Raw genomic sequence first — 72089 nt, forward strand, 5'->3', positions numbered from 1 at the left:
TCTATACAGGAATCCGTCCCTGCTGTTTGTATGTTTTATTAATGTTCGCCCTGTATATGACTGCGGTGCAGACGTAATTCCTTTACAGGAGGTATTATTTGACCAGTTTTCGACTCTGGGTTCTCTCGACCTCTTTTAATCTGGCTTCCAAATTTTCTATGGGCACTGCCTCGTTTTATAGGGAAGGAATTGCATTACGAGATTTCGAAGTACTCGGTGATGGAAGGGGTATAGGATCCACATTATGTGATTTCACTTTACTTCTTCTCTTTGCCCCTTCTGGCTCTGGTCGTTCTATAGAACGTCCGCGTTTCTGCAAAGATTCTACTGTATGGCGAATCTTGTTCTGCGGCCGGTGGATCAATCTCATAATTTTAGTTTTAGTAAAGAACTTGATGAAATGGTAAGCTCCTTGCACCTAAGTAAGACATAGGTTTTTCGGTATCCTACACTTCCCCGGTATACTTATTTCACTGCCACCTCTAGCAGTCAACTTTATCGCTTTTACCTTTCTGATAATTTGTGAGGGCAGCTTTTGGACGCTGACTTCATACTCACCTGTTTTAGTGATTACTGTTCTGTAGCCGTCACATTTAATTATGTGGACCAGCCGGTAAATTGTATCGTCTTCCCTGAATGCTCAATACAGCTTGTCTACAAAAGCATTCCCTTAGCGTTATCATTCAGGAAGTATGGGTGTGTTGTTCTCGAGGGTGGATGGGTGTAGGATACACATTATGTTATCTCACTTTACTTCTTCTCTTTGCCCGTTCTGGCACTGGCCGTTATATGGAATGGTACTTGTCTACTGTGGAATGTGGGACACTGCGTGCCAAACAACAAATTCGTAAGGCTCTCATGCGATTTGGTGCCATAAGGGCGGTAGACCTCCGGCGGACCCAAGAATTTGGTTACTCTGGATAACGTCACTTATACGACAGCGCTAGGTAAGCTCCTCTACGGATTATGGACGTACAGCAAATTAAAGCCAGACTGTTATAGTTGAAATAGTTTCAGCACCTGGGAAAAGTATCAACCACGTTCCATTTTGCATGAACTTATTGTACCCTCTTATACGTATGCGGGCGTGCAAGAAACACTTCGCACTGTATCCCTCGCTAATGCTGATGGTCGAATGTCAACGTCCCACCCTGACAGTTTCAGTTTAATTTTTAACTACATTACTGAACCGTATGTTGCCCACATTCCGTTTCAAAATTTTCCTGAGGACTTTACCCTTTTGCAAAAAAAAAAAAAAAAAAAAAAAAATGGTTCAAATGGCTCTGAGCACTATGGGACTCAACATCTTAGGTCATAAGTCCCCTAGAACTTAGAACTACTTAAACCGAACTAACCTAAGGACATCACACACACACCCATGCCCGAGGCAGGATTCGAACCTGCGACCGTAGCAGTCCCGCGGTTCCGGACTGCAGCGCCAGAACCGCTAGACCACCGCGGCCGGCTTACCCTTTTGCAGGATTGCGTCGACACGCCTAAGTTAAATGACATTTCTCTGAATCATTTCCACAAGGACGATGTAAGTAATAGGGTAATGGAGTTTCTGGGACAATTTGATATCACATTGATATAGAATAAATTAACTGATAAATTAATTACACTACGTGATCAAAAGTATGCGGACACCTGGCCCAAAATGACTTACAAGTTCGTGGCGTCCTCCATCGGTACTGCTGGAATTTAGTATGGTGTTGGCCCACCATTAGCCTTGATTACAGCTTCCACCCTCGCAGTCATACGTTCAATCAGATGCTCGAAAGTTTCTTAGCCGCGCGAGTTGCCGCGCGGTTGGAGGCACCATGTCCCTAATCGTGCGGCCCTTCCCGCTGGCGGTTCTAATCCTCCCTCGGGCGTGGGTGTATGTGTTGTCCTTAGCGTTAAGTTAGTTTAAGTAGTATGTAAGTCTAGGGACCGATGACCTCAACAGTTTGGTCCCTTAGGAATTCACACACATTTGAACATTTGAAGGTTTCTTGGGGAATGGTAGACCATTCTTCACGGAGTGCTGCACTGAGGAAAGGTGTCGAAGTCGGTCGGTAGGGCATGGCACGAAGTCGGCGTTCCAAAACGTCCCAAAGGTGTTCTATAGGATTCAGGTCAGGACTCTGTGCAGCCCAGTCCATTACAGAGATGTTATTGTCGTGTAATCAATCCGCCACAGGCCGTGCATTATGAACAGGTGCTCGATCGATTTGCGAGATGCAATCGCCATCTCTGAATTGCTCTTCAACAGTGGGAAGCAAAAAGTTGCTTAAAACATCAATGTAGGCCTGTGCTGTGATAGTGCCACGCAAAACAACAAGGGGTGCAAGCCCCTTCCATGAAAAACACGACCACACCACAACACCACCGCTCCCAAAATTTACTGTTGTCACTACACACGCTGGTAGATGACGTTCAGCAGGCATTCGCCATACCCATACTCTGCCATCGGATCACCACATTGTGTACCGTGATTCGTCACTCCACACAACGTTTTTCCACTGTTCAATCGTCCAATATTTATGCTCCTTACACCAAGCGAGGCGTCGTTTGGCATTTACCGGCGTGATGTGTGGCTTATGAGCAGCCGCTCGACCATGAAATCCATGTTTCTCACCTCCCGCCTAGTTGTCATAGTACTTCCAGTGGATCCTAATGCAGTATGGTGTTCCTATGTGATGGTCTGGATAGATGTCTGACTATTACACATTACGACCCTCTTCAACTGTCGGTGGTCTCTGTCAGAAAACGGTAGAGGTCGACCTTTACGCTTTTGTGCTGTACGTGTCCCTTTACGTTTCCATTTCACTATCACATCGGAAACAGTGGACCTAGGGATGTCTAGGAGTATGGAAATCTCGCGTACAGACGTATGACACAAGTAACACCCAATCACCTGACCACGTACGAATTCCGCGAGTTCCGCGGAACGCCCCATTCTGCTCTCTCACATGCCTAATGACTACTGAGGTCGCTGATATGAAGTACCTGGCAGTAGGCGGCAGCACCATGCACCTAATATGATAAACGCATGCTTTTGAACACATAATGTACCTCACCCCCATGATGACAACATGCGTTTTCCCCAGACGGCACGTGTCCCCTTCCCCCACCGCCCCTCTGCAAAATCCCGGACCCTCTGCTACAAACCCCTGCCCCCCACACAGAAGGAAAATGGCGAGAAAAATAGCTCAGTCTGTGGTGGTCTGTTGGACTTGGAGGATCTCATGACAGTAGGTTAATGTATCATCGATCACATCCCATTGATCAGTTTAAGGAATTTGAATATTGTTTAAGAAATTTCTAGCAATACTGTTTATTTAAAGAATTTGCAGGAGTCAAGGTAGCATGGAATATTGTTTATTTAAGCAAATTGCAGATATGGCTTTCATAGAGTTCATTTATTTCTAAAATCACAACACAGCTCGAAATTGACGATGTCACACTGCTGGTGTTATCCTACTGGAAAAATTTCACAATACTACTCGAATCTAGTAGCAAAAAATGGTTCAAATAGTTCTAACAACTATGAGACTTAACATCTGAGGTCGTCAGTCCCCTAGACTTAGAACTAAATAAACCTAACTAACAAAGGACATCACACACATCCATGCCCGAGGCAGGATTCGAAACTGTGACCGTAGCAGCACCGCGGTTCCGAACTGAAGCGCCTAGAACCGCTCGGCCACAGCGGCAGGCTAATCTAGTAGCAGGTGGACTCAAAATTAATAGTGACTTTAATGGGACGCTCCCTTCATCTACAAGTCGAAAGAAATGAAACGCTCAGTGGGCTTCGTCTATATTTCCTGCTGGAGTCAGTGGTGTTAGGGCACTTATTTGTTATTTTCCTCACTTCACGAAGCACAGTTCTTCAATGTGGAAACCCACACTCGTGCCTCAGCACAGACGGGAAAATCAGAACAATTACATATCTAAGATTTCATGACATATTTCGAAACCTACAACAGATCATTAAAAAAAATTGTGAATTTTTGATGTCCTAACAATGTTGGTCTGCAGATGCCCTAATTCCGCAGTGACGGGCTGGACACAGCATCCCACATGTTCAGTCCAGACGCGGTTGGTCTGACTGGGCTTAGGTGTGAGCTCTCGAACAAAGAATACCTCATGTGACGCTCTGAAGTCACGGAACTTTACGTAGATGCCATTCTGCCCTTGTCTCACTCAAACCAGTCTGTGGAGACTGCTATGGCCCACAAAGGATGTCCTGTGACTCTCTGACGTCATGGAACTTCATGTCAATGGAAAATCCTGATTGATTCTTACTGTATCTGCTTGCCAAAACGCTACTGCTAGTGTGGGGGTACTATTCGCCACTTTCTAAGACGGACAAATTACGAGAATTTCAGCGGAAAACTATTTTTGTACAGCTGAAAAAAAAAGCGTACAGCAGTCATATTGCACTGACAGCTAAATTTTGCAAAAGTGGTCTACAGACCATGAAATACGGAAACTACTGGTATTGCCAAAGACATATATTCGGTTACGCTGCTCTGTTACTTTGAAGGAAAGCTCAAATTTTTCGGCATGAAAACGATTTCCAACCAGGCTATATCACCAGAACAACTGTACCACCATACCATATCTCTAAGTCACTCTAGTAAACACAATTCATAAACTGCAACATACAACATCATCACTTCCGCATCCTTCATATAGGTATCGACCGCCACACACTCCTACATATACCACGAAGACACATAGATCCCAAAATCCGAAGAATATGCACCAATTATAGACCGAACGCTACCCTGATATCGCCCGCAAGGTCGATTGGCCATCCTTTGCGGCTAACGGTCATGAGGCAACCACCCCCACGCACTGAGGCGTGAAGCATGATCGGAGCGCCCTTCCCGGCCAGTGAACACTCTCTGAACAGGTGTACAAATGCTGGGCTGGTTCCTCCAGCACAAAACCGCCCACTAAAGGTACTGTTTCTGCCAAGCCTGCTTAGTGCCGTAGTTTTCGCAACGAGTTGCAACCATCTGCAGTCTCTGAGATCACAAGAATATTTACTTTCTGGGCTCTATCGAAGAGAAATGCTTCGTCAATCGCGAATTAATTTACTGACATCTGCTGTAATATCTATGAGGTTCATTTAAATAAAACCTGGTCAGTGCATCTCCCTTTGCATTACACGTAAGGTGGCACCACGTGACTGAGGTATGGTGGCGCCATCTATTGGTAGAGAGACTGACGCGTGCGCACCATTTGTTGTTGCATAGCGCCAGTGTGGTTTCACGCCGAAGAGAATGTGCTCACTTAAGTTATCGTCCACCAACGAACATGCAGGCGAATAAGCAGAAACAACGAGAAGTTATTCTATTTTTGGTGGCGGTGGGAGTTGGAGGCCGTGAAATGTATCAACGGATGAATGTTGTGTACGGTGAGTACAGTCTAAGTCGTTCAAGTGTTGTAGAATGGGGCAAACTGTTCCTTGAGGGGCGCGAGTCACTGGAAGATGATGCTCGTCCTGGACAGGCTCATCGTGTCATCACACCGGAAATCGTTGTGGCAGTGAATGCTTTAATCTTGGACAACAGCAGAAGTATCGTGGACGAGATGCATCGGTTACTGGGTATTAGCGTGGACACCGCCCACACCATAATGCATCAGCACTTGAACTTTCGAAAAATCTGTGCGCAGTGGGTTCCCCAACAACTTACCGCCGAACAGCGTAATACTCGAATGGCGCTGTCTTTGACCATCTGAAACGTTATCATGAGGAGGAATACGGTTTTCTGTCTCGTATTGTCACAGGTGACGAAACATGGTGTCACTATTTTGAACCGGAAATCAAGCGGCAGAGCAAGCAATGGAAACATGCGACTTCACCACCTCAAGAGAAATCAAAGGCATTGCACACCAGTTCTGGTAAGCTCCTTCTGTTTTTACCACAAGGGCCCACTGCTTGTCGAGTTCCTGGAGGGGGGAACCACCATCAAAAATCAAGCCACTTTACAGAACTTTAGACGAGCCATCAAGTCGAAACGCCGAGGCATGTTATCCAATGGCGTTGTCCTCCTGCATGATAATGCCCGCCCACACACGGCCAATGTGTTGAAGACGACATTGCAGCTGTTTTGGTAGGAAACGCTGGAACATCCACCGTACAGTCCCGACCTTTCACCGTGTGACTTTCATGTGTCTGGACCTCTAAAACAAACTATTCGCGGACATCGATTCACAACGGACGACGAAGTGTGTGACTGGGTCCATGCCTAGACCAAGCAGAATACTAGCTTCTTCAAGAATGGAATCGACCGGCTAGTGTCGCTATGGGATAATTGTGCCAACAGTTTTGGCGACTATTTTTGAGTATGTGTACTGTGTATAACTATATTTTCGAGGTAATAAAATCGTTACCGTTACTTTACACTGGTGGTCGGGTTTCATTTGAATGCTCCTTAAAATGAAAATGAAAGTCACGCGGTGAAAGGTCGCGACTGTACGGTGGATGTTTCAGCGTTTCCTACCAAAACAGCTGCAATGTCGTCTTCAACGCATTGGCCGTGTGTGGGCTGGCATTATCATGCAGGAGGACAACGCCATTGGATGATATTTGTTATACCTTTATGATGAAATCATCGAGTAGCTTATGAAAATTTCAGGAATTTCATGTAGTTTCATATGGTTTGCCTGCATGTCATACCATTTACGCGACTGTTCTCGATATCAACCACAGAGCTGTATGCTACTAATCACTAGTTTTTTTTTTGTTTTTGTTTTTTTTTTCTTTATTGAATTTCAATTCCCCCCGAAGGGGGCGGGCTGGCAGCAGCTTAGTATGCCGCTCTTCAGCCTACAGATTTTGTGACAAAGATCAGGAGAACAAATAATAACAAAAAACAGGCGATAAAATCGGAGACTTAGAGAGTAACAAGGCGAAAAGAAATCGTGGAACTTAAAACAAACAACAGAGGGATGATGATGCTAATAAAAATACATACGAAGCAGACAGGGAAAACAATAGACAAGTAAAAAACACGGCGACAGTTTGGATTGTGTTCGCAAAAGACATAAAATTTACACCTAGCGACAGCATGGTTTCTGTTCGCAACACGAGAAAGACAAACAACACTGAATAGTCACTGGAACACTGCACAAAAAAGTTGGCAAATGTGACACCACAGCCGAGAGCAGGTGGGGGGGAAACTGGACAGAAGAGGGGAAAACAAAAAAGGGGGGAAAGGAGAGTAAAAGCGAAGGGGGGGAACCGGGAAAGGAGCTGATGGAGGATGAGGACCCATGAGAGGGGTGGGGGGCAGACGCTACAGGGAGTGGGGTAGGCAGAGGAGGGGAATACAAAAGGACTGGGGGGGAGAAGGGAGGTAGGGAGAGGTTTAGGGGGGAGAAACCAGGACGGAAGGGGGGGGGGAGAGGGAGCCCAGGGAAAGGACAGAGGAAAGGAGGGGGAGGGAGGATCAGAGTTGATAGGAAGGATAAATGGAGGGAGAGAGGGCATCAACCGGGAGGGGGAGTTGACGGAAGCCACCTTGGGAAAGGAGATGGAGGGTGTAGAGATGGAGGGTAGGGGGGACACAACGGTGAAGACGTGGCAGGGGGTGGGGATGGGAGAGGAGAGGAGCAACCAGGGGGTGAGGGGGTTCAAGACGGCGGGAGGTGTAGAGGATGCGGATATGTTCGAGGAAGAGGAGCAGATGGGGGAAAGGAATGAGATCATAGAGGATCCGCGTGGGGGACGGGAGGCGGATACGGAAGGCGAGGCGGAGTGCATGACGCTCAAGGATCTGGAGGGACTGATAGAATTTGTGGGGGGCACTAATCGCTAGCACAGTATAACACTGAAAATAAAGAGTGGTAATTATATCTCTAGCGAGACGAAACTTTAGCGAGGTTTATTATCTGGGAAATGCTGCAAACCACTGAGTACCTAGAAACTCATCTTGTAGCGGAAGATTTTAATGTGGAAATTCGAAAATAGTGGAAATTGGTTGTCCACTCATATTGTTTTCATGGATCCCGATCTCACTGCTATAACAAATTCCAGATCATCGTAGTACTTTAGGACGTCAAAAAAATGGTTCAAATGGCTCTGAGCACTATGGGACTTAACATCTATGGTCATCAGTCCCCTAGAACTTAGAACTACTTAAACCTAGCTAACCTAAGGACAGCACACAACACCCAGCCATCACGAGGCAGAGAAAATCCCTGACCCCGCCGGGAATCGAACCCGGGAACCCGGGCGTGGGAAGCGAGAACGCTACCGCACGACCACGAGATGCGGGCTTTAGGACGTCAACTACGATTTTAATCTGCTACTCATAATAATATATCTTTCTCATGTCTAGAGAACCAGGGCCATCTGTCACAAAGCGAAAAATGTGGTCCAACTAAAACATTCACATTTCTTTACGTACTATACGAATATGTAATAAAATGGCGGTTCCTATTTAAAAAAACACAGTTGATATCCGTTTGAGCTATGGCAGCGCCATCTAGTGGGTCAACCATAGTGTCATCTGTTTTCCCCCTTCAAGCTAGACGAGTTTCGTTCTTTGTAGTTTTTTCGTTTGATGCTTATTTCGTGAGGTGTTTGGACCGGTCACTATCAATGGACTATCCTCTATAGAGTGCGAAAGTGATAATTTTGTATGGTGCAAGATATAAATTGTGTTTACTACAGCGATGTAGAGATATGGCACGGTGCTATATTTGTTTGAGGTGGTATAGCCTGTTTGGAAATCATGTACACGCTGAAAAATTAAAGCACTCCTTGACAGAAGCAGAGCAGTGTAACTGATTACATGTTCTTGGTAATAGTTTCCTTATTTAATGACCTGTAGACCAATTTTGCAGCCTTTAACTGTCAGTGCAATATGACTTATGCACACTTTCCATCTGTTCAAAAACAGATTTATGCTTAAATTATCTTAATTTATTCGTCTATGTAAAGTAGCGAATAGTGCTCCCACACAAGCAGTAGCGTTTTGGCGGGTAGATTCAGTAAGAATCAATCAGGATACTCCATTCACAGGACTTTCCATGACGTCAGAGAGTCACAAGTCTCCACCGAATGGTTCGAGCAAGACAAGGGCGGAAGAGGCATCTGCGTAAAGTTCTGTGACGTCTGAGAGTCACGTGATGTCTTCTTTGTTCGAGTGTTCAAAGGCAAGTCCAGGCAGACCACCTGCATCTGGTTTGGACGGGTGGGATGTTGCCACCAACCTGTCTTTGTGGCTTTAGAGCATCTCCAGACCAACAGTGTTAGGACATCGAAAATTCACAAAAAATTCTAGCCGTTTTTCTCGTCAGTAGTACAGTGTTCGAGTTGTAGGAGAATCTTTTATTCGTCCGATCTGCTGTGTGTCTGTGTTTCTTTCGTGACCTGTTGTGGGTTTCGAAATACGAATGTTAGAACTTAAATAGTGGCAACTATTTATTCACAACCGATACAAAAGAGTTACATGTTTGCTCGTGTTACTGTCCTTCAAAGTAGCCACCAGCGTTGTGTAGAACCCGTTGCCAGCGATGTGGAAGGCGTAGTGAACTCCTAGCAGAGCCTGTTCTGTTGATGGTGCGAATGGAGCGATCTACTGCCTGTCGAATCGCTGGAACAGTTGTGAAGCGAATGCCACGAAGTTGTTCCTTCATCTTCGGAATTAAATCAAAGTCACAAGGACTTAAGTCCGTGGAGTATGGTTGACGATACAGTGCTTCCCAGTCCCATCGACCGAACAGAGCAGCCTCAGCTTGCGCTGTATGCGCCCGCGCATTGTCGTGAAAAATGATGGGTGGATTGCGCAGCAAGTGTCGCCGCTTCTTTCGCAAAGCTGGTCGCAGGTGATGCTCCAAAAACGAACAGTAATACTGTGCACTGACGGACTGCCGTGGAGGAACATAATGCGTTAGGATAGCGAAAATCACCGTAACGTTAGACTGCTCCATTCACACCACATCGCTGGCAACGGGTTCTACACAATGCTGGTCACTACTTTGAAGGACAGTAACAGGTGCAAACATGAACTTTTAGATATGTAATTGTTCTGATTTTCCTGTCTGTGCTTAGACACGAGTATGGGTTTCCCATTGTAGAACTTTTCTTCATAAAGTGAAAACTGTAAGAAATAAGTGCCCTAACTCCCCTGACTCCAGCAGCAAATATAAACTGAACCCACAGAGCGTTTCATTTATTTATATATGTTGGTGGTGTGAGTGTCATATGTAGAGTTACTATTTATTTGAGTCCGTCTGTTACAAGTTTCGAGTGATAATGTCAATTTGTTTCCAATAGAATAACACCAGTTATGTTACATGGCGAAGTTTGAGCCGTATTGTGATTTTATAAATAAAGAAACTGTGTGAAAGCCATCCCTGCAAATTGTTTAAATTAACAATGTCCCTGAAAATTACTTAGACAATATTTCAGTGGCTCAAATTGTTTAATGCATTGTGATTGACGGTATATTAGCCTACTGTCGTGAGATCCTCCAAGTTCTACAGACCACCACAGACTGAGGTATTTTTCTCGCCTTTTTCTTTCTTTGTGGAGGATAGGGGTGAGAAGGAGAGGTGGGTTGGGTTGTTTGTGGGAGGAGACCAGACAGTGAGGTTATCGGTCTCATCGGATTAGGGAAGGATGGGGAAGGAAGTCGGCCGTGCCCTTTCTAAGGAACCATCCCGGAATTTGTCTGAAGCGATTTAGGGAAATCATGGAGAACCTAAATGAGGATGGCCGGACGCGGGATTGAACCGTCATCCTTCCGAATGCGAGTCCAGTGTGCTAACCACTGCGCCACCTCGCTCGATGGGTAGGAGAGGGTCAGGGATTTTGCACAGCGGTGTTGGGTGCAAGGGGATACATGATATCTGGGGAAAACGCATGACGTCATTATTAGGGTGAGGTATTTGCTGGATAAATTAATTAATTTGCATAATTAATTTGATTTCAGTTTGATGTAAATTTCATATCAAAAGTGTCCCAGAACCCCATTACCCTACTACTGATGTAAAAGATGTTGTTACTGGGTCTCAGTCCTGGATTTGATGGTATTCCTAAGGAATTTTGTGTTCACTTTTGCGGCCCCTTATGTGACACTGTAACGTATATGGTCAATGAAGTGAAACAGGGTCTCGCTTCCTGCCCATTTCAAGGAAGGTAAAATCGTTCTGATCCAGAAAACCAAATTCTGACCTCATCGTGACTCACTTTGTCCAATTACTCTCCTAAACTTCGACAGTAAAACTGTCGCTCGAACTATAGACACCCGCCTCTCTAAGATGCTTAATAAAGTCACTGGCGTTCACGAAAGTTGTGGTCCTGGATGCACGATACCAACTTCTGTTACCGAATGTCAAAAAGTCGTTTTGGTGGCTGCGCCAAACTGCGGCCACTAATATTTTGCTTTTCCTCGACTTCCACAAGGCATTTGACTGTGTCAGTGACAGTTTTTAATGAGTATGTTAACAATTTCGGGTTTTACTCAAGATGCATGCCAGGTCCTAGCCAATCTAACTCCCCGGATTTCGATCCGATCGGGTCTATTCCATGGAAGCCCCATATCCATGGCAGACTTTGTTTTGTTCTTAAAATCTGTGCTTCGGCGTATTGCCATGCAACTAGGTTTCGAGAACGATTCTTAGTCCTCGCTTACGCCTATTACGTCATGTTTTTAGTACGAAACACCGGCGACATTTCTCAGCTCAATGATACCTTGAATTCCCTTTGTCGCCTTGCTGGTGCCCACATTAATGATTGCAAATGCTCCTTCTTGCTGTTGAGGGGCTTTAACGAAGTGGTAATTCCTTGAGCGACGATGGTCGATTTGCCACAAGACTTTAGGGATCACAGTAGAAACCAACCCGACAGAAGTGACAGCACGTAACTGGCGAGAAGTTACGATTGTTCAACACGAGCGCAGTTCCCTTAGACTCCTTCACTGAGGTCTTAGACACCTACAATTTTAATGAAGTGTATTACATTGCACAGATCTTTCCGCTTCCGGAGATGATGGCCCGCGGACTCAAACAAGTATCCGATAGATTCTTGTGGCGACGACACATCTTTCGAGTTTGTATGCAGTGGAGTGCAGGTCTCGCAAGCTCTTCCCGACGTTAAAGTGAAGGCGACCATCTTGATAGTACGACGCTATGTCTTACCATGTACATAGGCGCCGTATTCAATTACATTTCGTTTATTTTCCTGTCTCCAGTCTGTCAGTATGACTCCTCCCGTTGATGTTGGGCTAATTAACCCTGAATTGCGACATATCCGCGAATACTTTATAATTGTCGATTTCTTAGGTGCTGGTATCTTTTCAAAGACGCACCTCACTACCGGAGACTTATTATTATCCCGTTAGGGTCAACCATCTTGCCCCTACCCTGTTGAAATTGCTTCCCCACCAACGTCCTAAAAAACTGCCGGTCTCATCTTAATCTTCCTATATTACTTATGGAGATTGCTTCGTCCTGGTATGGAGTTATTCATCCTTTGATATCGACTTGCCATAGCCTTTTTCGAATAGGGCTTCGCCCGACTGATTAATGTGACGACTGTTATAACACTGATCTCTTATTTCACGGGTTGATTTCTTGTGGGCGGAATCATTGGCTTTGGATTCATCGACATTAGCCTTTCTCTCCCGATGGCCTGTATCCGCTTTTTCGGATGAATTTCTTAATCGTCCATACGTATCCTTGTTTTATTAGATGGAAACGAACACGATCGTTTGGCTCTTTGGTCACTACGTTCACTACATTGTTGAAGGAGGGAACGAACCTGATCCCCTTGCCTTTCACCAGTATCTGGAAACTGTGTATTGCAAGAGGCTGCGGTTCCGACTTTATCCAGTGTTTTTCGCAAATATGGTTTTTCTTGATTTTAATCGACAGGGCTTTAGTTAAGTTCCCCTGTGGTCTTTGATTCCTCTCTGTTTCTGGTGCCCAGTCACGCCAAGCCTTGTTTTGTTCGCTTTTCTTCCTTATACATATAAAAAATAAGAAAAATAAAAATTAAGAAAAAATAAAAAATGTATAAACAAAGGTAAGAAAAATAGACAAAAGGTTTCCCGTTGGTTTCCTGGTTACATAGTATCTTTTTCCCTTTTTTGTTACGAATAATTATTAGTTTTCTCAGTTTGCAGTTCATATTACATGATAATTTTTACTATAGTCGTCTGAATGGCCGTGAACATACAAAGTTAATCTGACAATTAAAAAAAGTTGTCAGCGATGTGGAATTTCGTGCAAGGAGTTTGGGTTCTATTCCTGTCCGGGTCGGACATTTTCTCTGCTAGGGGACTTGGTGTCGAGTTGTCTTCGACCATCATTTCGTCCCCACCAACACACAAGTTACTGAAGCGTCGTCAACTAAAAAAACTCTCACAATGTGGCCAGGTTCCCTGTAGGTGGGGCTCCAGGCGTAGCCACACACGTTATCATCATGTCAGTTACACAATTTGTTGACGATTCTACGTCAGCGACTGAAAAAAAATAGTCATATTCACCATCGTGGATGAGGTGCGCACTGCGGCGACTACAGATGTTATGAAATACGTTAAATGTATTCGCCATGGTGAATATGGACAACCATCAGCTGCAGAATGGAACGACAACCATGAAAATTTGTGATGACCCGTGACTAGAGCGCGGGTTTCCCGCTTATCGGAAGCGGTCCATATATTATTTCGCTATCCGTGCACGATTCACGACCAGACCCCAACTTCTAGATATTGTCAACCATGTGTCTACAAGCTGTACTAGTACATCCATTATGTATATTTCCGTACAGCTGCGACTTTTACTTGTCTCACCTGAACGGGAATGTACACTGAAGATCCAAAGAAACTGGTACACCTGCCTCATATCATGTAGAAACCCGTGAGCACGCAAGAAGTGCCGCGGCACGACGTGGCATTGACTCGACTAACGTCTGAAGTAGTACTGGAGGAAACTGACACCACGAACCCTGCAGGGCGGTCCACACATCCGTAAGAGTACGAGGGGGTGGAGATCTCTTCTGAACAACACGTTGCAAGGCATCAGAGATTTCCTCAATAATTTTCATGTCTGGGGAGTTTGGTGGCCAGCGGAAGTGTTTAAACTCAGAAGAGTGTCCCTGGAATTACACTGCTGCAATTCTGTATGTATGGGGTGTTGCACTGTCCTGCTGAAATTGCCAAAGTCCGTCGGAATGCACAATGGACATAGATGGAGGCGTCCCTTATTGCTCTAACCGCACACGCCCCACACCATTACGAAGCCTTCACCAGCTTGAACAGTCCCCTGCTGACATGCAGAGTTCATATATTCATGAGGTTGTCTCCATACCCGGACACGTCCATCTACTCGATAACGAGACTGGCCCAAACAGGCAATATGTTTCCAGTCATCAACAGTCCAAAAAAAAATGGCTCTGAGCACTATGGGACTTAACATCTGTGGTCATCAGTCCCCTAGAACTTAGAACTACTTAAAACTAACTAACCTAAGGACATCACACACATCCATGCCCGAGGCAGGATTCGAACCTGCGACCGTAGCAGTCCCGCGGTTCCGGACTGAGCGCCTAGAACCGCTAGACCACCGCGGCCGGCATCAACAGTCCAATTAGGTGCTGACGGGCCCAGGCGAGTTGTAAAGCTTTCAAATGGTTCAAATGGCTCTGAGCACTATGGGACTTAACATCTGTGGTCATCAGTCCCCTATAACTTAGAATTACTTAAACCTAACTAACCTAAGAACATCACACACATCCATGCCCGAGGCAGGATTCGAACCTGCGACCGTAGCGGTCACGCGGTTCCAAACTGAAGCGCTTAGAACCGCACGGCCACACCGGCCGGCAGCAAAGCTTTGTGTTGTGCAGTAATAAAGGGTACACGAGTGGAACTTCGGCTCCGAAAGCCAATATCGATGATGTTTCGTTGAATGGTATGTACGCCGACACTTGTTGATGGTCCAGCATCGAAATCTGCAGCAATTTGCGGATGGGTTGCTCTTCAACCATGCTGAACCATTCTCTTCAATCGTCGTTGGTCCCGTCCTTGCAGGATCTTTTTCCGACCGCAGCGGCGCGCGGTCTCAGTCGGCTTGGACGGTCCGCGCGGCTCCCCCCGTCGGAGGTTCGAGTCCTCCCTCGGGCGTAGGTGTGTGTGTTGTCCTTAGCGAAAGTTACTTTAAGTTAGATTTAGCAATACGCAAGCTTAGGGACCGATGACCTCAGCAGTTTGCTCCTGTAAGACCGTAACACAAAAATTTCCGGCCTCAGCGATTTCGGAGATTTCATGTTTTATCGGATACCAGATATTCACAGTACACTCATGAAATGGTCGTACGGGAAAATCCCCACTTCATCGCTATCTCGGAGATGTGCCACATCGCTCGTGCTCCGGCTGTAACACCACGTTCAGACTCACTTAAATCTTTACAACCTGCCATTGTAGACCCAGTAACCAGTTTAACAACTTATCCCAGCGAAAACAATACGTGAACGAACGACGTACCTAACAATTCGGAAATTGAATGTAGTTCCTAAAGATGAACTGCGTTCTGTTGAAGTCCATGAAATCTGCATTTTTTAACCTTTAGAGCACGAATCCTTTGAATAATTTCTTTCTCTCTTTTAAATACCTCTCGTGTGTCATGACTACTTAGTCTAAAGTATCGTCAATTCACGGTCTGTCTTGCAGAAAGTATTGTGCGGCTTTAGATGATGAACCTCCAATGAAAGACACTAATCTTCGCACACAAATAAATTCGAGCAGTGAGTAACTGTCTAGTGGACTTACATGCTGATGACTTAGAATTTATGACGATATGGTGAAATTAAGGGTTGCACACCCAAAGTCGTATGAACACTCAAACGTTGATGACTTTGTCCTTGAATGGAATATGTAGACCAGCTAATCGTATGATATAGTATAATGTTCATCGTCGTAGCACTTCATAATGATTTGCGACGTACAAATACACATGTAGAAGAGAGAATGCTTTTGACTTCGTTTTCATAAGACTTGTTTCAGAATACATAAATTCCACAAAATCTGTTAGACATTTTTAGCGAAATGGAAAATTCGGAATTGGAAGAGAGGTGAGGCAAGTGAATTCCATATCTCCAAAAGTATCCCAAGCAGCGCTCTAGAGATCCTTCGTGTGTCTTAACCGAAAAGGAAACAAGTTTTAATGGAACCTACATCGCTTCGATTATGATTTTATACTGTTTATGTCTAATGCTGATAAATTACAATAACGAAAGAGAAAATGTAGTAGAGAATTTATTAATGCAAATCAGAAGATTAATTATAATAATACTAAAACGATGTGTAATCAATACACCCAAAAGAAAACATTGTACAAATGACAATAAAGTGATAGAATCAGTTGATGGTTTTTTTTATTTCAGGCAGGTGAATATGATTGAATGGACAGCAGACGAAATAAACAAAACATTAAAAATGGTCTGGAGAACTGGTAAAGTAAACAAAGTTCTCAAAACCAAACTTTTGACATGTCTAAAACAAAATCTTCACAGTCAGTGTGTGTTACCAGTTTTCGCTTATAGCAGTGAGGCATGGACTTTTGACGCAAAACTATTCAAAAAGCAAGAATTGGAAATCATTAGGAGAAACAGGAACACAAACAAATAATACAGGGAAGGCATTATTACGAATATAACAGAAGTCAGCAGGACATGTAGCTAATAGGTGGTAATGGACCAAGGAAGTTCTTAGAAGGATTCCACAAGATAAGAAAATGACTGAGGCAACAACCTGGAGGTATATGGGTAGATGATAGGTAGGAGCGAGGTGAATGCTCACAGCTGAAGACCATAATGCATGGAGAAGTCTGATGGTCGTAGTGATGATATTACGATGCGCAGATCTACTCGTGATAACTGTGATTTAAGCGTTGTTACGTACGACCACACACACCTTACCACCAACATGTAGCCAATATGGCTTTGCTCACGAGCCGACCGTAGTGGCCAAGCGGTTCTAGGCGCTTCAGTCTGGCACCGCACGACCGTTACGGTCGCAGGTTCGAATCCTGCCTCGGGCATGGATGTGTGTGATGCCCTTAGGTTAGTTAGGTTTAAGTAGTTCTAAGTTCTAGGGGACTGATGACCTCAGATGTTAAGTCTCATAGTGCTCAGAGCTATTTTTTTGCTCACGATCAACATTATTTCGTGCTATCCGTTCCTTTTGAAAGGGGTTGGTGGATTACTGAATCCAATTTCGCGGGACAGTAATTACAGATTACGGGTTAATATTAAACAATTTTTGGCGTCCAGCACACAACTTAAGTACAAAACTCTCTTTTACAAATTCACAAACTCATTGAACTTTCTGGCAGATAGACTTGTATGCTGGCCGGGGAATCGAAACGAGGACTTTTACCGTTCGGGGGCAAGTGCATTACCGACTGCGGTACGAATCATGATCGTTTCTCACAGCCAGTACCTCATCCCCAACCTTTCATATTTACACATTATATGATGATCCTAGAACCTCTTACTGAGCAGTTCAGGCTGTATTGCAATTTTAGAATTAAATGTTTACTCCTGCCGTGCACGGATCTATTACGTTACTCATTTCTAATGTGCATAACGTCGATGGGACACCTAGCGTTCATATCCTTTCCTGTTTCTTCCAGGCTCCGTGGGATCATGCGAGCCTAAGCTACTTGGTCATGTTTACATAACACAGATTAGAAAATTATAAGCAAAAGAAACTAAACAAGTAACAAAATACTACAAAAAATTGTATATGAATAGATACAGAGAAAACTTCTCACTTCTACGAGGAACTCCTTTAAATAATAAGAGGAGTGAGCCACAAGGAAACTTTTCAGGTTTAAATTCTAATATTTGAAGATTAACACTCAACTTTTATATGTTGTGCAGTTCAAAATGGAACCTGTTGGACGCTGCACATCTTTCTGTAAAACATGCTGAGCACTGTACAGTTTTCTGTACAATGCTTGAGGAAGTGCTATCCAAGGTCACGAGTATATCTTATGTTAACTGTATGAATGCAGCATTTTCTTCTGAATGGGTCAACGTTGCCAACAACAAACCACGTGATGGAGGGACGGCAGAGTTAGAATTCCGAGACACATAAACAACGGCCTACATTAAGTTTGTGAACCCACATCGCACATCTGCCTGACTGACCTTTTACGATCTAAGAAGAGCCTTGGTAATAGGACAGAGTGGCCCCAAAATAAAATACCACAAGAGATAACAGAGTAAAAGTAAGTAAGTGAACAATCAGTCCTTCCATTACATATCATGTCTGGAGAATCAAGAAATATCTACAGTCTGAAGTACGACCGGCAGTAATTCTGCTTCTTATGAGCCTATTTACTTAAGTGTTTGGGGAAAAGCAAATATGAAACTACAACAAAATGAGTGTTGTGCCTGGCCATAAGATCTAACAAAACAGACAATTTCTTACTTACATCAACATTTATCTGTTTTAACGACAAAATATGACAGATGGAACACAAAAGATATACATTCTGTCATGATATAGTGATATAACTCAGCGATGACAGACTTATACATTCTACAATTCGCCTTACGTAGTCTGGCAGGAAGTAATTCGGTAATAATTTCTACCTTCCTGTCCCATTCTCGAATGGCACTCAGGAAGTCAAGAAATGCGGCTGTCGGAAACCCTTCTTATGACCTAGAAATTTTCTGTTTTGCCGGTCGTTGTTACTCTGCCATACGTATTATAGAGAAACTAATACTTTATGAGAATCTTCTTAGAACGTACTGTACGTTCTTTACAATTGAACGGTAAATCTCTTGGGTATGTGAAAGCCACTCTGACGACGTCCGTCACTAGTGTTTGATAAACATCTCTGTGAAGCTCAAGCGCTGACTATATCAACACCTGACAACATACACAGCTCTTCTATGAATCTCCTCTGTCTCCACGATTAATCCTACCCGCAATTTGTCAGTCTTGTGATCTAGCTTGCAAGGTTTAGGAAGTTCTTCATATGTAGTTGATGGTCTGCATTGTTTCAAATGACAACATTACCTGCTTAAGCCATAAGGACATCTACATTTGTAAACACATTCCGTTTTCCGTAGTACACTGAGATGATAAAAGTCGTGGGATAGCGATATGCACAGATGGTGGTAGTATCGCGTACACAAGGTATAAAAGGGCGATTTACTGGCGGAGCTGTCATTTGTACTCAGGTGATTCACTTGGAAAGGTTTCCGACGTGATTATGGCCGCACGGCGGGAATTAACAGACCTTGATGGCGGAATGGTAGTTGGAGCTATTCGCATGGAACATTCAGTTCCGTAAATCGTTAAGGAATTTAATATTCCGAGATCCGCAGTGTCAAGAGTGTGGCGAGAACATCAGATTTCGGGTGTTACCTCTCACTATGGACAACGAAGTGGCAGAAGGCCTTCATTTAACGACCGAGAGCAACGGTCTTTGCGTTTAGTTGTCACTGCTAACACACAGACAACACTGTGTGAAATAACCACAGAAGTCAATGTGGGGCGCACGAAGAACGTATCCGTCAGTGCAGTGCAGTCAAATTTGGTGTCAGTGGGCTATGGCATCAGAAGATCGGCGCGGATCCCTTTGCTAATAGCATTACATTACCTGCAGCGCTCTCCTGGGCTCGTGACCATATCGGTTGGATCCTAGACTGAAAAACCGTGGCTGGTCAGATGAGTCCCGATTTCAGTTGGTAAGAGCTGGTGCTAGGGTTCGGGTGTTGCGTAGACGCCACGGAGCCAAGGACCCAAGTTGTCAACAACGCACTTGCAAGCTGGTTGTGTCTGCATAATGGTGTGGGATGTGATTACGTGGAAGGGACTGGGTCCTCTGGTCCAAGTGGACCAATAACTGGCTGGAAATGGTTGTGTTCGGTTACTTGGAGACCATTTGTTCCTATTCATGTACTTCATGTTCCCAATATCATGTCACCGGGTAACAACTGTTTGCCATTGGTTTGGAGAATATTCTGTACATTTCGTGCGAATGATTTGGCCACCCAGATCCTCCGACACGAATCCCATCCAAAATTTATGGGTCACAATCAAAAAGACAGTTAGTGCACAAAACACTGCACCGACAATACTTTCACAACTGTGGACGGGTATAGAGGCATCATGGCTCGGTAATTCTGCAGGGGACTTCTTAAGACCTGTTGAATCCAAGCCACGTTGAGCTGCTGCATCACGCAGGGCAAAAGGGGGTCCCACACGATATTAGGAGGTACCCCGCAACTACTTCTGTCTCCTCAGTGTATAACGTAAAACGGATAATATCTATAACCAGATTGCGGGAAGAAACAAACAAACATTTATTTTTAATTATCTGTGAAAACTTTAAAAAATGCAACAGAAATATTTACAGCAGGAACTGAATCATTACTACTGTCCTCTTCCGAGACTGTAATATAAACTTTTATATTGTGATAATTACATCCCGGAGATAGCGATCAACTATAAATACACATACGTACAATCTGATATCCATTGCTACATATTAGCAGATATACAAAAAATTTCGTCTAAATTTATTTTTTTAATTTATCCTGTGCTCTTTACCGAATCCTGCTGACCTGATTCTTAAAGTAGTTTTAGAAGACAAGTATCACAACTCATAATTGGGATGCTATTCGCAGCCGGAAAGTAATCGAATTTTGAGATGACACCCCTACAGGACAATTGTAACAAAACTTCCATTGACAATCTTGTGTATGAAGTCGCACCATTGTGTTGATATCATCTGCTTTGAAGTTATCACAAAATTTGCAACTCTGGATCAATAAGATATTGTGTTTCCCACTGCATACTCAGGAAGGTAAAGTTCTGTGGCCCAGATGTGAAGAAATTAAGCACTCTACCTACAACCGTCGTCTATATGGGACCTCAATGGCTTCGCTATACTAACGTCAGTTTTACAATGACATCCAACGATCGGAAACACTACCACCACTATTTAAACAAACCGAGATCGTCGCCATTCTTGAGCCTGGCAAAGATGGAAAGCTCCCAGAGGACTATAGACCTATAGCTCTTCTAAGTGTATGCTACAAACTATTGGAGAGACTTATTCTCAACAGAATAAAACCCATTGCTGAGAATTTCATTCCTATTCAACAAGCCGGATTTAGACCCGGTCGGAGCTGCTGTGATCAAGTATTCTCTCTTACCACACATATTGAGAGTGGATTTCGAAGGAAGAAAAAGACAGTCGCCGTGTTCATAGATCTATCGTCAGCATATGACACAGTGTGGAGGGAGGCAATGATTCTTAAACTCCAACGCATTATTCCTTGCAAGAAAACGGCTACCCTAACCAACAATATGCTTTCAAATAGATTTTTTGAAGTACACCTAGATGGAGAGATAAGCAAGAAATATAGGTTAAATGATGGCCTGACCCAAGGATCCGTGCTAGCTCCATTACGTTTTAATATATATACATCAGACCTACCAGAGACATCTTCTAAGAAGTTTATCTATGCAGACGATATTGCTCTCACATATCAACATCAAGACATCCATAATTCCGAAAGAATCATTGAGGAAGACCTTACCAAAATGGATGAATATTTCGAAACATGGAGGCTAAGACCTAATACTTCCAAAATCCAAGTCTCCTGTTTTCACCTCAACAACAGACAGGCAAACTATCCACCCCACGTAGAGTTCAGAGGTCAGCTGCTTAACTACAATCCCCTCCCAAAGTATCTGGGAATTACATTGGACCGATCTCTGACGTACAAGGAGCACTTATACAAATGCGCAGCAAAAATCAAAACCAGAAATAATGTCCTACACAAACTCACTGGAAGTAGCTGGGGAGCAAGCGCCACAGTTCTCAGAACATCTGCTCTTGCACTAGTATATTCGGTGGCTGAATACTGCGCTCCGGTCTGGCTAAACAGCACTCATACAGCAACGGTGGACACACAGCTAAACGACACCATGAAGTTCATCTCAGACACTATTAAATCGACGCCACACCAATGGCTCCCGGCACTGGCTAACATAGCCCCACCTCATCTAAGGCGAAGTTCTGCACTGAAAAGGGAGTGGCAAAAGTGCGCTAACAACCGTGACCTACCCTTACACGAAGACTGCAAGAATCCCAGCCACAGGCTCAAGTCCCGTAAGCCATCATGGAGATTAGGGCAACAGCTGATCGAGGATAGTTATGATATCGACGAAGCCTGGCGTCGGGAATGGGATATGTCTAACCCTGATCACCTCAACTTAGTCTCGGACCCAATCGTACGGCCCGAGGGGTTCGGTCTTCCCAGAAAATCTTGGACAACTTCAAATCGTGTCAGAACAGGCTATGGTGGATGTAATTACTGGAAGCACAAATGGGGACAGACTAACTCACCCAACTGCGACTGTGGGAATCCACAAACTCTACATCATATCGCAATGGACTGCCCTACGAGGAGATTCCCTGGCACAATGCAGGAGCTGCACCTCCTAGAGGGAGATGCTTCTGGCTGGCTGAGGGACTTGGACATACAACCATGAGTCTGGTCTACTCTTTTCCTTCTGAAAAACCTACTACTAGATACTATTACTATAATTTCTATGTATTTTTGTGTATTTTGTGTTTTACTTCCTTTTTTAGATCTAATAATTGTTTGTTGCTTGTAATATTGATCATTCATTGTTTTCATACGGTGTTTGTGTTATTACTTACTTATTGCTGTATTCTATTAGCCATACGAAATATATATACTAACGTCAGAGAGGCCAGACGTATTGTCCACTCAGCCGTCAAAGATTATACAGCCACATCACTTACCTGTGATCAGGAAATGGGCTTGTTTGCAGCAACGACGATGTTCGGAGCACCGCGAATTGTCATCATTGGGACGATTGTTGCTGCTTCCCTATCCACCGCAACAGACATTCGCGTGCCTCAAAGGATGGGCCCAGCAACACTTGGCACACAAGTGGGACCGCGTCAGCTTTTCAAACGATTTCTGTTCTACGTAAAGTATCACACTAAATTCATCCGCGTGTGGACGCTTCCGGGGAATAAAAGTTGGCAGATTGAATTCGTCGTCGTCGTACAGGTCAAAGGCTCATTCTTTCAATCCCTTTGAATATAAGCCGACGCATGTCTGCAAATATGTAATTGCCATTAACTGTTTTTGAACAGTTTGTGAAATATGAAGGACAGACGAAATCTTCCTCTACGGCCTTATCAGTTCCTAGTCCTAAATGTTCGCGATGTATACGCGTATAGATCTGTCTTAGAACTGAGTACCAATTTTGGTGCAAGACGACTTTTGGATCTCTGCCTTACATCGTCCTTCCTCTGTATGTATATGTTGTTACTGAACACATCTTCTCAGTAGATATTACTCGCAATGCATGGAAGTTATGTCTCATTTTGTAGATGTATACAGGGTATATCAAGAGACATGTTACAAGGCATGGCGGTTGGTATGTCGATACCATGTGAGCATAATTTGCTAATAGATGTATGTTCGAAAACACTTCGTTTCCGTGCTATCGTCTCTGAGATGTGGAGGAGGACTGTGGGCCACATATGCATGATAAGGAGTAAAGAAGACAATGTATGTTTCAATCGCTCTGATACTATTAAGTGCGCTAGGGCCTCCGACACGAGGATGTATGTAAACAAACCAACACAGACAACCAGAAGATAGCGTACTGAGTGTACTGTGAGGTCGGAATTTTAACCAGTGGTACGGATTCATTTGTTACATGACACACACAGGAATCAACAGCCTTACGTAGACAACGGTAGAGTCTACTACTGTCTTGTGTTCCATAGTTTCACACTGTGCGTAGTTGTCAGTCGTTCGTGTGGCTATAGTAAAACGTGAATGAACAATGGTAGTCGCGTACATAACGGCAAAGTACACTGACATGCTTCTCGTGTACGGAGAAGTCCAACGGAATGTAAGTAGAACGTCTCTCAGCCCACACCATGATTGCAAGACTGAGAAAGCGTTTACTTGAACTGGCAGTTTAAGTCCAAACAGTGACCACCGTGGATGCCCGTGGACACGCCGTGCACCAGAGTTTGTAGTCTCTGTACGTCACCGTTCGGCAAATCAGACTTCCACGAGCAGCCGACCTGTAGCACTCGCCATGCATGTGAACCGCATGACAGTGTGGCATGCCTGTATGATGAGCGCTTTCATCCCTACAAACTCTAGAAGACTGATACGATGATGCCGGCCGCTGTGGCCGAGCGGTTCTAGGCGCTACAGTCTGGAACCGCGCGACCACCATGGTCGCAGGTTCGAATCCTGCCCCGGGCATGGATGTATGTGATGTCCTTAGGTTTAAGTACTTCTAAGTTCTAGGTGACTGATGACCTCAGAAGTTAAGTCCCATAGTGCTCAGAGCCATTTGAACCATTTTTGAACTGATACGATGACTCAAGGATGACATCCTCGTTGTGTCAACCTTTGCCGATAGCTGCTCGAACACAGTAGGCAGCATCCTCTCTTCTTGCCTTGTACCCAGTTCTCTAATGGGTGCACCTTTATCAGGGACAGCCTGTTCAACACCAGAAATAGCCATATTTTGATGGAAATAAATCCTCACGGGCTGCATATCTAAGACGACCAACGTCGCTTTGCTGTCATCGCGTTAGCGGGTCTCACTTATCACCATGTCATAAGTCCGTAACTCATGATCGTGCTGATGGTCAGAATTACCTTGTATTCCTGCGAGAAGTCTTAACCGGCTTGTTGGACGAGGTGCCTTTGGACATACGTCAAGCAATGTGCTTCCGGCAGGATAGCGCTCCAGCGCACTTCGGCAGTGTGGCAAATAGCCCGGTGAATGACACCTTTGCCAACAGATGAACTGAAAACGTTGAGGCATAGCCTGCTCCCCCCCTTTAGATCACTGGACTACACGTCTCATTTTTAGGGTACATGATAACCCTGGTCTACGAGACACCCGTAGAGTCACCACAAGATCTTGTCAGACACTGCTGGTAGTCACCAGATGGCGTCATTCCTGATTGTCCGGGAATTTTTCCGAGTGTTCGGAAAGACGTTATCAGGTGATACACAAAATGTATCGAAGTTGGTGGCTCATATTGAGCACGTCTTTAAGTATTATACTGATGTTTACTGACAGTAGCGTACATTGTCTCCTTTATTCCTTTCCTAACTTCTGCCTACGTCCACCTCCACATTTCAGAGAGCGGTTCTAGGAGCTACAGTCTGGAACCGCGCGACCGCTACGGTCGCAAGTTCGACTCCTGCCTCGGCCATGGATGTGTGTGATGTCCTTAGGTTAGTTAGGTTTAAGTAGTTCTAAGTTCTAGGGGACTGATGACCTCAGAAGTTAAGTCCCATAGTGCTCAGAGCCATTTGAACCATTTTTTGTTGATAGATTTCCAGTGTGTGTTTGTTTTTAAATTCAGTTAAATCTCGATTTTCTTGAATTTCAGAAGGCTTTTCACCAATATAAGGATACCGTCTCTTCCCACATAACATAAATGATAGAGTCTGCTGCCTTTAAATGTATATTTAAATCTCTCATTAATTATTATAAGGTCAATATGGAACCTACTGTCATCTCCAGATATTTGTGCTAGGTTATTTTTATTAAGAGGTATAGTCTTTCAATGTGCTATATATACTTTCACTATCATTCTCGGTTCGTTATGGGTAACTACGACTCCTGCAGTCCTAGGTTCTCCTTGTTCTCTATAGTGGTCTTGATGCAAAGTTTACATCTGCGGAAAAAATCCGTAAGCCCTATTTCCCCTTTCATTTCTTGACTCAAGGCCAAATTTTCTAAGCCACCTCTCATTTCTCTACCTTCTCAGCCGCAAATGCAGTTAGATAAGGTTTTCACCTCCCTTGATTCCTAAAATAATCTCTCATAATTCTTCATCTATCACACCGACTTCTTCTATTTCATATCCGACTGCTGGAATATGTATCTGGATTCCAGCTTTGTCTCTTGATTTTGTCTCTACCTCAAGAAGAATTTATTATACTGAATTCACTTTGTATTGTATAGTATTGTATGTTAACCGGGGACCTAGAAAAGACGGAGAGGCTCCGTCCCCGCCGCAACCGCAGTGTTCCACAACCCCACGACGACTACCGCAGTCCACTTCACTCCTCCGCCGCCCCACACCGTACCCAGGGTTATTGAGGGTTTGGCTCCCGGTGGACCCCCCAGGGAACGTCTCACACCAGACGAGAGTAACCTCTATGTTTGCGTGGTAGAGTAATGGTGGTGTACGCGTACGTGGAGATCTTGCTTGCGCAGCAATCGCCGACATAGTGTAACTGAGGCAGAAACAGGGGAACCAACCCGCATTCGCCGAGGCAGATGGAAAACCGCCTAAAAACCATCCACAGACTGGCCGGTTCACCAGACCTCGACACATATCCGCGGGCGGTTTCGTGCCGGGGACCAGGCGCTCCTTGGAGCCCGGAATGGAATTCACCTTACTGTCACTCCCAGTTGGTTGAGAATAACTGTGACTCCAGCAGTGTCAAGTTCGTTTTGTCCTCTCCTAATGTGTATCACAGCTATCTGTCCAGAAGTCACTAGAGTTTTGCCATCTCATTTCAGTAATTCCTAAAGCGGTAACCAAATTTCTTATCCTACATTTAATGTAGAAATGACATTGCAGTGTAACGTCAGTAGTTCAGAGTTTACCCGCTGTCGTAGGGAATGATCAAAACATCAACCGTACGCTGCTTTCAAACTGATGAATGCTCATCGAGTAGAAAAAACGGAGAGTTTGCATCGTTGTATGCCAAACTGGACCTGCGTTTGTTCGCAGAACTGCATCCTTTGTGAAACCCTAGCGTTTCGGCTACTGTTGCAGGACGAGGTGTATCACAGGCGGCTGCAGAAATATTATAAATCACGGCGACGGCGAGCACACGACAGCGGCCACTAAACGCAGCCACAATGGGACGCGCGTCCAGCCAGACGGAAAGCGCCGCCCCGTGATAAATGCCGGCGGCGGACCGTTGGCCAGCCTGGCGTGTGAACAGCCGAGGACACCTGAGACGTGTGCCAACTGCCTCTTTATTTTGGCACGCCGGCTGCAATACGTGTTTATATCGTCGTTTATACAGCGGCACCTGAATGTAACCAGTCCATAACGTGCGAGACTGCGCCACTGTTTATCTCCAGCCGAGCTGTCGCTGTACTTTATAGCAGCAAGTGTGGGTACAGGTTTTTCTTTTGAGGCGGCTCTCATGGACCGTCGCTTGAGTTTTTTATTACCTCTCAGCTTCTATCACTTAACTGTCACAATTTAGGTATGACTTGCATAATTCTGTACAGGGTTCTCTGCAGCCTGCAGCAGTATAACTTCAGTTGACGAAGTTATACGTTATTATTTTGTATTTGTTTACGACTATTTACAGCAAATAAAGCAACGTATATTGAGAGTTTTTAATTCCTTCTTAGCAACTAAAAAATATGTGTATTTTTTCCACCAAACGCGTTGTGTTTTATTGTGTGTGTGTGTGTGTGTGTGTGTGTGTGTCTGTGTGTGTGAAATCTTATGGGACTTAACTGCTAAGGTCGTCAGTCCCTAAGCTTATACACTACTTAACCCAAATTAACCACCGCGGGACTGCTACGGTCGCAGGTTCGAATCCTGCCTCGGGCATGGGTGTGTGTGATGTCCTTAGGTTAGTTAGGTTTAAGTAGTTCTAAGTTCTAGGGGACTTATGACCTAAGATGTTGAGTCCCATAGTGCTCAGAGCCATTTGAACCATTTTTGAACCAAATTAACCTAAGGACAAACATACACACCCATGCCCGAGGGAGGACTCGAACATCCGCCGGGACCAGCGCCACAGTCCAGGACTGCAGCGCCCTAGACCGCTCGGTTAATCGCGAGCGGCTTCGTTTTATTGAAATAAAACACTACCAGTGGCCTGTAATGAAAGGTATACCAGGTGCACCGGTGTGAAATGAGCGTTTATTTGTGAAAATGGAACACTAATTTTGATTTGAAAAGTAAAAACATTTTATTCAAAGTACTGACCATTGCTTTCCATGCATTTGGACCACCTTTCTGGCAATTTCTGGACACCACTCCAACATAAATGTTCGTCTTTTGAAGCAAACAAATCAGACACCCAATTTTTTACTTCTTCGTAGGAATCGAAGTGTTCCTCAGCCAATGCGTGTCCCATTGATGAAAACAAATGATATTCGGAAGGGGCCAAGTCTGGTGAATAGGGCGGGTGGGGTAGCAGCTCCCAGCCAAGTGTTTTGATTGTATCCTGAACCAGTTCTGTTTTATGTGCAGGTGCACTGTCATGTAAAAAAATTACTTTGCCATGTCTTCTGGCCCATTCTGGTCTTTTTTCAACCAATGCATAGTTCAAATTGATCATTTGCTGTCTGTAGCGATTAACATTCACAGTTTCACCGGGTTTTAGACGCTCTCTGATCCCACCAAACACAGAGCTTCGTCTTCTTGCCGAATCGATCTGGTTTTGCAGTCGATGTTGATGGTTGTCCCGGATTAACCCATGATTTTTCCCGTTTAGGATGCTTAAAATAAATCCATTTTTTATGGCCAGTAACAATTCGATGCAAAATTTATTTTCTTTGGTCTTTGAAGCAAAATTTGACAAATGGTTTTTCGGTTTTCCATCTGTCTTTCATTCAATTCATGTGGCACCCATTTTCCACACTTTTGGATCTTTCCCATAGCTTTCAAGCGGTCAGAAATTGTTCGTTGTGCAGCATTTAGCATTGCTGCCATTTGATTATGACTCAAAGTATCATCTTCATCCAATATTGCTTGGAATTTGGCGTCCTCGAACTTTTTTGGTTGTCTTCCACGTTCTTAATTTCTTACATCAAAATCATTATTTCTGAACGGTTGAAACCATCTTTTGCATGTTGATTCTGATACAGCATGATCACCATATGCCTCTACAAGCATTCGATGCGACTCTGCAGCACTTTTTTTCAAATGAAAAAGAAAAATTAATGCTTTCCTCAAATCATCACTTTCTGGTACAAAATTCGACATTGTTAACACGATGAAAACATACGATGTTCTTTGTTCCATGACTTGATGTATACTAAATATCTTAGACAGATGTCATACCAACCAAACAAAAAAAATTAAGGCTCGTTCACAACAGATGGTCCCTACCGACACATTTGTATCTTAACGCTCATTTCATACCGGTACACCTGGTATACAATTTGACTTGCATTCTAGATCAAAAAACAGTTCGTTTCAAGATCTTGATTATTTACTTACGCTATTTCGTGCTTAGTTTTCGTTCACATCAGGAAACGCAACCTGGTTGCATGTTTTTTGTTTATTTCTTCGTTTTGGACAGTTGTTTCTGTCCTCGTACCACACTGCTTTGCAGAATTATGAATTTTTTATGTTAAATGCAGCACACTGTAGTACTACCACAGTTTACCTGTATCCTCCTGGCTAAATATGTACTGTCCATACGTATTGTCCTGTCATTTTCAAAAGAAAACTTAACAATCACGGACACACCTTCACATATAGAGAAAACCCACGACACTAGCCACAGTAATAAATGCTACCTCAAACTAGGTGCAAAAACACAAAGAAGATGTAGTAAGATACATGTTAAACAGTCTCAATAAGATTTCACTAAGCACTTCCGATTATCAAAAAGACTAACCATTACAAAACAGGTACCATTAAAATGTGGATACAAAGAAACTTTAGTAGATATACTTAGAAAAGTAAAAACGCAAATGGTATGGAAGTACTGTGCAAATCATCCGACATTTGCAGACCACCTTAACCCAGTTGACACTATCATCCATCAGAAGGATTGTACGCATATAGGTATAATAATTAAAATAACTAACATTATTGGAGTTCTGTAACGTTTCCTCAACAATGAAACGTAAGTTTCAAGTCCACTAGTGACACATTTTAGCTAAATAGAGTAATACTGGTGCCACAATCGTCTGTATTGCGCTTTTAAAATCACTCTTCTGCAGGAACGGATGAAATGACAGACGTAGTTTTGCACAGATGCGTAAACTTTGCAATAAGTCTGTATTACTCTTATATTAATAACATTTTAAATATTTAATCTAGCATATAATTTTAAAAATGTTACTAAAACATTGCATAGGCAGTATTTAGGGTATTATATCTAAACATACTACCAGAAGGACTGTAGGATTATGTGAGATCTTTCCCATTTATTTGCAGGAAAAGGATTAAAGGAAATGAACTATATGAAATCCTGTAAAGCAATGATGATTCACCAAATAATGGTGTATATGTGGCACTAAATTCTCCTCTGAATAACACAGGTGATACTACTGATTAAGATTTAGATACTGAGGATAATCCTTGTACAGTTAACTTACCTGGATGTCAGCTAAACGTAAACGTTTTGGTTTCTGACCATTATATTCAGGCTTTAACTCAAGATTCACAAATGGGAAAAAAACGCTTTTCAGAAATAACAAGAAAGTGGTACATCTTCAGTGTGCAGTAACAACAAAAATGACATTGATAATGATCATCAGAGATTTCTACAAGCTACTCCTCCTTATTCAAAAAAATATAAAAGTGATTCTTTTTCAAACGTGATTCTAGGAGAGAAGAAAGTTACAAATAGATAAAAGACAGCATTCCTGAATCAACTGTAGAATAGCCTCTAGTGAATACTGTACCTAACAAAACAGGTATGAGTCCTTCAGAATAATTTGAACAATTTTTTGACGAAGAGGTTATTAGTCTCACGGTTACATATACCATACACTATGCACGAAAAGAAACATATTTGGAGGCAGCATTGAAAATGAAATGAGGGTTCTCATGGCTGTCCTCCTCCTTAGTGGGTACATTGTGGTCCCAAGCAGGAAGATGTACTAGATTTACAACGATGAACTGGGTCCAATTGATAGATTTGCAAAACTCAGAACATTGTTATCCATGTTCCATAAGAAATTCAAAACCCTGCAGCGCATGAGCGCTATCATTCAATTGCTGATTCAGTGGTGCCATATGTTGAATGACATGGACGCAAACCGTTCATAAAAGGCAAATAATTCATTTAAAAAAATTGCGTTGGGCTCAAATAATTACAAGTGTATTTATAATGTTATGTGTTTCAGGAAAACCATTTCGGTATGCATATAAGTTCTGGTGTTGAGGCACGAGCGACGGGTATCTAAGATAGTTGGAAGCTTGTCAGGGAGCAGCGGAAAATATGAAGGAAAGGTTCTGAGGTATGCAGTTACATGTACATATGCCGATCAGGTGATGAAAAATGTTCCATACAGACTTTCCTTTGACAGCCTGTTTACCAGCGTTCGGCTTTTACAAGATCTCAAAAAAGAGGCATTGAAGCTTCTGGACAATCTGCTGGAACAGAACTTTGTCTCCATCAGAAAAATTCGAGAAGGAAATAGGAGGAATCCTGTTCACATAAAAATTCTTGGAAGTGTCTAAATGAATATGTTAAAATATTATGTTCTGAAATAAATCTAAATGTATTTTTTTTTTTTTGTGTCATGAATAACAGTCTTCATGTGAAATAATAACAGCGTCGTTAATTTGGTTAGCAATAAAGACAAGGCTTTGCCACAGAGACAAGTAGGTATATTCTCCAGGGCGGAGAAACGGAAAGTGTCATTGCCTCAGTCTAGATTGTTCAAAACATATAATCTGATAGAATGCGCAGCTCAAAATATATCCTTACGTAGAACATCCGTAAGACGAAAAAATATCGTAGTTACCTATAATAGAACATGAAACTGATGTCGCTGAACAGAATGCTTGGAATCTACCCAGGCCTAATGAGGGGCCAATGGATCATTTCACAATCAGGAGCAGTATTGCTACTGCCGTACTTGGAGGAAATTTGAGGATTTTCCAGTGCAGAGGACAACATTCCAAAACAAATAAAATTCACTCACATTATGATGGGAAATAACATTATGTTACCAGTAGATGACAAAACAAACGAGGAAATACAACTGCAATGCAGAATGTACAAGGAGGAAACCACCACTAACCGCCTCAGGTGTGAATTACCTGTAGCTTACCGTTTATAGTATTTTCTGTCTTTCCATACAAAATTCTAGTGTTGTAACATGTCTGAGAGTGTAGTCATGATGTCCTCTCATCCTTCCACAGGCAAGACCTATTGTGACTAGACTATAAGTGTAACTGTTGTAAAATTTGTTTTTTGTGTTTTTAATAAACCGCTGGATGTTTCTCGAATTACCCTTATGTCAGTTAATATATTTTATAACACGCTAGGAAGTCACAATCAAATATAGCTGCCCAATGCAAGACGAAATTATAGTGAATGTATTAAAACACCTGGAAATTAAAACCTCAGCTTACCCTATTCAGTGAGATTGTAACAATTCTAGACTTACTTCTGGAGGAGGCCGAGTGGGTGCTACAATACACACAAAATATTAGATAAATTTAATGAAATTTGAATAAGACAGAGTATTTGACTATGAACCAATCCAGGTCCACATGAATGTCACTATTTTTACATTACTGTCGCTGAACAGTAAAACTTACCACATGATCCGATTCAGAATGATAGTCATAATTACAATGTACAGTTGACTACAAACTTTGACAGAAAGTTTGGATTCTGACTAACGCTTTCTGAACTTTGAACACAACTACAAGAAACACACGGGATTGTAGTTCATCCTCTATACTTAAGAACACAATCAATTCAACATAAATGGACTTCATTGACCGTCAAAAGAAAGAGGTAACCAACTTTGTAACTCGTTCCTAACAGAGAAATAAGTTCACAACTAAACGCAAGTTTCTGGAACATTAAAAGCAAGGCCTTCACAGTCAGAGTTCGTTCTCTTCTATTTTACTATCAAAAGTTAATTTCTCGCTCTCCTTGAGCGGAGAATATTGGAGCAGATTAACACCTAAGTTACAGTCTATACAAGTTCGCAGTTTCTACAGTCCTGCCCAGTGAGTATAACGGAATACCAAGTGGCCCGAGGGCTGGTTCCGAGGTTTCTGAGCGGCGACGGCGGAGGCGTGCTGTCAGCTGTGCTGCATCCGGATCAAACTTCCTCTCTTGGCTGGCTGCGTCGTAACTGCCGTGATAGTTACAGACGCGGTCCTAAATACCTGTACGGATGAGGTATACTTCTTCCTGATTGGCTTTTTGTGACGCTGGTGGATGCAGAAAAAGGTCCGAGGTACGTGAGACCTCTCTTGCAGACTTACAAGCACTCTGCACTGTGATCCGATGTACGTGAAGGCACTCGGCAGGTCTCTCTGCAAGTGACTAAGTTGGAATGTCGTGTAGTCGCAGCGGCTGAGCTGGCATCCAACCCGGCGGTGATGTGTTACAGGGGACATCGGCTCTTGGCAGCTTTACCGACAAGCCATTCCTCTTCCCTCTCCCAGCGTGACAGAGGCGAGGCAAAAACAGGCGTTAGAGTCCTCGACGAGGTCACTTGTATCTCCCTGGCTCGGTCACGAGGTGGAGGTGGAGTAGGATCAACTTCCAGTGGGTGCTGGGCTGCGACATTGTACGCCTCCTGTCCCAGTGAAGAGAAGCGGATGCAGGTTGGGAAGGAGCCATATGAATGAGAGAGATGCCATTCATGGAACAAATGGAAGAGAATTCGATGGAGGTGAACTGAGGTCTGTTGTCTGGTTTCAGGAAGATCTTCTAAGGCAAAAATGTGTGTGAAGACTTTGGTCATCTGCGTGGCAGAGATTCAGGTCATCTTAATTACAGAGGGAAATCCTGTGCCAGCATCAGTGATGATGAGCCAGAACGCTCCAAGGAAAGGACCTGCAACATCGAGATGGATGCAGGACCATGGTATGGTCGTAGTGGACGAGGTGAAGTATCGTCGGGCAGGGGCAGTTTGCTTTGGCATGTGGAACAGGCAGCGACTATGTTGGTTACTGTAGTGTTCATTCCCACTCCCCTCCTCCCCCACAGTAGATGTGTTGCCACACTAGCCTCTTGGTGAGGACCACACCCCCGCGGCCCTACTGGAGAAAGTCGAGGACGCGCTTGTGAAAAGTGCGTGGAGTAATCACACTTGTCCAGCCATTGTCGCTCTGGATGAGAATGGCGCCTTGCAGTGCAGACATTTCTTGTCGGCGCCCCCAGAAAGCCTGGACGTCGGGATATGGCAGTGTCCTATGGTATGAGGGCCAGCTGTGGTTGATGTAGTGGAGTACTTCTCAGAGGATGAGATTGCTGGCTGTGTGTTGTCTGACAAACCTTACAACAAGTGCAAGCTGAGAGACTGCCTCCTCTGCCGTTGCATCCATGTGGAAAAACTCCTCTGGATCTGCATCGAAGTTTGGGTCTTGTCCAATGAACAGCCTGGAAAATAGGTCTGCATTAGCATGGTGTACCGTAGTGTGGAACTGAATCTCATATGTGTAACTGAGTAGAAGAGGACCCAGAATTGTAGGCATCGTGCTCTCTTGATGGGGACTGGGGTGGTGGACTCAAGCTGTGGTATCAGCCCAGAATTGTAGGCATCGTGCCGCCATGTTGGGGACTGGGGTGGTGTACTGAAGCTGTGGGATCAGCAGGTCAACGTCAGTGAGAAGGGTGAACTGTCGACCATAAATGTAGTCGTGAAACTTCTCAACTCTGAAGATAATCGCTGAAGCCTCCTTCTCGATCTGACGGTAGTTGCACTGTAGAGCATTCAAGCTCTTCGAAACAAAAGCAATCGGTCGTTCCATGCTATCCACCATGTGCAAGAGGACTGCTCCCATTCTATAATCTTACGCATCAGCCGCCAAGATGAGAAGCTCGGCTGGGTCGTATGGGATCAGGCAAGTGGGCTGCAGGAGTGCGTGCTGTAGGGCACGAAATGCTCTGTCACATTGTGACGCCCAGTTCCATGGAATATTTTTGTGGAGTAGCTGATGTAAAGGTTCATCCGGTGCTGCAACGTTTTGAATAAATCGCCTGTAATAACTGAGTTGTCCTAGCACTGACTTCAATTGAGATTTATCTGTGGCCACCGACAATCTTTGAGTAGCCATAATGCCAGATGGCAGCCAATTGTATTGAAATAATCCAAAAGGCATGTTGATAAGAAGCACTTCGTGAGAAAATGCGTCCAGTAGGTTTCCTGTAGATCACTCTTGGCAAGCACCTTACCATCCGCAAGTTTAGTGAGGATGCGTCAAATTTGGGGATAGGGTATGAGTATACCACTACTTATGAATTAACTATAGCACTAAAATCACCACAGACCTGGATAGAACCGTTTGGATTTTTCACAATCCCTATGGCTGCAGCCCATCTGCTGTTGGAAACCGGCGTTGGAACTCCCGCATCTTGAAGCTGTTGCAATTCCTGGTGGAGCCTGTCTAGTAGAGTAAATGCTACGGAACAGAGCTTGCAGAACTTTTGAACTGCCTAGGGCAAAATGGCGACGTGTGCTTCGAAGCTGTTTATCCCAGAGGAAAGTCATCAAAAAACTGAAGGATATTTGGATAAAAATTCCTCCACATAAGGGAAACAGTCCACAACATTAATGGTGGGGTCTGTGTTGCAGATCATGGGCTATTACCAATATGCGAGACATGAGTCTCTTTGATGCACATCAGATCTGGGCAGAAGACGCTCCTGTGACAGAGATGAGGTAGTTACTAAAGCTACATAGAGGGGTGTCACAATTTTGTAAAGGGAGTGCTCCCAGTGGTGGGGTCTGTGTTGCAGATCTGTAAACACAAGGTATGAAAGAGGTCCAGGTCCAGGAGGTTGCAAGCACGAGGGTGGGCTATTACCAATATGCGAGCCATGAGTCTCTTTGATACACATCAGATCTGGGGAGAAGATGCTCCTGTGACAGAGATGAGGTAGTTACTAAAGCTACATAGAGGGGAGTCACAATTTTGCAAAGGGAGAGCTTCCGATATGTAGGCCAATCGATAACTCTAATGGAGGAACTAGTGTCGATCTGCATGTCTACCTGTACAACATTAATTAAGACAGTCTTGGAAACCTTAATATGGTCTGTACCAAAGAGACTGCAAAGGGGTCGGCAGCATTGTCTGACCAACCTGAGTTGGGTGACAGCCTGCGTCCAATCCATCTGCATTGCCCTTGAAGACTGGTAAACTTCCACTTTGTGGCCTGGCTTTATACAGGTGGCGCATCTTGCACATCGGTAGTGACAGAGCGCTAGTTGCCGGAAAGAATCTCTCAAGACCGACGCTGCCCCAATGAGACCTTGTCTGACTGCTGGGAAGGTTGAGAAGTGAACGGAGTCCAACCAGCGAGCCGCCAGACAAATAGCGACGACGGATCTTGCAAGGTCGAGAAGGAGCGCAAAGATTACTGAAAGGCGTCAATGATAGGCATTCACTTTTCCAGAGTGGAGTCCTTGAGTTTCAAGAGATTTTGGCGTAACGTCTCGTCTGGGAAATGTACGAGGATCACGTCTCGCATTAATGAAGAGGCATAATAGCGCTTGCATTATGGGTCAGCACAGTGGAAATGGCATTCCTTAGAGAGCCCTTGGAGGTGGGCTATCCATTCCCTGTATGACTCAGGAGACAGTTTATGGCAATCATAAAATTTGTGGCGCTCTGCCGCTACGTATATCTCGGAACCAAAGTTGTCAAGGAGACTAGAATGCAAAGTAGCGTAAGGGAGGGCATGGAGTTCTACCTCCGGGTGAAGCTGCTGTTTCAGCTGATCAATTGATGGACCGACGTTGGCCAGGAAGAAAGCACGTTATTGTGTCTTTCCTGTGATGTCACGGACCAGAAAATGCTCTCCCATCTGCGCAGTGTAGCATGACCAAGGTTCTGCCTTACATTCGAATTCCTGGAAAGGCGGTGGTGGCGGCCGGACATCGTTGATGACGACGTTAAGTTGCGCTGACTGTCCAGCAACCTCCACCTTCGACTGGGCGGTCCCTGCAAGTCGCCCTACCAGGAGTTCGATGGCGTGTTGCATCTTCTGCAGCAGAACTGGGTGGGTCAGGTCCACAGGTTCCGCGGCAGTTCCCATGGTGAAATCTGTCTGAATGCCGGCACTACCTGCAACTGTCGTGTGCAAAGTTCGTTTAAATTCTCGTTGCCAACTGTAGTATCCTGAATTTTGAACACTTCTATAAGAAACACACGAGCATATAGCGCATCCTCCACATTTAAGAACACAATCAACACAAATGGTTTTCGATGACCGTCAAAAGAAACAAGCAACCAATTCTGTTCAAATGGTTCAAATGGTTCAGATGGCTCTAAGCACTATGGGACCTAGCATCTGAGGTCATCAGTCCCCTAGACTTAGAACTACTCAAACCTAACTAACCTAAGGACATCACACACATCCATTGCCGAGGCAGGATTCGAACCTGCGACCGTAGCAGCAGCGCGGTTCCGGACTGAAGGACCTAGAACCGCTCGACCACAGCGGCCGGCTCAAGTTCTGTAACCCTTTCCCAATAGGGAAATAAGTTCACGACTAAACGCAAGTATCTGGAACCCCAAAAACGAGACTTTCACAGTCAGTGTTCGTTCTCCGCTATTTGACCATCAAATGTTCAGTTCTCGCTCTCCTTGAGCAGAGAACATTGGAACAGATTAATACTTACGTTGCAGTCCATGCGAGTTCACAGTTTCTATAGTCTTGCCAAGTGAGGCTGACAGCATACCGAAGACCCACAAGCCGGTTTCGAGGTTTGTGGGCGACGACGGCGGCGGCGTGCGGTCGGCTGTGCTGGATCCGAAGCAAACTTCCTCACTTAGCTGGCTGCGTCGTAGCTGCTGTGATCGTCGCCGGCGCGTTCCTAAATACCGCGCGGCGTAGGTACAGTCCCTCCTTATTGGCTACCCGTGGGACTGAGGGATGCAGCATAAGGTTCGAGGTATGTGTGACTTCTCTTGCTGACTTACACTCCCTCTGTACTGTAAACCGGTGTACGCGAAGCACTCGGTAGGTCACGCTGGAAATTGTGGTGTCACCGCCAGACACCACACTTGCTAGGTGGTAGCCTTTAAATCGGCCGCGGTCCGTTAGTATACGTCGGACCCGCGTGTCGCCACTATCAGTAATTGCAGACCGAGCGCCGCCACACGGCAGGTCTAGAGAGTCTTCCTAGCACTCGCCCCAGTTGTACAACCGACTGTGCTAGCGATGGTTCACTGACAAAATACGCTCTCATTTGCCGAGACGATAGTTAGCATAGCCTTCAGCTACGTCATTTGCTACGACCTAGCAAGGCGCCATTGCCAGTTACTACTGAGATTATGAATAATGTACCATCAAGAGCGATGTTCACCATTTATGGATTAAAGTTAAGTATTCCAGCAGCAACGTACGATTTTTGCTAAAGTCTAATTTCCTCGACCTGTTCCAGACCTCACGCCAGTCTGCGTGAGCTAAAACGCGTGCCTTTCGGCTTCCTCTAGTATATCGGGTTGGCTCTCTTGCCAACCCACAACACAAATGACGGGTTCGGAATGTCGTGTAGTCGCAGGGGCTGAGTTGGCCACCAGCCCTTTGGCTGTGCCGGCCGCAGTGGTCTAGCGGTTCTGGCGCTGCAGTCCGGAACCGCGGGACTGCTACGGTCGCAGGTTCGACTCCTGCCTCGGGCATGGGTGTGTGTGATGTCCTTAGGCTAGTTAGGTTTAAGTAGTTCTAAGTTCTAGGGGACTTATGACCTAAGATGTTGAGTCCCATAGTGCTCAGAACCATTTGAACCATTTTTTGAACCTTTGGCTGTGTGTTGTGGGCCGTCGGCTTTTTACAGCTTTTGTGACACGTCGCTATCACAACTGGCACTGCTGGATCTGAGTTAGGGTGATGCTGTCGTCGTAAGCGATGATTACTGAGTACGCTGAGTGGCGCTGTACTCTGACGTAAGCAAGCATCCAGCAGCGGTGGCATATGGAACCTCTTCTGGGCGTGTATACGCCGATGTTTCCCATTCGATCGCGCTTCAGGCAGCAATTGTCCTTACTTGTGATTCCATCGTACTAACTTTGACATGGGACCTCGTTATATGGCCGACGCCATATCCTAAGTTTAAAACGATGGGACGTCCTCTCATGCAACCCATATAGTTTTCAGAACTAGACTACCTGACTTATGTTTAAAACTGTATAGTTCACTTTTGCAACGTGTGTGGTTCTCAAACAACTGCCACTGCTGCGTGTATGTGGAATTAAATATAAAATGGGAGAAGTTAGCATTCATTTTTTTTATTTCGTTAAAAATTGTCACTCGCGCTGGTCCGTTAGCAGAACATGTGCCGTGCCACACAATTCCGTACCCTGTACGTCCACTGTGGCCAAAGGCTACCTGTCGACTAGCTGCCCGTGCTCCCGCCCGCATGCTGCGTGTCAGAGTAGCTCCCTGCGTCTGCTCTCATGTCTGGAGCTTATATTCCTTGCAAGAAAGTACGCTGGCAGGTGTGGGAGGACTGGAAAGGGGTGCTGATACGTCACCAGCAGCTGTGGCAGCATAACCCGGCTCTAGACAGTGCACTGTTGTCTGCGAGACACTTCTTACGTGGATGTATTACATTTCCTTAAGATTCCTGTGAGCATATGATTTACCTATATTCTGTTTTATGCAGGCATTCCACTTTAGTCCACTCTGGACGATTACTTCTACGTATTTTGCGTTTGTTACTGTTTTCATTGGTTTATCATGAATAATTTAATTTTACAGTACAGGATTTCATGGCTTACATGAGTATGGGATATTACATTTGCCTGCGTCTAGGTCCAAATCCCAATCCGTTTATATTCTATTGTTACTGCAGTAGTTTTTGTCATATACTCCAATTCTGGTTTTTTGATTTCATTCTCATCCGTTTCAAGTCGACGTACAGATAACGTACAACACGTTATCTGTACATCAGATGAGTAATTCCTTTAACAGGTAATGGTTTAAGTCTGTTTGACACACTGCTTCCTTTGCTTAAGACCTGTGCAGTAACACTGTTTCTGGGAACGATTTCTAATTTGATACTATCTGTGTTTGGCAGTATTGTGGAGAATAACGTCCTGTATTATGAAAAAAATGTTTCCCTAGCCTTTACATAACACCTCTGTATAATTCTTATATATTCTTTGTTGGAGTCTGTGTTAACAATTTTCTCATAGTTTTAAGGTAGAGAATTGAACCTGTAGGCAGTTAGAACATAACTGATAATCTTTTCACAAACTTGATTGTCTGGAATGTTTGATTGTACAACAGCCAGCTTTCGTGAGTTCTTATTATCTGAGTAAAGGCAGAGCATTGTTAAATACAACACAAAAGCTGCTTTGTAAGCTGTCTAATAATCCACATTACATATAAATGACTGGCACACAATACAGCACACCACATTGTAACTACTGTTTGTTGCCATTTAACACATTTAGGCAGTCTTCCACAGAGTCAGACACATCATCCATTCCATAGTTATCCATCTAGTCTGCAATGCCGTTTTGTTTGAAGAAGGAGGACATAAAAGTTTCTTGAAGACACATATCAGGGAACTTTATAAAATCGACAATATGGTTACCAATAACTTTGCTCAGTTCTGGGATTGTGATGTGACATATAAATTTGCGTTACGTTTTTTCCCTAGAGCTGCAGCTTGTCCACATAAAACGCTCAAATCAAAAATGGTTCAAATGGCTCTGAGCACTATAGGACTTAACAACTGAGGTCATCAGTCCACTAGAACTTAGAACTACTTAAACCTAACTAACCTAAGGGCATCACACACATCCATGCCCGAAGCAGGATTCGAACCTGCGACCGTAGCGGTCACGCGGTTCCAGACTGAAGCGCCTAGAACGCCCTAATCGTTGGTTACAATAACACTACTGTTTCATCGGTAGTCTCCATGCACAGAGAAGTCATACCTTTAATTTGATGCTAGTTAGTCACACAGATCCGTTTTATTAAACATCGTGGCAAATCCGTGTCTTCTGTCCAGATCAGTAAGGTAACAGCCATCCACACAGTGCTGCTGCAGTATCTCAGGCAGTTGATCCACCAGAAAATCCATTTTAACATCGGCAAATTCCACTTTAGAACATATAGCCATAGGACTTTTATATTTCTTCAAAATTGTTTCCTGTGCTTACTTGCTGATTTTCTTCAGTATCCCTCTTGCCGCCGCTCAATCATTCCCATATAGAAGAAATGGTAGTATTGTCTTCACACCATGTCTTGCAGAGATGAACTTGGAGAATTTACTACATTGATAACTGTTAAACGCAACGCAAATTTCCGCCTTCAACATTACAGATCTTTCCTTCTCTAAATGCTCCTGACATTCCGCTCCATACCAGAGTTTAAACACCATGACGTCGTCACAAAAGAGCTGTGTAATTGGTGTCAGTCCTTTTTTTTATTGCGGTGGAGTATGCCATTTTCGATGTAATTTTTGTGACCAATGTCGATAACAAGGTTCTCCAGGTATAAGTTATACCATCAGTGGCAATACTTAAGCCATGTGCATTATTTTACTGTGATAGAACAGTTAAGTTACAACAGGTTTTGTACTTGAAGATTTAAGTGTTGTGATTACTACTGACTACTTTTACATTAGGTTGAAGCATTGAGATTTTTTCATTTGAGATCAGAGATCTGTTCATTTTTGCACATTACGACAAGAAACATGCATGTGTCTTTTTATACCGTTACTTAACACACCAAACACTCTCTTAGCAAATAATCTCCAATTTATGTCACTTCCTAGTGCTATTTACAGTAAACTGTTTTTGTCTGCTGGGGTTGGGTTGTTTGGGGGAAGAGACCAAACAGCGAGGTCATCGGTCTGATCGGATAAAGGGAGGATGGGGAAGGAAGTCGGCCGTGCCCTTTCAAAGGAACCATCCCGGCATTGGCCTGGAGCGATTTAGGGAAATCACGGAAAACCTAAATCAGGATGCCCGGACGCGGGATTGAACCATCGTCCTCCCGAATGCGAGTCCAGTGAGCTAACTACTGCGCCACCTCGCTCGGTTTAGCCTGCTGTATCCACATTTTACCATACATAGTGTTTTAAGTAATCTGTGCGCCCTGTTCGCACATCTGCAATGACCTGCTCTTTTCCAAAAAGCAGTTTATATTTCTCCATTGCAGCAGTTGTTTTCACCATATGCTCTAGTTTATGTTTTTTGACTTCGATGTCCTCCATTTCCAGTTTCCTTTCTTAATGCACAGAACAAATTAACTATACTCAAAAGACTAATTTCTTAAATAGGGAATGGTTTAAATATGGTGGAAGATCACTGTTTGTGGTATTAAATCATAATATTGTAATATCTGTTTTTGACTGGATTGTGGAGAATAATACCCTGGAGAGCGAAGCAATGTTTCTCCAACTTACTTAATCTTTGTTGGAGTCTGAGTTCACAATTTCCATTTAGTTTACAGGTAGAGAATTAAAACTGTAGGCAGGCAGATCATAGTTTATAATATGTGGTATCATCCAATGATCGCAGTACCATACCAAAGTCAGCAACTCGTATCGATACCACAGAAGAAGCTACGTCTCACTGCAATCGGCACCGACGAAGTGGAGGCGCTGGCGGAGTCACTCCCTCACTTCCAGCTCCGCAAAACCATTGCACAAAGGCTGATATACAAAAGAACAGAGGAGTGTTCTGCCCCAGTCCGTGACCTCCGATTCAGCAGCCAACATCGTCTGGATATGGCACAACAGTTTTATGTCTCATGCTGAAATTTCACTGTGAGCATTACGTCTAAGTACTTCAAGAGAAAAATTTAGTAAATGTGTACATCGAGTGATGCTTTAATATTCTAAGACAGCTGTAAATATTAGGCGTAGTGCTGTGGCTATTGATTGTATAAAATTAAGTAAATCTTTTTGTCACTCTTCTAACAAAGTGAACTAATATTGCATACACTGAAGAAAGAATATTAAATATATGTATTTATTATTCAATATTATAAAAACTTCCAATTTTCAAAGATACAAGCAAACGTTTGCCTTTTGTTACAAAGTCTTCTTCAAAGTTAAAGTTTTCGTAGGACAAAATATAACTGTTTCCTGTTGTAGTAGCTTGTATTGTAAACTACTCTTGTAAAGTCTGGAAAGGACAGGTGACAAATACCAAAAGTTACAGAAGAGAAACAAGAAAATATTTGCAACAAATCAGACTTAGTTGTCGCGCATGTTTCACAAATGTCAGTCGAATGTTCAAGGCATAAATAGGTGTCACAAAATTTTCACCTAGATCTAGTTGAATCATCCTTTTTCGTAAGCTTGCATGGTATGCATTTTTTCCGTTTTATTTTGAAAATTACAGAATTTGAAGCGTCAGTTGTCTTCCCATTTGTTGACTGCACATGTTGTTCTTGTCAACTAGATACTGTTAAATCTTCTTCATGGCTTAAAATTTTTTTCCGGAGCGCCTACTTTTTCTCCTGTTATAGCCTTAGCATCTTTCTGTGGCTTCGTTTCTACCAAATGTTTCTCCAAATTCTTTAATTTTTTTAGCTAATTCCAGCAGATTCAGCTATAATTATTGGAGGTTCATTGTCTTTGTGGTACCGTTCCATTTGCCGTTCTTGTGAAAAGAAATCTTCTTTTTTGCTGAAGTTGAAAAAAAAATACCACTGAAATTCGCTGCACGCCTATGCAGCTGGCCTTTCTTCTACTACTTTAACATGGAATAAAGAACAACCATTGATCATCTTATAGTATTTCTGTTAACATCTTACGTTTCACACATTTGGTTATTAGTGTCAAATGCACCTTTATGTCTATTGCAGTATGTAATAATTTCGGCTTTCTTGTTTTCACTCGTATCAGTTCTTGCTTCACGAGCAGAGCCTGTAATAGCCCCTGTTGTACCGCTCAAAGTAACATGTTTTCCTCCTTTAGGAACTGTGGAGTTTTCGGCCATCACCAGCTGTCGATGATTGTATACCTCTTTTTCTTGAAAGCGACAAAGTAATTGCTGTCTCCATCACGTGGAAGATTCAGCATGGAATCCTCTTGACCATCTGAATCCTCAGTCTGGTCTGTTTCTGAGTCTACTTCTCGTTCCTCAACAATTTCTTCTCCATCTTCGTCTTCATCACTCAGAACTCGATCAAAGTCGTCTTCTGTTTCCTCTAACTGAAGATGACGAACTTATTCGACATGATCGGGATTATTCAAGTTGTACAGTTTTCACTGTGCCTTTTTATCTTTCAAAAGCATAAGACCTATGGAACCCACAATGTTCACACAAAACATGAATTTTTTTACGCGATTATAAGTTTCAGTACCACGAATGAACATTCATTGAAGAAATATATATTATCTCACATATGTATCACATCAGCTCTGACAAGTAAAGAGTATAGAGAGAAGAGATAGTAACGGAATTACCTCGGAACGAGAATCAGACCTAACGGGTATTTGTGGGAATAAAAAGCCCACACACGTCGATTAAACGCTGACACAGAAAGGAAAATAGCTACACAACCCACAAAAGGTATCGGCAGACCTCTCCCTAACCCGCGGCCAGAGCAGGAACGGGCAACATTCGAAAATGAAAACAAAGGAAACCTCACAGGTCGCGAGTTCCCGTAGGTTAAATACGCGCTGTAACGATCGCGAGCGTTAGTTACATTTGAGATTGGGCATTGTGAGTTGATGTTAATCAAAATTAAATTTAAGACGACGAAGGTGCCATTATCAACAGCTCACTGAATTTGAACGACATCATATAAGATGGCAAAGAGAAGCTGTACGTTGCTTCCACGACACTGCGGAAAGGCTTGGCAGGAATGTAGCCGCTGTTCATGATTACTGGCAGCGATGGCCACAGGAAGGTATGGCCACAAGAAGACCGGGCTCCGGATGGCCTCGTGGCACTACCGACAAGCAAAAACAGTCGTGTTGGACGCATGGCTGTGGCACATCGCAGTGAGTCTGCAGCTTTAATTCAGGCAGCATTTAGCACGACAGTGACACAATGAACTGTTATAAATCGGTAACACGCCCTGTAGTGTGCATTCCACAGATCCCAAACCACCGCTGTTTGCGACCTCAGTGGTGGCAACCGAGAGCTCATTGGAGGGCGAAGTAGAAATCTGCTCTATTTTCTGATGAAAGCTGGTTCTGCCTTTATGCAAGTGATGAGTGTGTAATTACAATGAAATGAATACCCCTAGCTGCTTAATGGCGTTGATATAGGTCAACGGGGACAATTGAAAATGTGTGCCCCTATCGGGACTCGAACCCGCGGTCTCCAGCTTACATGGCAGACGCTCTACCCATCTGAGCCACTGGGGACACAGAGGATAGTGCAACTGCAGGGACTTATCTCTGGCACGCCTCCCGGCAGACCCAAATTCCCAACTTATTGTCCCGGGGGGCGTGCCAGAGATAAGTCCCCGCAGTTGCACTATCCTCTGTGTCCTCGGTGGCTCAGATGGGTAGTGCGTCTGCCATGTAAGCAGGAGATCCCGGGTTCGAGTCCCGGTCGGGACACACATTTTCAACTGTCCCCGTTGACTTACATCAACGCCTGTATGGAGCTAGGGGTATTCATTTCATTGTAATTTCATTTTAACGAGCTGCCTGGTCATGTCCGAAAGAATAGATACCATCTTCATATACATGATGAGTGTGTGTTTGTTAGGAGGAGGCCAGGTGAGTGTCTGCAATCAGACGTCTGTGGCCTAGGCAGACTGGAACTAGACTTAGAGTTACGGTTTGTGGTACGATTTCTTTTAACAGCAGGAACACTCTCGTGATTCTCCCACTACAAATCTACATATCATTCAGGTGATTCGACCTGTTATGCTGCCATTCATGAACAGTATTCCAGAGGGCGTTTCCAAACTGGACAACGCTAGCACACATGCCGCTGTTGTAATCCAACATGCCCTACAGAGTGTCGAAATTTTGTCCAGGCCTGCTTGGTCACAGGATCTGTCTCCAGTCGAGCAAGAATTCGACATAATCGGGTGACATTTCCAGCCTCATGCACAACTACCATCATCCGTCCCTGTATTGACCGACTAAGTTAAGAGGCATGGAACCCCATCCCACAAACTGTTATCCGGCACCCGTAAGGCACAGTGCATGCACAACTGTGCATTGCATTCAACATTCTGGTGGTTAGACCAATTATTAATGTACTGCATTTCACATTTGTAACGGCTTATCTTGAACTTACATTAACCTGTGAACTTGCGATGTTAGTTACTCAAATATTTCATCTGGACAAATTTAGTCCCGAAATTTCATTACTTACATTAATTATTCCTTAGTGTTGGGATCTTTTTTTCGTTAGCGTATGTTGTAGTTCCTATCAGCCGTCTCCCAGAGCCATCAAAGGTCCCACACGCCCGAATAATAGCGCGTTTGTCAGGTCATAAGCTAATTTTTTCTTTTTCTTGACTGACTGGAAGTTTTAATAATGCAAGTGCCAACTTTCGTGTTATTGTCCCAGTAGACAAACGACAGAAGACTGTTACATACAACATTGCAGCTGTTTTCTAACTTATCTGACAATTCACATCACATGTAAGTGAAGGGCACAGAGTACAGCGGAATATATTGTCACTACTCTTTGTTGGCATTTAAGACATTTAGACAGTTTCCCATAGACTCAAACACACCATCCATTCCATAGTTATAAATCGAAGTTCCTAGCCTTTTAGTTCCATGTTCTTTAGCCAAGAAAGACGTTCCTCGTAGACGTGTATCAGGGTACTTTATAAAATCGATAACGCGGTTACCGATCTACATCTACATCTACATAGATATCCAATAATGCAATACCAATCGCCATTATTTAAGTTTTATTTTTAGGCTACCAGTTTCGACAATACGTTATGTCATCTTTAGGCATGCTTAAATCGAGCAACGTTCGTGTTACAAAATATAGCAGCACTTTTAACTGGTCGCGTGAAGATTATTTCAAATGGGAATGGGTGCTCCTTGGACAGCTGTATTGACGAAACTGGTAGCCTTAAAATAAAACCTAGATAACGGCGACTGTTAATTATGTTATTGGAAATTGACCAGCCGTAGTCTCACACTCCAGACAGAAGATGGAGTTACATTCATTCTGCATAGATATTCCGCCAGCCATCACATGGCGCGTGGTGGAGGGCACCCTGCAACACTGCTAGACATTTCCTTTCCCTTTCCATTCGCAAACAGAGCAAGAGAAAAACGACGATCTACATGCTTCCGCATGAGCCCTAATTTCTCGTGTCTTATCTTCGTGGTCCTTACGTGCAACGTTCGCGGCAGTAGAATCGTTCACTAGTCACCTTCAAATGCCAGTTCTCTAAATTTTCTCAATAGTGTTCCTCGAAAAGAGCGTCTGCTGCCCTCCAGGGACTCCTATTTGAGCTCCCGAAGTATCTCTGTTACACTTACGTGTTGTTCGAACCCACTGGTTACAAATCTAGCAGCTCGCCTCTGAACTGTTTCGATGTCTTCCTTTAATCCTACCTGGTACGGATCCCAAATACTTGACCAGTACGCAAGAATAGGTCGCACTACAGTCCTCTGTGAGGTCTTCTTTACAGATGAACCACACTTCCGCAAAATTCTATTGATAACTGAAGTCGACGATTCGCCTTCGCTACCATAATTCTCACATGCTCGTACCATTTCATATCGCTTTGTGACGTTACGCCCAGTATTTAAACGACATGTCTGTGTCAAGCTGGACACTAATAATGTTGTATCCGAAAGTCACGGGTTTGTTTTTCCTACATATCCGCATTAACTTACATATTTTCTACGTATAGAGCTAGGATAGTCGATAACTTCGTTCACTCCTGGGATTGTGATTTTACATATTAATTTATTAAATACCTTTATTCTGCAATTGGAGCCTGTCTACTTTATCACCGCATACTATAACATTACCGCTTCCTTGGTATTCTTCTTGCAGATAGAAGTTGTGGTTTAGTGTTACGTAGTCACACGTCTCCATTTTGTTAGTACTGTCAGCAAAATCCATACAGTTAGGCCATTAAAACATCTGTTTTAACCTCTGCCAGTTTCACTTTATGTGGTAAACCACAGGATTTTTGCAGTTCCCCAAAACGGTTTATAATCCTGTTTTACCATATTATTGCTCTTATCTAGGAGAAATGGTAGCTTCTTATTAACACTGTGTCTCTAGAATGTTTCCTCTGTTAAGGTACACAAATGACCTGTCACGTTCCTCCTATATTGTAGGGTAATCTCATCTGAAAGCTTGTGGTTACATAAAATTCGACGCATGCTATACGTAATGTGATGAATAACTTCGAATGCTTTCTCATTCCTCTATTAAAGTATTGATAGGCGGTGTCATCTTATAACATTGTTCCCCTAAGAAAACTATTTGTCCTTGCACGGGAAAAGCCACGTATAACACTACCGGCTTCTATTAAAATATTAATACGTCGATATTAAAATATTAATATGGCGATAAAGTTAATCCTGTGAAAGGGTACTTCTTTGATCGTTATCTTGCGTAATGGAAAAATATCGGACTACTTGTGTTTCGCCGGCCGGAGTGGCCGAGCGGTTCTAGGCGCTACAGTCTGGAACCGCGCGACCGCTACGGTCGCAGGTTCGAATCCTGCCTCGGGCATGGATGTGTGTGATGTCCTTAGGTTAGTTAGATCTAAGTAGTTGTAAGTTCTAGGGGACTGATGATCTCAGAAGTCAAGTCCCATAGTTCTCAGAGGCATTTGAACTATTTTAAATTGTGTTTCCCTAAATATTTCTATTGAAAAGCGGCAGTAGCAAAACAAACCGGAATCGAACCAATGTTGTATTAGTAATCACGTAAACGGTAATTACGTAAAAGTAACCGGTTGCCAGCCCAATCAGGAAAGTTGTAGCCAGTAATAGCATGGTTCATGAAGGCTGTTGGGATTGCCTTTACTTGACACAGAACTTCCGTTTTGCGGACAAGATGTAAGACAGTAGCACAGTTTACAAAGTATTGTACCAGTAATGTGACTTGAACTGCACAGAAGAAGTATTAATACATTTATGCAACATTTGGCTGTTAATAACACTTACTATCGGTACATTACAATAGGGAGATAATGATAATTATAGGAAAATAATTATTAATGGCGGAGCAGTACTGAAGTGGATAAGAGCCTCTTTTGTCAGTTTAATTATATAAATTTCTACTACTGGAAGAGATATGACGTAATTATATTTTTTTTACTGATTATTATTTACATCCTCAAGAAAGAGTGACTACCTTATATCGTTTACCTCAACTGGAACATGTGATACCTCGATAAAGTACAATTTGATCATTTGTAGCCAGCAGCTTATTCTTGATTGCTCTTATTCTAACATGATATTTACAGCTGGCTCAACTATTAGCGTGTGAGCCCAGAAATAAACTGTAGGTAGACTCAGATCGAGGCTAAACACTTAAGTGAAAACACAATAAGGGCAACACAACCATATAACACATGAAATTGTAACTATTATTTCCATAATAAGGATCTTTGAATTGGATACTTTAAATTGTACTTGTACTTTGATAAAACTTTAACTGTCCATTTATGAAAACTATATGGAGTATTTTGAAATTTATTCTCATCAAATAATTATGTACTTTACAATTCCACAAAGATTATGAACTTTTGCTAAGGAAGATAAATGCTTCTCAGTTCAGTAAATTAGGATGATCTGATTTATCATAGAACTTTGGAGAGGATTCTGTCTAAGTAAACGACTGAACACAAAATACGGTGGCTCAACAAAAAGTTTACAGAACAAAACATTATTATTGGAAACGAAACGACGTAGCAGCTCAATGCAGTTATACAGTCCTCAACTGATAATTTAAGACGAAGGTGGCCGCAGCGTTAATGTCTTGTGCTGTTCAAAGAAGGCTACAAAAGTATTCATGGCTCTTCCTGTATAACAAGCTCTGAAATTTCTCTTCTTAGCGTCAGATTTTCATAGTACAGACCGAATCAAAGTATATCATGAATAATAAGCCACATTAGTTCCGCATTCGAAGTTATGTTACATGAAATTGCAGTTTTTCTCGCCCCTTTCAATTCACAAGCTGCACCTCCTTTGCCTGCTAGTCAACGACTGACTCTTACCACAAAGGAGTTTATCCAGTTCCGTTGCGGAGGGACTTCCCTTAAAATCTTAGATGATTACAAACCTACGTTCTCTATGCATGAACCAGTATTGCAATTAAAGCTTTTATCTTTTACGTTCTTTTACAGAGCACTACTTTTGAAATTACATCCTTAGATTAATTACAGTTACATAAATTATCATAAATAATAAAACATTTACATCGAAGTTACAGCAGAGAGCTCGGTTATGCAGAAGTAACATTAAGCAAGAACAGACAAAAAAGATAAATAAATAAAATATATAATATCGGTAATGGTGTTACAATTTTCCATTTTATTTTATAGCATAGTCTTACTTGACAACAAGTGTTTACATCGTTTAGTCAACCCAGTCACTATGTAATTTGATTTACATCTACATCTACGCGATTACTCTGCTATACACAATAAAGTGCCTGGCAGAGGGTTCAATGAACCACCATCAAACTGTCTCTTTATCGTTCCACTCTCGAACGGCACACGGGAAAAACGAGTACTTAAATTTTTCTGTGCGATCCCTGATTTCTCTTATTTTATCGTGATGATCATTTCTCCCTATGTAGGTGGGTGCCAACAGAATGTTTCGCAATCGGAGGAGAAAACTGGTAATTGAAATTTCATGAGAAGATCCCGTCGCAACGAAAAACGCCTTTGATTTAATGATTGCCACTCCAATTCACGTATCATGTCTATGACACTATCTCCCCTACTTCGCAATAATACAAAACGAGCTGCCTTTCTTTGTACTTTTTCGATGTCATCCGTCAGTCCCACCTGATGCGGATCCCACATCGCACAGCAGTACTCCAGAATAGGGCGGATAAGCGTGGTGTAAGCAGTTGCACCTTCTAAGTGTTCTGCCAATGAATTGGAGTCTTTGGTTTGCCCTACCCACAATATTATCTATGTGATCGTTCCAGTTTAGGTTATTTGTAATTGTAATCCCTAAGTATTTAGTTGAATTTACAGCCTTCAGATTTTTGTGACTTATCGTGTAATCGAAATTTAGCCGATTTCTTTTAGTACTCATGTGAATAACTTCATACTTTTCCTTATTCAGGATCAATTGCTACTTACCGCACCATACAGATATCTTATCTAAATCGTTTTGCAAGTCGTTTTGATCATCTGATGACTTTACAAGACGGTAAATGACAGCATCATCTGCAAACAATCTAAGACGGCTGCTCAGATTGTCTGCTATGTCGTTAATACAGATCAGGAACAACAGAGGGCCTATAACACTTCCTTGGGGTACGCCGAATGTTACTTCTGTTTTACTTGATGACTTTCCGTCTATTACTGCGAACTGTGACCTTTCTCACAGGAAATCACGAATCCCGTCGCACAAATGAGGCGTTACTCCGTAGGCACGCAGTTTGGTTAGAAGACGCTTGTGAGGAATGGTGTCGAAACCCTTCTGGAAATCTAAAAATATGGAATCAATTTGACATCCCCTGTCGATAGCACTTATTACTTCATGAGTACAAAGAGCTAGTTGTGTTTCAGAAGAACATTATTTTCTGAAGCCGTGTTGACTGTGTGTCAATAAATCGTTTTCTTCGAGGTACTTCATAATGTTCGAATACAGTATATGTTCCAAAACCCTACTGCAAATTGACGTTAGTGATACAGACCTGTAATTCAGCGGATTACTCCTACTTTCCTTTTTGGGTATTGGCGTGACTTGAGCAATTTTCCAGTCTTTAGGTACGGATCTTTCCGTGTGCGAGTGGTTGTATATAATTGCTAAATATGCAGCTATTTTATCAGCATACTCTGAGAGGAACCTGACTGGTATACAATCTGGACCGGAGGCCTTGCTTTTATTACCAGATTTAAGCTGCTTCGCTACACCGAGGATATCTCCATCTATGTTTCTCGTCTTGGCAGTTGTTCTTGATTGGAATTCAGGAATATTTACTTCGTCTTCTTTGGTGAAGGAGTTTCGGAAAACTGTGTTTAATAACTCTGCGCTGTCATCAGTGACTTCACCGTTGTTATCGCGCAGTGAAGGTATTGATTGCGTCTTGCCACTGGTGTGCTTATGTATGACGAAAATCTCTTTGGGTTTTCTGCCAGATTTCGAAACAGAATTTCGTTGTGGAAATTATAGCTTAGAATTATTTTTCTGTTAAAATACTCACATGTGGGGTCACCTCCTTCTTACATCTGTTATTTACATTAAAGCTGCACACTTTCTCTTGCATATACCGCTTACTTCTTCTGCATACTGTTTTTTCTAAGTGTATCTATAAATCAATGCAATATCACTAAAGGAACAATTGTAAAGAATTTTGAAAGAGGGGTGTAAGCAATGAATTATGTAATTGTGTTATTACAGGGGGTTTGTGTGATAATAATTGGATCATATATTCTCCACACTATACATCTTGCTGCTGCCTCGGCTCATTGCTGGGGCGGCTTTTTTCCGATATGCTTTAATTGTGTCCAAATGGTGTGCCATTGTCACACTGCAAACAAATTGTTTACGGATGACAGGAACTGTATATTAAAAGTTTAAATGTATTAACAGAAGTTCTCTGCAGGGAATAAAGTGGTTGTTTTAATCTCTGAGATGGCCATCTGAGTCAACAAACAGTGGTATTGTGCTGATGATTGTCTGACAATTCTACATTTTGGCACTAAAATCGTGGTTATTTAGTGTTAGCCGGTTTTTCACGATGAAAATATTAAAATCATGAAGTAATCATATTAAGAGTTGACTGTCTAGGCACTATATGCCTCGACATAGAATATTAATGTGTGACACCTCACTTCATCAATAACAAAACAACCTCATCCATTGGGTGCGTATATAATTATGCAGCATGTTTGGTAATTTCTCCAGAGGTTCTGTGACTATGTATCTCGAATCCAATGCAAACTATGCAGAACATTCAAAATGTCTACCTATCTTCCATGTCCCTCATGTCCGAAATATGTAAACTAACGTATATTGCTATATGTGACAACAGCATTACATTTTATTAGATATGGGAAATCTGCCAAACAGACTGCGTACACTACATTTGCCACTAACCAAGAGTTCTCGAACAGTTTCATCATCCCCATTATTTTCTACATTTTTAGCATATTCAAATGAGAAATGGAGGTTTATAAAGATAATTTTTCCCATGTATCCTCCATTGTTGTTGTTGTTGTGGTCTTCAGTCCTGAGACTGGTTTGATGCAGCTCTCCATGCTACTCTATCCTGTGCAAGCTTCTTCATCTCCCAGTACTTACTGCAGCCTACATCCTTCTGAATCTGCTTAATGTATTCATACTCCTGATAACGACGTCCTCCTGAGTAGTCCCCGCCCGGAGATCCGAAGGGGGGACTATTTTACCTCCGGAATATTTTACCCAAGAGGACGCCATCATCATTAAACCATACAGTAAAGCTGCATGCCCCCGGGAAAAATTACGGCTGTAGTTTCCCCTTGCTTTCAGCCGTTCGCAGTACCAGCACAGCAAGGCCGTTTTGGTTAGTGTTACAAGGCCAGATCAGTCAATCATCCAGACTGTTGCCCCTGCAACTACTGAAAAGGTTCCTGCCCCTCTTCAGGAACCACACGTTTGTCTGGCCTCTCAACAGATACCCCTCCGTTAAGGTTGCACCCAAGGTACAGCCATCTGTATCGCTGAGGCACGCAAGCCTCCCCACCAACCGCAAGGTCCGTGGTTCATGGGGAGGATTTCCTACATGTACCATCGAATCCATCATAGTTCAAGAAGTATACCAACGCTTGACCACTTCCCATTAGCATTCACAACAAATGCAATTATCATGAATCCCCCTTCCGAATCCTGTTTTTTTTTCATAATCATTGGGGGAAGTGGCAACAAAACGACTATTCACGTTGGTGTGTAGAATATATGAGTCTGGCGATATACCATCTGACTTTCGGAAAAGCATCATCATCACAATTCCGAAGACGGCAAGAGCTGACAAGTGCGAGAATTATCGCACAATCAGCTTAACAGCTCATGCATCGAAGCTGCTTACAAGAATAATACACAGAAGAATGGAAAAGAAAATTGAGAATGCGCTAGGTGACGATCAGTTTGGCTTAAGGAAAAGTAAAGGGACGGGAGAGGCAATTCTGACGTTACTGCTAATAATGGAAGCAAGGCTAAACAAAAATCAAGACACTTTCATAGGATTTGTCGACCTGGAAAAAGCGTTCGACAATATAAAATGGTGCAAGCTGTTCGAGATTCTGAAAAAAGTAGGGGTAAGCTATAGGGAGAGACGGGTCATATACAATATGTACAACAACCAAGAGGGAATAATAAGAGTGGACGATCAAGAACGAAGTGCTCGTATTCAGAAGGGTGTAAGACAAGGCTGTAGCCTTTCGCCCCTACTCTTCAATCTGTACATCGAGGAAGCAATGATGGAAATAAAAGAGAGGTTCAGGAGTGGAATTAAAATACAAGGTGAAAGGATATCAATGATACGATTCGCTGATGACATTGCTATCCTGAGTGAAAGTGAAGAAGAATTAAATGATTTGCTGAACGGAATGAACAGTCTAATGAGTACACAGTATGGTTTGAGAGTAAATCGGAGAAAGACGAAGGTAATGAGAAGTAGTAGAAATGAGAACAGCGAGAAACTTAACATCAGGATTGATGGTCACGAAGTCAATGAAGTTAAGGAATTCTGCTATCTAGACAGTAAAATAACCAATGACGGACGGAGCAAGGAGGACATCAAAAGCACACTCGCTATGGCAAAAAAGGCATTTCTGGCCTAGATAAGTCTACTAATATCAAATACCGGCCTTAATTTGAGGAAGAAATTTCTGAGGATGTCCGTCTAGAGTACAGCATTGTATGGTAGTGAAACATGGACTTTGGGGAAACCGGAGCAGAAGAGAATCGAAGCATTTGAGATGTGGTGCTATAGACGAATGTTGAAAATTAGGTGGACTGATAAGGTAAGGAATGAGGAGGTTCTACGCAGAATCGGAGAGGAAAGGAATATGTGGAAAACACTGATAAGGAGAAGGGACAGGATGATAGGACATCTGCTAAGACATGAGGGAATGACTTCCATGGTACTAGAGGGAGCTGTAGAGGGCAAAAACTGTAGAGGAAGACAGATATTGGAATACGTCAAGCAAATAATTGAGGACGTAGGTTGCAAGTGCTACTCTGAGATGAAGAGGTTAGCACAGGAAAGGAATTCGTGGCGGGTCGCATCAAACCAGTCAGTAGACTGATGACCAAAAAAAAAAAAACTTTGTTTAGAGTGTTTTGTAAACCTTGCCTGCGATTCGGCAATGACCTGCTCTTTTTCGAGAAACATTTCTAATTTCCTTTGTGGCAACGCTTTCACAAAATACACCATTTTTTTATTGCCTCGATCCCTTCCTTTTCGAAATTTTCACATTAACTGCACTTAAAGGAATAATTTCTTAGATAGGAACTGGCCTTAGGCTAATTGAAACATGGCTTCTTTCTCTTAAGACCTGCGGAATAATATTATATGTGGTACTTTTTACCTTAAAACCTGTCGATTAACAAGATGCAGATTGTCCAGTCGGACCTAAGTTGATATAATGTAGCTATCCTTTTTTTAAACAGATCTACATCTACATCCACATCATACTCCGCAAGTCACCAAATGGTATGTGGCGGAAGGTACTTTCGGCACCACTATCCGATCCCTCAAACCCTGTTCCACTCGTGAATAGTGAGTGGGAAGAATGATTGTCGGTGAGCCTCTGTATTGGTTCTAATTTCTCGAATTTTCTCCTCGTGGTCAATACGCGAGATGTATGTGGTGGGGGGGAAGTAATATGTTGTCCGACTCCTCCGGAAAAGTACCATCCCGAAATTTCAATAGTAAATCTCTCCGTGATGCACAAAGCCTCTCTTGTAACGTCTGCCAGTGGAATTTGTTTAGCATTTCCATAACGCTCTATCGCCAGCTACACGATCCCGTGACGAAACGCGCCGCTCTTCCTTAGATCTTGTCTATCTCCTCTATCAGTCTTACCTGATAGGGAGTCCAGATAGATGTACAGTATTCAAGACTCGGGAGAACAAGCGCCTTATAAGCCACTTATTTCGCGGCTGAGTTACATTTCCTTTCTATCGATGAATCTGAGTCTGGTGTCTGCTTTTCCCGCTATCTGTTTTATATGAGCATTCCACTTAAGATCGCTCTGGATAGTTACGACTAGATATTTTACGGCAGACGCTGTCTCCAGCTGTTTGTCATCAATAGTGTAGCTGTACAGATCCAAACATGAATGGAAGTTTATAAACTGATCCTCTTCGCATATTCCCTAAAGTAGGAAACACCCACAAATCACTCATTTTTCTGTCATTACGCAAATGAGTGACCACTTCACATTAGTGTTTACAGGAAAAGCATTCCACATTGAGATCCATATTTTTCACACATTCTGTGTGTAAACGTATATGCATTTATCAATAAAGAGTTTGTACTAGAATGTTTCACTTCTTATTTGTGCCCTTGTCAGGTATGGCTTGGTTTCTTTAACATCTGACAATTATTCAGGTTCCGCCACCCAACCATATTTTGTATATTAATCGTTTCTTCTTCTTCTTCTTCTTCAGCCTCGAAATGTCCAGCCAGAAAAGCTTCTGTAAATACACTATGCAAACACCAAAGCCAGTTCGTATATATTCTAAAACACATTGTGGTGGTGGTGTAGTGCATTAGAATGTTAGTTAGCACATTATAGATGAGTGTGCTGACTTAAGCTACCTTAAATACAGCTTTATTCTTACTGATTTCTCTTACTGATCTCGCTCCATGAACATATAACAAAGGTGATACGCATTTTTTACTTTCTCGATTACTGAAGCATAGTATACTGATCAACTGCTGCTGTCAGAGCTTCATATATGCTCAGAATATCCGAGATTTGTGTAACAGATGAATATATATATATATAGGAATCAGTCGAATAAAAATCAGGTAGAAGGTAAGAAGTAAATAAAATGTTTATTGTTTCCAAAGTAATCGCCATAACTGTTAATAAATTTATCCCACTGCGAGACAAGATACTCATTTCGTTCAGGGAGAAATCTTCGCCGTTGCCTATTGAACTGTGCTTGGAAACAGGTATGAACCTCTGCGTCCGAAGTAACCTGATGACCAAAAATGTCTTTTTTCATGGCTCCAAAACTGTGGAAATCGCATGGAGAGGGTCACGACTTTATTGAGAATGAATAAGGGCTTCGCAGTGAAAATTCTGCAGAGTAGTCGAAACAACCCTGGCAACGTATGAGCATACGCTTTTACACTCAGCTTTTAAAAAGTGTGATGGTTCCACGTAACGTAATGCGACAAGGAAAGGAGCTTATAACGAGCCGTAACACAACACACATAAGCCGTATCAACTCACAAAAATTGACCTGACGATGGATGTTTGAACCCCGAAACTCGTTGTGAAAATAAATGACCAGTGACTGGAAACAGTAAACTTCATTCGAAATCAGTAAGAGTCATTTTTGTGTTAGCAGAAGAGCCAACACCGTGTTACGAGTGGAGGACGAAATGCACGCGTTTTAGCTCACGCGGGCTGGCGTGAGGAGGGAAGAACTATACTGATGTGAGGTCTGGAACATCACAAGGAATGAGAATTCAGAAAGCCGACGTAATTAGTTTGATATTTAACTTTAATCCATTAATGATGAACGTCGCTCTTGACGGTACATGATTCACAATATTATCTGTTCAGAATAGATTCTTGAAGTAATTATAGTAACTGAATATGGCGCCTTGCTAGGTCGTAGCAAATGACGTAGCTGAAGGATATGCTAAGCTGTCGTCTCTGGAAATGAGAGCGTATGTCGACAGTGAACGATCGCTAGCAAAGTCGGCTGTACAGCTGCGGCGAGTGCTAGGGAGTATCTCTAGATTAGACCTGCCTTGTGGCGGCGCTCGGTCTGCAATCACTGATAGTGGCGACACCCAGGTCCGATGTATACTAACGGACCGCGGCCGATTTAAAGGCTACCACCTAGCAAGTGTGGTGTCTGGCGGTGACACCACAATCATGGTAAAGCCTAACTAAACAACGTGCTCATTTAACGTTTTGTCCATGATTTCTCATCTTCTACAAGTCAATACGTACAAAAAATTAAGACATTAAAAGGGCACAGTTAATGTTATTTTTTATTAAAAACAAGTTGTACCTTTAACAGTTTCGAATTGACAGCTTCATCGTCGGTTAGAAACCGATAAGAATGTTATTTGTGTTTAATAAACAGAATTATTAACTATGACTAGGTGTAGGCGTGTATGTTAATGGACAGATGAAATGAACTTAATTGATGCAGTAGGGAACTATCGAATTACACGAAAACATTAATTTGAAGATGACTTCTGCAAGTGGTAAAGTTATTTTTTTGAATTTCTCTTTATTTTTAGACGGTCATTCACTCACCTTATCGATTTTCGACAAAAAATTTACATCTTTTGCTTTTAGATGACACACTGTTCAAATATTTTACAATTGAGTTAACCTCCGTATGATTATTCCTAGAATTGGAATCTTGCTGCAATGCGGATGGTTGTTACTGCGACTAAAGAACCATAAAAATAACCGTTCTAAATGGACGTCGCGCCGTAAACGTTTCCGTTTCTCTTGGGCTGCTTAGCTTTCGAGCGGAATATTTCATCTGTCGAAAAGAATGGCGAGTGGCAGCGGGCTGCGCCTCTTTTTGTGCTCGGGTCAGGGCCGCGCCGTGTCCAGGACGGCCATCTATCACGCCCCTTTTGCGTGAAATGAACGGCGAAAAGAGAATATTAATTCTGGCCGCCTGCGACAAGCTGTCCAGCATTAGAATGGCGATGTATTAATAACAGAGCCACGGGGAGGGCCGCTACGGCGTGTTCATCCTGCGTTCATAATGAGAGATTCAAGTTCCTCTCGTTATTACCGTTTTATTCGCCTCGAGAACGTTTGTCCTGCAACGTGACACGCTGTGGGGCGACTAACAAACAGCGGCCGACAACTGTGAAACGTGTATCAGCTCCACTCAGTGTCGGAACGCCTGCTTAATCTGCAGCTTTGCTCCGCGTCTTCGTTTTTTCTGCAGCCGCGAGGAACACATTCCGTGAATTAAGTAGCAACTTAAAGGAATAAACATGAATCAATAATCTGATGCTTGCTACAGACGCTAAAAGCTGTTAATCCCGAATATGATTATGAGGCCATTGAATGAAACGTCACTCCGTCCGTTCCGTATATTTTACCTGTGTATTCATTAAACCAATTCGGGCTTGTACAAGAATTCTTCAGCATAGACACGGTCGATGTTTAACCGGAGAATTCGAACGAATGTACACTGTTTATGTAACTGATAAAACTATTGTTTTAGTTGTTTGTGACATCTATGAGGAAAGTGTGTAAACAAATCCAGAATTGTTGCTTAGTTATCATACCTTCAAATAAATATAAATATCTCTATGTTTAAATTAAAATTGTTCCAACAGCTTCACAGTTGAGATTTAAACTTACACAATTTTAATAACAACACAACACTGCCAAATGTTACTAGTTCATTATCAAAAATGGTTCAAATGGCTCTGAGCACTATGGGACTTAACATCTGAGGACATGAGTCCCCTAGAACTTAGAACTACTTAAACCTAACTGACCTAAGGACATCACACACATCCATGCCCGAGGCAGGATTCGAACCTGCGACCGTAGCGGCCGCGCGGTTCCAGACTGAAGCGCCTAGAACCGCTCGGCCACTCCGGCCGGCCTAGTTAATTATCACTTCATTCCTTACGTCTGGGAAAGTTACCATGCAACTTTGCAGCCCTTGAATTTCATATCAATTTCATTCCTGCAAAGAAAACGTAGAAACGGAAGTTACATTTTCTGTAGTTCAAAATGTTTCGGGATGTTTGTGGCTTTTTAAAAGTAGGCTACGAGCTGAGACATTCCGCTGAATAACATTTTTACATACAGGTATCAGTTCATGTCGTAAAGATGTGCTATGGATTCACAAACGCCTATGAGCAACGTTATATGTTAGGATGTTATTAATCAGATGTCGAGTTTTGAGGTGGTATAAACAGGGTGTTGAGAAATACATCTAATCTTGTGGAGTAACAGGGAGAGATAGGAACATGTCTTTGAACGAAGCTATAGAATTTATTGAGTGCTTCATATACACACATCAAAAAAAGTTTTTATCACCTCGGTTACACAAGTTCCGGAACCTGTACAGAAATCTGGAATAGAGATCAAAAAAACATCTTTTCAGCCCTTTTATTGCTCATGAAAATCACACACTGCATGTTGTACAACCAAACGACACCTTCACAGGTGGTGGTCCTGACTGCTGTACACGCCAGTGCTCTAATACCCAGTAGCACGTCCTCTTGCATTGATACATGCCTGTATTCGTCGCAGCATACTAGCCACAAGTTCATCAAGGCACTGTTGGTCCAGATTGTCCTCCTTCTCAACGGCGAATCGGCGTAGATCCCTCAGAGTGGTTGGTGGGTCACGTCATCCGCAAGCAGCCCTTTCCAATCTATCCCAGGCATGTCCGATAGGGTTCATGTCTGGAGAACAAGCTGGCCACTCCAGTTGAGCGATATCGTTACCCTGAAGGAAGTCATTCACAAGATGTGCACAATGGGGGTGCGAATTGGCATCCATGAGGACGAATGCCTCACCAATATGCTGCCGATACGATTGCACTATCGGTTGTAGGATGGCATTCATGCATCGTACAGCCGTTACGGCGCCTTCCATGACCACCAGCGGCGTATCAAAACAGCAGGGACCCTCCATCTTGCTGCACTCGCTGGACAGTACGTCTAAGGTGTTCAGCCTGACCGGGTTGCCTCCAAACACGTCTACGACGATTGTCTGGTTGAAGGCATATGCGACACTCATCGCTGAAGAGAACGTGATGCCAATCCTGAGCGGTCCATTCGGCATGTTGTTGGGCCCATGGTGTCATGTTTGCAAAGATGGACCTCGTCATGGACGTCGGCAGTGAAGTTGCGCATCACGCAGCCTATTACGCGCCTATAGCGGTCATCCACTGCAGTAGTAGCCCTTCGGCATCCTGAGCGAGGCATGTCATCCACAGTTCCTGTCTCTCTGTATCTCTTCCATGTCCGAACATCATCGCTTTGGTTCAGCCCGAGACGCCTGGAACACTTCCCTTGTTGAGAGACCTTTTTGGCACAAAGTAACAATGCGGACGCGATCGAACCGCGGTATTGACCGTCTAGGCATGGTTCAACTACAGACAACACGAGCCATGTACCTCCTTCCTGGTGGAATGACTGGGACTGATCGGCTGTCGGACCCCCTCCGTGTAATAGGCGCTCCTCCTGCATGGTTGTTTACATCTTTGGGCAGGTTTAGTGACATCTCTGAACAGTCAAAGGGACTTTGTTTGTGATACAATACCCACATTCAACATATATCTTCAATAGTTCTGGGAACCGGGGATGATGCAAAACTTTTTTATGTGTGTATATCTACAAGAACACTCAACTAATCGATTCAGTGATAAGCAACTTTCCTTACACTAAGGTATTTCGCCATTCCTTTCATGGATGGAGGGGAAAAAGGATCACAGATTTACGTTTTACTGTACGAATTACTATTGGTGAAATGAGTGAGCCTGTATACACCGTAACTGGCAATCACAATACTGTTTCAAGAAGTCTTAGACACCTCTTAGTTCCCTGATCCTTTTTTTTCATTTTCTTACTCTATTTTTGTTTGTACACTTTTGTTGTAATACAACCTATATTTGTTTGGAGCTCCCCTTCACATGAAAAATGAAAGACACAGGAGGTCCTGCCAAGATGTAAAAATCTTCTAACGTTCAATCTGGCATTTCAAGGGAACAATATCCTGTAATTCAACAAATCAAGCTTCAGACTCTAATTTACTTTGTTATGCGAATCGTAAAAATATTCGAACTGACAACAAATGACCTGCTACCAGATAGCGCTGAAAAGCTTAATTAATTCCCTGGAAATAATTTCACGTCTGTGTGTTTCATCAGAAACAGTTGGTTCATAATATTAAAATTTATGAATAGCAAAATTCATGGAAATATTGTGTGGAAAACTATCAGTTAAAACATAAAATTTCTTTAACGATGTAGTTTTGCACTCCATTGGATTTTTGCACTGAAACTGTTTCCTAAAAGCGTTGCGCCTTTTATTAGTCTTGTGTAGTAATTATATAATAATTTTATATAACAACGAAAAGAAAATATTTCTTTTAGTTTCTGAAACTATACATGTGCAATCTACTGGAAAACTGTCTCATTTTGTGTTCTTATTGTCATATTCTGCCAACAGAGAATTGAGTAATATTGCAGAATTTGACTGGCTGATCAGAGCACGTTTAAAACTGGAGTGTAAATAAACTGAAGTATTAGTAATCAAAATATACTGAAAAAGTAACTGTACAAACTCATAAACGAGTCTCGGCACCATCAAGGGAGTTATGTGGTGTGGTAGCCCTCTATCCCCCATCCATGAAGAAGGTTCCCGTTTTTACCTAAAGGGCGTGCTTTTGAAGATGTAAGGACTGGGAAGTTTCGACCTCTAGAAATTTCTAGAATATTTCACAACATTCGAGAGTATTTGAGAATGTTCCAGAATATTCCAGACTATTCGAGAACATTCGAGAGCATTCAAGAGCATTCCAAAACATTACAGAATATTCTGGAATGTTTCACAATGATCCGGGATGTTCTCGAAAATTCGGGAACAGTCTGGAACGTTAAGGAAGATTCCAGGATATGGATGTTCTGGAATTCACCACTTGTGGGCTACCCGTTGGTATATAAAGCAAGACCCGTCGTGGGTTCGAACGACAACTTCTTATTAGTGACGAAGGGCAGAACCGAAAAAGTAGAGCAGCGCGTGAATAAAAACTAACGGTGAATTGTGAGTAGTCAAAGTGTTACAGAGACTGAATATAAATCGAAAAAAAAGTGTGTAAAGTGTATTTAATGTATTTTTTAACAAAAAGTTGGTTTGATTTATATTTCAGACACATGTCGAAACGTAAAACAGGAGGAGATTTTGTCAGTTCTGAAGCAAAACGGCGAAAACAAAAAGAACAGAGAGAAATAGAAACAGGCGAAGATAGCGAAACACTCGTTCCCAACAAATGAGAATGAGCAACGTGAGCAGCAGAGAAACAGAAGAACGACAAAATGAACGGATTGGAGAATCAAAAATTGCGACTAGTAATAAAAGACTGCGAACTCAAGCCAGCCATGAAAATATCACCCTACAAGAAGTACGCGGACGAGGAGAAGTAACAGCACAACCTAACAAATGAAGCACTCCATTACGAGCAGACGAAAGAATAGAACAAACAGAGAAACGTCGTAATCGGGAAAATGGATAACATCTGAAAATATTGGAACGCGAAAAAATCCAGTACAGAAACAACAGAATTCTGCTGAATGAATTAAAATATTTGGTAGCCATCATTGGAAGCACCTCCGCAGGAATTTTTACGTTAAATGACTAGGGAAAGTACAGAATTAAAACAATTTTCTCAAAGTATAAAAGCGTACAACGCCTGCTTCCAAATGATTTCATTCGGTGTCACTTCGAGCAACACTAACAGAGAGGAAATCGATTATGTTTTGTTTTTTTTTTCATTTTTTTTTCATTCAACGACAAATCTATCACAACATGGGGTCAATACTACCACTACCTAACGAAGACCATAAATTTCTGCAAGTATATTTAATCGGGAATGAAGAAACAGAAATTGATCAAAGGTGCACAAATATCAGTGGACTGAGATGAGAAGTATTCCGAGATGTACAGAAGATCTTACACAAATACCATCAACTGATTCACATATTCAAAACAGCACTAGACAAATGGTTTCTGACCACTACAAAGATATAATTCGAGACGACAGAAGACCACATTTGTATACGAATGTCTATTTACTGCACATCAGATATACGAAGTCGCTATCGTAATTGTGGACGATAAAAACACAAGCCGTGACAAAACAGTACAAGGAAGAAGAGAAGAACTAGAACGCACTGCACAGACACGCCGTTCATATTATGTTGTCCAATATCCATTAATATTTCTGCACGGAGAGGACGGATACCATTTTAATGTGAAAAAATCCAATCTGAAAAAGGAGTAGAAAGAAAGAAAAAAGTCACTTCCAAGGAGTCCCATGGTCACCGCTTGGTAATCAGAGACAATGAAACTTACAATTATATTACTAACACTCGCGATTTATTTCAACAATTCCTGGTAGATATATATCCAAAAACACAAGCGGAATGGATGCTCTGCATAAGACTGAATCAGAAGAATCTACACACGGAAGAATACATCCACCTTCGATACGCAATCACAAATGAGAGAAACATGGACGACAATGGTAATCTTAACCTCATCATACATAGGAAGTTCGAGATGCATGCAAGAATTCAGTCAAGATGCCATAACTTACATACGAAAATATGGGCGACCTGACCTCTTCATAACATAAACATGCAACTCGTCGTGGGCGGAAATCAAAGAACAACTTAAGATACGGACAAGCCTCCACATATCGGCCCGGCATAACAGCCCGAGTTTTCTGACAAAAACAAATAAGATTTATTGGAGGCATCATAATCTCGTATGGCTACACAACACAATTCGTCCCACAGATATCGAACAAAATCATTCAAGCTGAATTCCTAGTGCACAAGAAGGTCCGGAACCCTACGACATAGTACGGAAAAACATGATTCACGGACTATGTCGGCCACTAAACCCCAATTCGCCGTGTATGAGCGATGGAAAACGTACAAAAAAATACCCAAAACGATACTTGGACGACACACAATCGGGCCTTGATGGCTATATCAAATACAGAAGTCGATCACTCAATAACGGTGGCTTCACAGCAAAAACCCAAATACGAGACAGCGATGAACTGGACATAGATAATCAAGGGGTAGTACCATGTAACACACGACTTTCCAAAATGTTTCACACACAGATAAACGTAGAATAATGAAATTCCGTGAAATCCATCAAATATGTCTGTAAGTGTGTAGACAAAGGCAGTGCCATGGCAATATTTCCAAAAGTCAAAGAAAGCGAACAACGGAACATAAACGACGAGATCATCATGTACCAAATTGGACGATACACCAACGCTAACGAAGCAGCTTGTCGGATTTTCGGGTTTCCCGCATACGAACGCGAACCAGCTGTGCAACATCTAGCAGTACATTCAGAGAATGGACAGAGTGTATCCTTCGCGTATGACACCGTCAGAAAAACTGCAGGTGAACCACCTCAGAACGCCACATTAATAGCTTTTTACCAACTGTGCCAAACGGATCCATTCGCGGAAACATTTCCATATGTCGACGTCTCTTTGTATAACACTTGGAACACAACAAGAAAAATCTTTCAACGACGGAAATAAGGAATTCCAGTAGAGTATCATCCAGGAATCACGAAAACTGGCTCACTAGACCGAGTATACACCGTACATCCGAACAGCGGTGAATGTTTCCATCTCTGAATGTTGCTGTGCGAAATACGAAGAGCATCAAGTTTAACAGATCTTAAGACTGTTGACGGTTACCTGTGCCACACGTGCACAGAAGCATGCCAACGCTTAGAACTACTGGAAAACGACAACCACTGGGCACTATAACTACAAGAAGCCACACTCACAGCCTCCGCTGAACAAATGAGCGACTTATTCGCCATAATTCCAACAACATGTAACACATCGAATCCAAAACAGCTATGGGACGCCTTCAGAGACAGTATGAGTGATGAAATACTGTACCAAATACGACAAGCTCATCCTGAACTGACCATCGAATTAAACGACGACATCTTCAATGAAACACACATTTGCCTAGAATATAAATGTTTGGCAGTAAACAGCCAGACCTTAGTTCAAAAATGGTTCAAATGGCTCTGAGCACTATGGGACTTAACATCTATGGTCATCAGTTCCCTAGAACTTAGAACTACTTAAACCTAACTAACCTAAGGACAGCACACAACACCCAGCCATCACGAGACAGAGAAAATCCCTGACCCCGCCGGGAATCGAACCCGGGAAGCCGGGCGTGGGAAGCGAGAACGCTACCGAACGAGCACGAGATGCGGGCCCAGACCTTAGTCCATCTTGGGATGCAAGCACTACGAAAAAATGTTATCAGTGTGCTAAACTTCGAAATTACAAAGTAAAAAAGCAACAACATACATTGCTCACATGTACCCACTCCTCAGTGACAATAAAAAGGGAAGTTCTAAGCGGAATTATTTCCTTGGACGCACCAGGCGACACCGGGAAAACGTTTCTAATAATCTATTTCTGGCGGAAATACGTGCAAAACACTACATCGCTCTATCGCTGGCGTCATTCGGCACTGCAGCCACGCTTATGGAAGAAGGACGAACTGCCCATCCCGCCCCACAACTACCGTTGAATATAGCCGAAGAACAATCCCCAGTATGAATGATCTCAGGAGCATTTGGACGGGGTGAACTTCTAAATCAAACTAAAATTATCTTCTGGGACGAATGCACAGTGGCACATAAAAAATCACTCCAAGCCATGGATAGAACATTAAAATACTTGCGAGGAAACTGTGAAGTGATGGGAGGAGCTCTACTCTTACTCTCAGCAGATTTTCGACAAACACTTCCAGTTATCAACAAGTCACAACCAGCAGACGAGATCAAAGCATGCTTTAAAAAATCACATCTCTGGCCACACATACAAATACTGCGACCAACAAAAAATATCAGAGTTGAACTATTGAAAGACGAAACAACAACAACACATTTTGCTCAACAACTTTCACAAATAGGCGAAGACACATGTCCCACTAGACGAACGGCCTCATTAAAGTCAACATTGATTTCTGCAACATAACCATTGCTGAACACGAACCCATCGACGAAATTTATCCATACATTTTTCACAACTAAACCAATCCCGACTGGCTAATTGAAAGGACAGTTTTGACAACTAAAAACAATATTGTCGGCGATATCAACTTACATACTGACAATAAAATTCCCAGTGAAGAGAATACAAATCGGTCGACACGTGGCAAACGTTGAAAAACTGTAAATTTCCCTACACAATTTATAAAGTCTTTGCAAGAACAAGGAATGTCATGACGCTGCCTTCGATTTAAAATTGGTTCTCCGATCGTGTTACTCAAAATCTCAAGTCGCCGAAACTATGTAATGGGACAAGGATGATCGTCAAAGAGCTATCGAATGAGGAGTGCCGGAACAAAACCCGATATGTCCACTTTTGCTGTATTCGCTTGTTTGAGCTGTAGGGGGAGATACGGGAGTAATAATACATACTGCCACAAAATAATTTTCAGCACAACGCGAGATCAAGTGTTTTATGGTGTGTTTCTTCTTTTTATAGCTTGTGGAGCCATTTAGAGATCACTATTTGTTACTTTCTGTATTAACAGCAAATGCGGATTTATCGGTTTTTATTCCGGCGCTCCTCGAATAACATTATCGAAGCCGAACTTATGACTGGAGAGTACAAAGGACATACACAATTTATGTCATATGATGACATGATGGAGACCGGGGCTGTTGTTTGAAGACAAATGTTGATGGTGTTAGGACAGCAACCAGCTACAAAATTTACTTCCAGTTCCTTTATTCAAAGGGTACCGTTACCGGTTTCGAATAGTTGTGATTCATCCTCAGACGGTTTACACGCTTTCCTTATGACATGTGGTGTATTTTATTTTTTTTCAGATTAATTGTCGTGAAACGTCATTTTGGAGTGTTGCATTTACATCTGTTGGACGAATGCTATGAAAACAAACACTCCAAACCGAAGTTTCACGACAACTAATCCAACGATTCGAAACCGGTAACGGTAGCCTTTGAATAAAGGAACTGAAAGTAAATTTTGTGGCTGGTTGCTGTCCTGACACCATCAACATACACAATTTACCCCCAGAATACCACTGATCTCTACTGAACTGCCATTCCACTTCAAAAGACTGCAATTTCCAGTCAAATCAGGCTACAGTTTCACAATTAATACAGTAAAAGGACAGACACTAAAATATAGCAGTATCAACCTCAAAGACTCCTGCTTCTCTCACTGTCAATTATACGTAACTTGCTCCCGAGTGGAAAATTCGAAAGATTTATATATATATATATATATATATATATATATATATATATATATATATATATATATTCCGGATAACAGAATGAAAAAAGTTGTTTATAAACAATAATTATAGTAAATATGTTTTCAATGCTTTCTTACCTCTTAAACTTTAAAGCTTATCCTTTTATTCGAACTACCACACAACCTCATACCAACTCTCTGCGTGGATCCGAGTACCCAAGCTAGTTGACTGATAATGGCTGACTTGCAGTATGTCTGAAAGTTTCGGTACAGTCACTGACAAAACATACATCACGATTACCTACTTATTAATACTGACTATTTCGCGATAAATTATATGAGTGGGCTGTGCTCTGGTTTGATGTAGAATAATTTGATAGTCATCGTGAGACATGTTAGAGAATTACACCACGAATATGAAAGCATGCCTCCCCAAGCATGCGCAGTCTCTTGTTTCGACGGTATAGCGGACAAAGTTAAACACACAATAGAAACATTAAGCTCACATCCGGACGGCAGTGGTCAATCTTGGTCGGGGCGGTGACAGGCAGAGCGCCGTGTTTGTGGACTTAATCTGTCCTCGTTTGCAGACGATAAAGGAGCGCGAGGGTGCGACCGTGGACACGCAATACATCACTACTGACGCCATCGATCTGCCGCCGGCGGCCATCTTGGCGGAAGCTGCGTCGGCCGGAAGTCGGCGCGCGTCACCACTCAGCAGACAATCGGCCGACAAAAACATAAAGAAGAGCGCAGCTACACAATTCGCACCCCAGCGGACACCTCGGCCGCCGGACAATGGCTGCTCTGTCAACACGCGCGCCTTATTACTCTATTAGAAGGGTGAAGAGCGGACAAAGCCGCCCGGCTGGGGGCTTAACACGGGAATACCTTCGGCGCCCGTCCAGCGCGCGCGACTGCATCCGTCTCTCGCTTCCCCGCCTTTACAGTGTCACACTGCGGTATTGGTACTGCAACGTTGTATTCATCACGCCCTCCAGCGGAGCTTCTGCTGCCGTTCCACTGCTTTGTTTACAGCGAGATAGTACGAGGGTGGCTGTCCGCGTTCTCACAATCTAGCAGAAATGTCCTAAAACTAACGGAGACTGCTTCAGTGTAAAGTGCTCCACACACTGAGCTGGAAAAGACATATACAGGGTGTTACAAAAAGGTACGGCCAAACTTTCAGGAAACATTCCTCACACACAAATAAAGAAAAGATGTTATGTGGATATGTGTCCGGAAACGCTTAATTTCCATGTTAGAGCTCATTTTAGTTTCGTCAGTAAGTACTGTACTTCCTCGATTCACCGCCAATTGGCCCAATTGAAGGAAGGTAATGTTGACTTCGGTGCTTGTATTGACATGCGACTCATTGCTCTACAGAACAAGCATGAAGCACATCAGTTCGTAGCATCAACAGGTTAGTGTACATCACGAACGTGGTTTTGCAGTCAGTGCAATGTTTACAAATGCGGAGTTGGCAGATGCCCATTTGATGTATGGATTAGCACGAGGCAATAGCCGTGGCGCGGTACGTTTGTATCGAGACAGATTTCCAGAACGAAGGTGTCCCGACAGGAAGACGTTCGAAGCAATTGATCGGCGTCTTAGGGAGCACGGAACATTCCAGCCTATGACTCGCGACTGGGGAAGACCTAGAACGACGAGGACACCTGCAATGGGCGAGGCAATTCTTCGTGCAGTTGACGATAACCCTAATGTCAGCGTCAGAGAAGTTGCTGCTGTACAAGGTAACGTTGACCACGTCACTGTATGGAGAGTGCTACGGGAGAACCAGTAGTTTCCGTACCATGTACAGCGTGTGCAGGCACTATCAGCAGCTGATTGGCCTCCACGGGTACACTTCCGCGAATGGTTCATCCAACAATGTGTCAATCCTCATTTCAGTGCAAATGTTCTCTTTACGGTTGAGGTTTCATTCCAACGTGATCAAATTGTAAATTTTCACAATCAACATGTGTGGGCCGACGAGAATCCGCACGCAATTGTGCAATCACGTCATCAACACAGATTTTCTGTGAACGTTTGGGCAGGCATTGTTGGTGATGTCTTGATTGGGCCCCATGTTCTTCCACCTACGCTCAATGGAGCACGTTATCATGATTTCATACGGGATACTCCACCTGTGCTGCTAGAACATGTGCCTTTACAAGTACGACACAACATGTGGTTCATGCACGATGGAGCTCCTGCACATTTCTGTCGAAGTGGTCGTATGCTTCTCAGCAACAGATTCGGTGACCGATGGATTGGTAGAGGCGGACCAATTCCATGGCCTCCACGCTCTCCTGACCTCAACCCTCTTGACTTTCATTTATGGGGGCATTTGAAAGCTCTTGTCTACCCAACCCCGGAAGCAACTGCAGAAACTCTTCGTGCTCGTATTGTGGACGGCTGTGATACAATACGCCATTCTCCAGGGCTGCATCAGCGCATCAGGGATTCCATGCGACGGAGGGTGGATGCATGTATCCTCGCTAACGGAGGACGTTTTGAACGTTTCCTGTAACAAAGTGTTTGAAGTCACGCTGGTACGTTCTGCTGCTGTGTGTTTCCATTCCATGATTAATGTGATTTGAAGAGAAGTAATAAAATGAGCTCTAACATGGAAAGTAAGCATTTCCGGACACATGTCCTCATAACATATTTTCTTTCTTTGTGTGTGAGGAATATTTCCTGAAAGTTTGGCCGTACCTTTTTGTAACAACCTGCATAACACCCTCAAGAACACGGTCACTTTAGTGACAACTGAGGTGACATGTAGTACATCGTTCTAGGAGTACAAGGTAACAAATTCAGACCGACTGAAACACACATGTCACTGTGAAAGAGTTGCGTCGGTAAACGGTGTACCCTTTTCAGGCGCCAACGCAGGCTATTCGTGCATGCAAACGATCATAAAAATGCGAACCCTGCGATAGACTGTCCCATGCATCTTTTACAATTCGGCAATGGACATTTCCATCCCTGGAGAACGAGTAAGCTTCGTCTTCTTCTTGTGTCATATTAACTGGCGAGAGATCTAGGGATCTTATTGGCGCGGGCAGCTGTTGTACTCCACGAAGAGCAGCAGTCGTGTGTGGTCGGGAACTGTTCTGCTGAAAAAGCAGAAATGGCAGTAGTATGAGGACAACAGCCTGTGTTGTGTAGCGGCACTGGTTGCTCTATCCAGCAGAAACATCAAACGTGACCGCGAGTTGTAATTGAAGCCCTCTCTCCCCTTCGTCCCCCCCCCCCTCCTATTTCTCTCTGCCATGAGCCTGGGATGGGACCCGTGTGTCGTTGGCTCATCAGGTCGATATGACATCCCTCCACCTCACTTAAGGTGGAAACAAGCTCTACTGAGGGACGTCTAAAAAATCTCTGCATCACCCTCTCTACCACTGCACTAGGAATTCTGTCATCCGCCACAGCAACGATTGCGATCAAGAAGACCAGCAAGTGTTACTGCAGGACAACTCATCGCGGATGGTTTTGATCTAAATGGAAGTTGGAAGCATGAATGGTCAACAAAAACATTCGGAACAAGAGCCCATCACCTTGATCCCACAAAGAAGCCGAAAGGTTTTGACCTACCGAGGAACCTTTGGTGCCGTCTCAACAGCTTAAGGACTGGACATGGTTGTTGTAGGTACTTCAGGTACAAATGGAGCTGGATCAGATCACCAATGTGTGAATGTAATCAAGAATAGCAGACAACTGATCCTTTAGTTCAATGCTGTCCACTTCATTCATACCCTGGAATTCCCGATGACTTGTTCACTTTCACACCCAGCTT

Source organism: Schistocerca cancellata, chromosome 4 (genome assembly GCF_023864275.1).
Source record: "Schistocerca cancellata isolate TAMUIC-IGC-003103 chromosome 4, iqSchCanc2.1, whole genome shotgun sequence".
NCBI classification, from domain to species: domain Eukaryota; kingdom Metazoa; phylum Arthropoda; class Insecta; order Orthoptera; family Acrididae; genus Schistocerca; species Schistocerca cancellata.